Genomic DNA, 72,089 nt, shown 5'->3' on the forward strand with positions numbered 1-72,089 from the left:
TTCTTTTTTATTTTTGAGGTTGTGCCAGAAAAATCTCTTTTTAGTTTTGTTTGAGGTGATTCAGAAAATCTCAGAGTGTGGATTTTTGGAATTGTATAAGCCCAATTAAAAGACACAATTGTGAAGGTTTTAAGGTGAACCTTGGAAAACCTTTTTTCATAGTGAACGCTAATATCTCGAGGGAGTGGATATTAGGAGTGGAGTAGTTGTGTGGCTGTTTTCTAACAGTTGGTGTACACACAAACGAACCACTATAATTTCTGAAGTTATGGTGGATGATTGAATGTGCCTATGTGTGTGAATGTTGTAATTTATTTTAAGCATTTGTGGTGAATGGTGTAATTTATTTTATGCACTTGTGGGAATGTTGTAATAACTTAGTTTATTTTATTTGCTATTTACCTTTGCCTCTTTATTGGTTTGGGTTTTTGATACTTACAAACGTTCTAGTAAGGTTGTCCTGTCATAAGCCTTTGGTTTTTGGTGTTAGGTTGTCCTCATAATTGAGTTTGTATCAAACTCTCAAGATTAGTACATTTGAGGTTATTATTTACTTGTGCTTCTTTATTACTTGATTGTGCTATCATTCTTTAAATTTCACATTTATTTTTTAATGTGGCATACTCATATTCACCCCCCCCCCCCCCTCTAGGACGTATAGCTCGGCCTTTTCAATCTCTAGCATATATCACTCGACCACGTAGGCCTTGCATTGCATAGCCTTGGTATGGCTAACAACATTCATGGACTTGGCAGCTTAGCACTCCATCATCTTCTGTATACTTTGATATTTATATTCTTGTCACATGCATTGTGCGCACGCACACGCATTCTACTAAGTTTCGTAGGAGGGTTATGCGCATTTGTTTACGCTACAGGTGATGCTATGGCGTATCAGCAGCATTGAGCTTGATCTTTTGAGTTCTTGATTAAATTTTGTATTTCCCTTCCAGTATCATACTAAAATATTTTATTAGTGGATATACGATGATGATGTTTTATGACTTGGGTACACTTGTGATTATGCTCTTTTTATAAAAAAAATCACCTGAAATTCCTCCTTATATGATCTCAGGATCAGAATCTGATGTATGTGAGCTAAGAGCTGAAAATGGGATACTACGGAGGCTGTCGACATTGAGTTCGGCGGCCAGAAATTTAATGAGCTCGGTTCCTGAGTTTGGGGAGTGACAGCATAGCGTCGATGTGGTCGTTACGGTAGAGGTCTAGGGTCAAACGGACACAAAAACACGTGGCAGGATCGGCGTTCGACAATCTAGTCAGTCTCGAGTATGTGGATGCCGAAAACACAGACATATAGAAGGTTCCATGGAACATGGGTCTCACAAGGTGCTTTTTCCTTCTCATAAAGCGTGGGTATGTCTTTTTGTATCTTAAGTAGGGGTGTCAACGGGTCGGGTTAGGGCCGGGCCAAGCTCTATCCAAACTTAAGCTGCAAATTTCAACCTAAGCCCAAACCTGGCCTAGGCCCATGACAGGTCAAGAAAGTCCAACTCGAGCTCAAGATAAAAAATTTCCCATTTTTCAGCCTTCTCCAGCATTTACCATGAAGATTTCAATAGTAAAGAAGGGAAGAAGAAGAACACTTACAGAGAAGGAATATTTGCCTTTATTTCCTTCTCTCTTTTAAAAAAAAAAAAAAGAAGGAAAAAATGAAGAGAGAGAGAGAGAGCTTTCTTCTAGGAACTTTCTTTGAGGAAAAACAAAAAGAAATATGGAGAGAGAGAGAGAGAGAGAGAGAGAGAGAGAGAGAGAGAGAGAGAGAGAGAGAGAGATATGCTAGCTGAGTATGGACTCACCATTGCAGCCATAAAAGTTATGACTACCTTTCAAATACAAAACCAAAGAAAGAGGGTACTTGAGAGAGAGACGAAGGGGGGATGTGATGGAAAATTTATTTTTAATTTTTTTAAAAAAATAGTATTAGGCCAGGTTGATGGGCTTTTAGAAAGGGAAGTCCAAGCTCGGCTCGGTTAAGAATCGAACTCAAGTTTAAAAATCGAACCCAATGCATGGGCCTGAAACCCCCCAAAGCTTGGCCTGAAAGCTTGTCCGACTAGTGTCTATTGACAACCCTAATCTCGAGCCTTGATTCAAGTTATTTTCATTTATTTTGGAGCTCCTATTATACCCTGGGTGTGTATAGAGAAAAAAACTCATTTATTTCTAAGCATGTATTTAAAAAATGCAAGCGTGACGCACCTACTACGTGTACTGGCTGTTGGGTCCTTACTCATGGCTCAGTGGTAGATTCGCAAGAGTTTCAACACTAAGGCCATAGGTTCTTGTACCCATTGTGGTGTGTGTGGGTGAGAGTGGGTGCATGTAAAACAAGTATAGGCTGTCAGATATATTAGCCAAGGCATGTTCACGGTTTGACCCGCATAATAACTAATCCGAATCCCTTACACGTGTGAGACATTTGACACGTACGATATGCGCCTCACTTTACCTGTGGCCCCACCACTGAGCGGAGGTGTGAATTTTTAGAAAACGGATTGTGTGGTGTGAAAGACTTCCATGGTGTGCTGACGTCACCAAGTTTTGTGGGGCCATTATAATGTGTTATATCCACACCATTTATTCATTTTATGAGATCATTTTAGAACATGAGCCAAAAAATAGGTAGATATGAAGTTCATGTGGACCACACCACCTAAAGAAGTGGATTGAACAACAACCCTTTAAGAACTTATCGGGGGGTTATAGAAGTTTTGGATCAATATGAAATTTGTTATTTTACCTTTATTCATGTGTTTTTTACTTCATAAATAGGTTAGATGACAAATAAACATTACGATGGACACTAAAAAGGTTTTAGTGGTGGGAATCATTATCCCCCACTCCTTTGGTTTGGTCCAATTGAATTTTTGATGTCTCATTTTTAGGCTCATCACTTAAAATGTTTTCGCCTAATGGATGAATGTGTGGATATGACACATACATCATAGTGAGGCCCACATAACTTGGTGACGTCAAAACATCACCAGTGGTACATGGCACACCAGGCAATTGCCTTCCAAAATTTAGGAAAGGGCCATTTCTAACGGTGTCAATGGACTGGGCTCGGGCCTAAAAACTTAGAAATTTGAATATAACTAGCTATGACCCAGCCCATAACAATTCAAAATCCGGGCAAAGACTCGGTTGACAGCCCTACCATTTGGCAATGGGAAGTGGATTGCCTTTTGAGTAGAGCTGAGCATCGAGTCGAGTTAGACAGAATTAGGGCTGACTCGACTCGATCCGATTTTGAAATAGGCTAGACCCAAACTCGATACCAAGTCCAGCATGCCTGACTCGATCCGAGTTCGATCTGGCCTGGATTGATTCGGACCAAGTCTGATTCGGTTAGAAGAACCGAGTTGGGTTGAGTTGGCACTGAGTTGGATTGAGAGATGAGGGAGGGAGGGAGCGGAGAGGAGAGAGAGGAGGAGGAGGAGGGTGATGGTGGTGGGTGGTTGCCGGGCTTGGAAGAGGAGGATGAGGGAGGGAGTGGAGCAGAGAGAGAGGAGGAGGAGGAGGAAGAGGAGAAGGAGGGTGATGGTGGTGGGTAGTCGGGGTTGGAAGAGGAGGAGGAGGGAGGGAGAGAGAGAGTTTGGGATCGAGTCGGGGTAGGGTGCAGCTAGTAGGGTTAGAGAGTCGGGTCGAGTTGGGTTTCGGATCGAGTCGAGTCTAACCGGATCGAGTTTCGGTTTGAGTCGGGTCGAGTTACTGGGTAAGTCGAACTCAACTATGTTTGAGTTCAAATTAGGCGAAGCATACTTTGTTCGGACCGACTCACCCATTCGGTTCAGGTCAGATCTAAATGAGTCGGACGAGTCGAGTTAGCCAGGTCGAGTCGTCCGGTGCCCACCTCTACTTTTGAGTGACTTAGTAGGTGTATTGAGTAAACTCTGTCTGGCCCACCATAATGTATGTGTTTTATCCATGCCATCCTTCCATTTTTCCAAGATCATTTTAGGGCATGAGCCCAAAATTGAAGCATATCCAAAGCTCAAAGTGGACTACGCTAGAGGAAACAATGTGAATCTAACGGTTTCCATTGAAAACTTCCTGGGGTCCACATCATAAGTTGTGGATGAAGTTGATATTTGTTTTGTCTCGTTATCCGTATACTTGTGATCTCACGAACAGGTTGGATGACAAATAAACCTCGCCGTGGCCCCATGAAGGTTTCAACTTATTCTCACTATTTCCTGTAGGGTGGTCCATTTGAGCTTTGGATATGCTTAAATTTTGCCCTCATGCCCTTCAATGATCTGGAAAAATGGATGGACGGCGTTGATAAGACACGTTCATCCACGGTGGGCCCCACAGAGTTCACCAAGTAATTGCCAAGCCATGCACACGTGTGTCTCGCCATGTGAACTGCACGAAAGAGGGACACCGGACACCCTCGTTCGCACGAAAATGACATCAGGGTTTCCTTCTCTCGAAAGAAAGAAGATCGGTGGCAAACACGTTAGGAAACTTACCCCTTTCTCCTTAGCGGGAACCAACCCAACCCATCTTCCTTCGTTCGAATTCCATCTCCAATTCGAAAAATAGAAGAGGGTACGGTTTGAATTCAATCCTCTCTTTTTTTCCCCTTTTCTTTTCTAATTGCATTTTCTTGATTGCCTTGACAAAGAAAGCGCACAGGAAAGAAAACCCAAACGAAAAATAAAGCATTTTCAACGATTTGAATCATTGAAATTTCAGAGTTCTTGAAGAAAATCGATGGAAGATCATCGACCCAGAAGACAATCTTTGAAAAACCATCATCCTGATTGGAAAGATAAGGTACTGATCGATCGCCCCTCCTTGTTTTCAGTATTTTGCTTCAGTTTCCTTCCTCTCCTCTCCTCTCCTCTCATTTTATTTTTTTGGAATCGATATTTACACTAATAGATCAGGTAAGTAAATCAAAACAGCTAATCAAAGGAATAATCTCAACACACATTTCTTGATTTTTACAAGAGCAGAAAATTCAGGATTTGATACCTAACAATAAGTTTTAGAAACTGTTGATACCTAACAATCAGTCTTAGAAACTGTTGAAATGTAACAATTAGAAACTGTAAATCATGAGGTGCTACTATTACACCCTCTTAAGCTAAACAGGAGTTCAATCACGGTTCGTTTATCTGTTGGATTCCAAAATCTGTGTGCTGTAAGTCCTTTGGCGAATATTTCGACAACTTAATCATTAGAAGAGACGAAGTGAACATCAATGTCTTTGGGGATCACATGTTCCTTGATGAAATGATAATTGATTTCCATGTGTTTGGTGCAAGCATGGTAGGATTGATGGCAGGAGTCATGGAGCTGATGTTATCACAACACTAGATAATCAGAGGGGCACAAATGCAAATGGAGAGATCCTGACAAGTGTATGAATCCACAAAAGATGAGTAGCAGTGTGAGCAAGAGATCAATATTTGGCTTTGGTGCTTGAGTGGGCCACGGTGGTCCTTTTTTTTTTTTTTGCACTCCAAGAGATGAGGTTGTTGCATAAGAAGACACAAAAACTACTGGTTGATTGCTGATCATTAGGACGTCCAATCCTATCAGAATCCAAGTATGCCTGTAAATCCAATGAGTAACTCGGTTTTATCATGAGGCCATGATGGATGGTGCCTTTAAGATAGTGATGTGTTTGACGGTTGTCCAATAGATCGAGGTCGAGGCATGCATGAATTGACACACCTGATTGACTGGAAATGTAAATCAGGACGAGTCAATGTCACCAACTAAGCTTCTGTAATAAGTGGCATTTGGAAGCAATGACCATCATATTTGGATATTTTGTGGCCAACTAGAGTCTAGAACAAGGGTAGACTGTGGTTTGATGCTAACTTCCATCGTTGGAGAAGATACGTGATCATTTGATTTGAGATATGAATATTCCATGTTGATCATGTTGAACTTGGGAGTCCCAGTAACTAATAAAGATGGTTGAGGTCTTTCATTGCAAAGGTCGTACTCAGGCATTCAATCAGACGAGTAAGACTAGCAGAGGAGTTACCCTGATAATAATATCATCCACATAGATAAATAGGAGAATAATTGATGATTTCTCATGACGTATGTACAAAGAAGCATCCGCATGTTTGCTTTGAAATACAAGTTTGAGTAAAAAGTTGGTGAACTGTTGAAACCATGCACCAAGGGCCTGTTTGAGCCCATAAAGTGCGATATGTAATTGGCACACATTTGTAGGTAACAATGGGTCAGTAAACTTAGGAGGCTGCTGCATGTAGACTTCCTCGGGTAGGTGTCCATGTAAAAAGGTGTTATGGACATGCAGTTGGTGAATGGGCGTCCCAAACTGTATGGCAAGAGTAAGGACTACTTGAATGGTGGTGAGTTTGACTACTGGGCTAAATGTTTCCATGTAGTCAACGCTTGTCGGTTGCTGGAATTCCCCAGCCACAAGATGGGCCTTAAAGCATTTAGTTGAGCCGTTGGCACGCTACTTTAATTTGTAGATCCAACGGTAACCAATGATGTTTTGATGAAGCTGAGATGGGACCAACGACCATGACTTCAGTAGAGTTGTTGGCCTGCCATTTGGCATGTTTGGAAGGTTGACTATAACATGCCGGTTCGGTGGGAACTGAAGACGTAAATAGGGCCATGGGGAGTGGGAACTGAGCTGCTAACGCAGAACCGATACATGAACCAAATAAGATGTGAGATCAAGTAGCAGAATTAAGATAATTAACAAAAAACACAAGCATTGCCATAATAATCACGAATCCTATGAAAACCAAAAGAACATGCATGATCTTAGCCTACGTTACCAACATCATCACACGAGATCATTAAATAAAACGAAACTAGGATCTAATGGATGTAAGGACATCCAATTAGCATACGATATGGTCTATTTCAAAGTGGAAGGCCTAATACAACCTAGGGTAAAAATTATGGTTTGGGTAATTTGGGAAAGTAGGAAAATTAGGAATTTTAGGGTTAGGGTTAGGATTTTGGGATTGTGGATAAGTAAACGAAAGATGAGTTTATGAAAGGATGAAGACTTAGGATGAGAGAATCGAAAAATTTGAAGAAAATACCTTGATGGAGAAGAAGAGAGAAGATGGTGTCGGGATAGATGGAGACCTCGCACCTCCATTGATGAAAATTAGCCTCGCATCAATCTCCATTCTAAATCACATGGAAGTATATTCAAATTGCATGAAGATGGAAGAAGAAAGCAAGAGCTTCTCTCTCTCTCTCTCTCTCTCTCTCTCTCTCTCTCTCTTTAAAATCACAAAATCCAATAATGGGAGAGAGGTCACATGCCCCCTCTTTTTATAGATCCAAGAAGTTTCAAAAATTATAATAATCCTCGTCCTGTGAATCTTAACGAAAATAGCCCTAGTGTAAATAAAATTTAACCAAAACACTTATAATGTGTCTAAATATAAAATAATCAAAAACTAAATCCTAAAAGATGATAAAGTCTAAAACTGATGTGGACGATCAATGATCAATGGCCTGATCATGTGATCCATACGATCCAATGGCCTGATCGTCGCGTCCCTCCAATCTAACGTTCTGGATCACTCCATAAAGTAGCCCATGTGCATCTTCCCAGTGTGGGGTCTTCCAGATGCTCACGCATGCACATGAGGTCTTCAGCACGATCACGGATACTCGCCTAGCCATAGGGAAATCGGTGCGGCTCGCCTCCTCTGATGCGTACGCAAGGGTGTATGTGAAGTGATGTCCTCATCAGTTGCGGAGAAGATTTTGGATTTTCAAGTGCCATCCTTGGTTTGGGTAACCATGTGGTGAGAATTAGTGGGTGTAATGTGTGGGGTAGGATGGCATGTGTTGAGGTCAGTTGGTATAGAAGAAGTTGATGAATTGCTCAGACCATGTGAGGTAATGGAGAGTAAATGATTGTTAGGGCAGTGCCAACGATTGGTTAAATAAAGATGGACTTGGAAAGAAATTAGTGGCGTGTGATTGGTGAGATTGCATAGGATGGTGTGAATGGGACATGTTCACACTAGGAGGTTGCAATTCCGCGATGGTGACATTAGTGGACTCGTCAACAGTAGTAGCCATATGTGATGAAATTGGAATGTGAACAAGGGAAGTGACAGATTGATTGAGGACAACTGGGTCGGTGGTCCTTGAGAATGGGAAGACATTTTCATCAAATATAACATGCTGGGATAGATAAATACGTCCAGGTTTGGGTTCAAGGCATTTATACTCTTTGTAGTTGAGATTGTACTCAATAAAATACATTGACTTGTGCAAAATTTCAGTTTGTTTTTATTATATGGACGTAAAAATGGGTAGCAAGCACAACTAAAGGTTCATAGTGGAACATGGTTTGTTTTTTTTTTTTTTTTGGTGGGGGGGATTGATTTATTAAGGACGCAACGGTAGAGAAAGGCGATAAGGTACAAAAGCATGAGCTAGAAGAGAGTCCAATTTTGATCACGTGCTAGTGTTTTCATTCTGCAATGCCATTTTGTTCTAAAGTATGTGGGCACAATAGCCAATGACTCGTGAATTCACCTCCATTGTCCGATTGAATGGCCTTGATATTTGTAGTGATCATATTTTCAACTAATAGTTTAAACGAAGCAAATATATCATAAGTTTGCAGTTTGAATTCCATTGGGGAAAGCCATGCATACTTGCTAAGTCATCAACTATTATTAAATAGTAACAAGCACCACTTATTGATTTAACAGGAGAAGGGCCCCATATATCAGTGTGAAGTAATTGAAGAGGGGAGTGAGATTGAGAGGAGGAGAGAATAAATTGAAGGTGGTTATTTTTCCCTTGTTGTCATGAAGTGCAAATTGTAGAGATTTTTGTTGAGCCCTGCGGAGGGAGGCGTTGATGAGATAGAAGAAACCGCAACACCCGTTGTGAGAGATGTCCAGGACGATGATGCTACAATATGGAAGAGACATGTTTGCTGACAAGGACATGAAGGGGGAGTTGACTAGATGTGGGCATTTTGAACTAGAAGATGATAGAGCCTATCTTTAGCTGCTTCACAGAAAAGATCTTCCCTGTGAGTCGTTCCTTCACAGAGAAACCGGTAGAGTCAAATTAAAAAATGCAATAATTGTCTTAAGTAAATTTCTTAACGGAAAGAAAGAGTTAATTTGGGGAAACATGTAAAATATTGTCTACAAGGAAAGTATTTGAATATGTTTAGAGAGAAGAATGCCTTGTATGATGTATTGATAAGCCTGACCTGTTTTCAACCATGACTTGATCTAAACCATTGTATTCTGATCGGAGTGACTAGTTGGCCAAATTTGAGGTAACATGATTTGTGGTTCATGTATCAACATACAAGGGTTGGTTATTGCCACTCTTGAGAGATGGTTGCTTGCATTGTGGCAAGTTGGCATGGTTGGCCATGACCTTGATAATCATGGTCCAAATGATGATTGCAGTCTAGTGCGGAATGACCTACTCGATTGGATATTTGGCATGTGGGATGAGGTTTACGGTGTTCATTGTTGTTATTAATGTGGGTTTGGCCATGACTTCTCCCACAATCATGGGAGTGAAAACTGTTGTGACCCCTTCTTTGTTGAGAACTGGCCCTATGGGCGACAACGGCAGTGGTGAGAGTTGGGTTGGTTGCTTCTGACGGTGCGGCTTGTTCAGGGTTGCTCTCTTGACTAATGAGATGGCCATATGATTCATCTATACTAATGGGATTGGAGTGGGTGGTTACGAAAGTTGTGAATGGGGCATATTCTAGGCCGAGGCCATGGAGAATCATAAGAAGGAGATTAACTTCATTGACAGGGCAACTGACAACAACAAGGTTGTCAGAGATAGTCTTTATATGTTACAGATGGTCACAGATAGAGAGAGGCCCCTGCTCAGCCAATTGCAACTGTTGCTTGAGTTGCCTTATATGTGCCTGACAGTGGGATGTAAACTTCTCTCAAGTGTCATCCAAGCCACAAGGGAAGTGGCGGGGACAACCTGTTCAAGGACAGATTCACTCATAGTGGGAATGAGCCAACCGAGTAGGAACTAATCCTATTTTACACATTCCACTTACTTAGGATAAAGAGAGTGATGCGGACACAGGTGCATTTAAGGTGTACCAACGAAGAAAGCGCCAACCACAAGTGCCGTCCTTGTGGATAGGCGAATATTGAGGAGCTGAAGACCTTTCACATGTGATTGGACATATAGAAGACCCCACTTAGGGAAGACACATGTGAAGGAAGATTGGAGAAAGAGGACCGAGCGCCCAAACTTTCCCATACTTATGTTATTTGCACGTTTTTTGACTTAGTTAGGGGTCTTTTAGTAATCTTATATCTTTATTTGCTTATCCTAGGGGTATTTTAGTAATTTTATGTCTTTATTTGCTTATTTAAGTGGGGTAAAGCCCTAAACACGAATTTCAACTATTGATGAATGAAAAGCAAACCCTTTGGTTGCCTCCTTCCTCTCTTCTCTCTAATGGTGCTTCTTCTCTCCCCTTGATCTTCTTCTTCTAATTTCTTCTTGTGCCCCTCCAACTTCCTCAAGGTAATAACTTTCTTTCTTCTATTTTTTTGTTTTGGCTAATTCCTCTTCGATCAAAATCTTGAGAACCGATCTAAACCCTAAATCCCTAAATTCTCAAATCCCTAATCCGAGAAACTTCTTGGTTCTTCGGACTAGTGATCTTCATTGATCGATTGGGTGTGACCATGCAAGATCGGGAGGTCTCATCCCTCGCCGGATCCAACCTAAGTAGTAATTGAAGTCCATACTCCATGGTTGTAGTGATGGCCCGCTCCATTGTATGTTTCCTTTATGATTTTCTCAGTTATGATGATTACTGTTAGAATTTTAGATCATTTATTCCTTTTATTTCTGCTGTTTAATTATCTCCATGAGCATGTATCATAATTAGGGCTGTCCTGCGTCAAATTTGGTATCAAAGCCTAGGCTTGCATGGTTTTTGTCTAGATCGAGTTATCAAATTAGGGTTTTGATTTTTAGGTTTAACTTAGGAAAGTTTCAGGTTTAGAAAGTTTTCAATTTTAGAAACTTTCCAATTTTAGAAAGTTCCTAATCTGGAAAATTTTCAGATTTGAGTTGTTTCCTGTTTTAACTTAATTGTGTCAGTTCATAGTAGTTTTGCATTCATCGCATTCATCTTGAAAGTCATAACACCTAGTAGTCTAGTTAGGTAGAGTTTGGTTCAAGTCTTCATTGTATGCCCACGAGAAGAGGTAGAGGTTTCGGATTTCAACTTACCATGAATAACGAGCAGTTATCTGAGCAACTTGCTCAATTGATACAAAAGATAACCGCTCTAGAAGCGGGTCAAAGGCGTGAGTTTACCCGCCTTGAGAACCAAATTACCACTACCATGACTAAGGTGGAGCAACTAGAGGTGTCCCAAAAGGAAAACCCCGCCGTAAGGGAAGATGCGCACTCCCAAGTGGAAGGAATCATGGAAGAACGTGTTGCCACACATGGTGGTAGTGAGGATAGAGATCGTGGTAACGGTCATGGTGTGGTGCGAGAGGCACGAGCCACATGTGGTCATCAGGACCGTTATGATCTAGATGAGCGTGCGATGAAGAGTGTGAGAGTTGAGGCCCCGAGTTTTGATGGACGCTTGGATTCCAAGGCGTTCCTTGACTGGGTTGCTGACATGGACCACTACTTTGAGTGGTATGGCATGTCGGAAAACCGTCAAATGCGGTTTGCTAAAATGAAGCTTGTGGGTCAAGTCAAGCTCTTCTGGACCAACACCGAGCGTAGGATAGAGAGAGTTGGTAGAGCCCCTATCACACATTGGTATGAGATGAAAGAGAAGTTGAAGGAGAAGTACCTTCCTCTCTCATACCGTCAGAAGCTCCTTGACCAATGGCAATCCTTACGCCAAGGGTCAATGCCTGCCGCTGACTACATCGCTAAATTTGAAGAGTATGTGATGCGATGTGATATCTGAGAAGACCCTCTAGTAACGCTCTCGCGTTTCAAGACGGGCCTTTGTGCGGATCTTCAGCGCGAGCTTATTACTCGGCCCTTAACGGACTTAGATGAAGCATATCAAGTCGTGCAGGAGTTAGAGCAATATCTGAAGGCTCCTGTCGTTCGTCGTTTTGAGTCCCGAGACTCCAGTGCTAGATCTAGTTCCCAAGGAACTAGACCTAATATTGGTAATCAACCTAGGGCACAGGCGACCATTCCACCTAGGCCTAGGGAGGACAAGGGCAAAGGGGTTCTTGGTGCCGGTCCTAGTAACATGAGCCAAGTGAGGTGCTATGAGTGTGGCAACCTTGGCCACATGTCTAATCAGTGTCCTACGAAGAGCCGTGGGAGAGCCTTAGTTATAGGCGAGTCCCACGAGGGTGGAGATGACCAGGGTGATTATGAAGTTGAAGAGTATCACCCTGAAGGAGGACTTACTGATGAAGAAGTGGATGGGGAAGCAATGCTTGCAGTAGTCAGGCGTGTGTTAGCTCAGTCTAGAAGTAGTGCTGACTAGCGTCGAAGCACTATCTTCTACACTATTGCCAAGTGTGGTGAAAAGAATTGTAAGGTGATAGTGGACAGTTGAAGTTGTCAGAATGTGATTTCCACTAGCACCTTAGATCGCTTAAAACTGAAATCCACACCTCATCCAGACCCGTATAAAGTTTCTTGGGTTGACAAGACATCCCTACCTGTCACCCAGCAATGTCTAGTCCCCATCGAGTTTGGGTCATACAAAGAGTCCCTGTGGTGTGATGTTTTACCTATGGATGTGGGACATGTTATCCTAGGTAGACCGTGGCTATTCGATAATGATGTCACGATCTTTGGCCGTTCGAATGCGTGTACTTTTATGTATAATGGTAAAAAGATCAAACTTAATCCCATGCCACCTGAGAATACACTAGGGTAGAAGAAGGATGAGAAGGCAAGTGAGCCTAGAGAAATGGGAAAATCCAAACCTAAGTCTTTACATATAATCAGCGCAAGAGAGTTTGAAAAAGAGGCTAAGGAGGATTCTATGGTGTATGCCCTTGTGGCTAGAGAAATTACACCTGAGGTTCCATCAGAGTTGCCCTGTGAGGTGATCTCGGTCCTGAAGGAATACAGTGATGTATTTCCTGAAGACTTACCGAATGAGTTGCCACCTATGAGGGACATACAGCATGCCATTGATCTTGTCCCGGGGTCTACTCTACCGAACCTTCCTCACCACAGGATGAACCCTGCAGCGCATGCAGAGTTGAAGAAGCAAGGTGATGAGCTTCTGCAAAAGGGTTTCATCCAAGAGAGTATGAGCCCGTGTGCCGTGCCTGCATTGTTGACGCCAAAGAAAGATGGCACGTGGCGCATGTGTGTGGACAGCCGTGCCATAAACAAAATTACTGTCAAGTATAGGTTCCCTATACCTAGACTTGATGATATGCTTGACATGATGGCCAGGTCCACTATATTCTCTAAGATAGACCTCAAGAGTGGATATCACCAAATTCGTATATGCCCAGGAGATGAGTGGAAGACGGCGTTTAAGACGAAAGATGGGTTGTATGAGTGGTTGGTCATGTCCTTCGGCTTGACTAACGCACCCAGTACTTTCATGCGGGTGATGACACAAGCTTTGAGGCCGTTCATGGAAAAATTCCTAGTGGTGTACTTTGACGATATTCTTATTTATAGTACCACTAAGGAATCACACCTTGAACATTTAAAGAAGGTCTGTAGTGTCCTTAGGAAGGAAAAGTTGTACGCTAATCTTAAGAAATGTGCATTCATGTCTAGCCAAGTTGTGTTCTTAGGATTTATAGTGTCATCTGAAGGGATGAGCCTGAAAAAGTCGGGGCCATAGTTGAGTGGCCATAACCAAGGAACATTCATGAGGTGCGAAGTTTTCACGGCCTAGCAACTTTATCGGCGGTTCATTAGGGGTTTTAGCACGATCATGGCTCCCATTACCGAGTGCATGAAAAAGGGAGAGTTCGTGTGGTCTAAGCCGCCGTCAAGGCTTTTAAAGAAATTAAGGGCAAGATGGTGGAAGCTCTGTCATGCGTCTACCTGACTTTTCTACAATCTTTGTAGTAGCGTGCGATGCGTCCGGTGTCGGTATAGGTGGAGTGTTGAGTCAAGAAGGACACCCAGTGGCCTATTTCAGTGAAAATCTGAATGAGGCAAAACAAAAAAAATCCACTTACGACAAAGAAGGTTATGCGGTAGTGCAATCCCGAGACATTGGCGACACTACCTCCTACCGCAAGAATTCGTTTTGTTTTTCCGACCATGAGGCTTTGAGATATTTGCATTCTCCGAAGAAACTCAACCCAAGGCATGCCAAGTGGGTAGCGTTTCTTGAATATTCGTTTGTTTTGAAACACATGGCCGGGGTTGATAACAAACCAGCGGATGCCCTTAGTAGGAGAGTGGCGTTGCTCAACTCATTGAGTGTAGAGGTAGTCGGATTTGAGCAATTGAAAGATGAATACCCCATATGTCCTGATTTTGGGGGTACTTACGCGTCGCTCTCTAGTGACCAGCATATTATGGGTGAATATGTTCTTAAAGATGGCTTTCTTTTCAAGGGAGACAGACTTTGTATTCCCGTATGTCCCTTCGTGAATTCCTCATCTGGGAGCTTCATTCAGAAGGGATAGCTGCCATTTTGGTCGTGATAAGACCATTGCCCTCGTGGAAGATCGTTTCTGGCCAAGCCTCAAGCGAGACGTAGCCAAAGTTTTAGGGCGGTGTCGAACTTATCAACCGGCAAAGCAAAGAAAGCAAAATACCGGGCTGTACACGCCATTGCCAGTGCCACATGCTCCATGGCGAGACATTAGTATGGACTTTGTGCTCGGGCTTCCCAAGACTATAAAAAAGCACGATTTCGTTTTTGTCGTTGTGGACCGTTTTTCTAAAATGGCGCATTTCCTCCCATGTTCGAAGACGTCAGATGCGTCTCATGTTGCTCGTATCTTTTTTGATGGTGTGGTGCGTCTCCATGGGTTACCTAAAACCATAGTGTCTGATCGTGATGTTCGATTTACTAGCTATTTTTGGAAGACACCGTGGCACATTATGGGAACTCGTTTGCAATTTTCTACTGCTTACCACCCACAAACAGATGGTCAAATTAAGTGGTAAACCGTAGCCTTGGAAATCTTCTACGTTGTCTAGTGGGTGAACATGTTAAGACTTGGGACCTAATTTTACCAACCGAACTTGCTTATAATGGGTCAGTTAATAGATCTACAGGGTTAAGTCCTTTTGAAATTGTAAGTGGTTATAAACCTAGAATGCCCATAGATCTCTTACCTATGTCTGTTACCCAAAGGTCTTCCGAGTCACCGATGCATTCGCACGCCATATTCATGATTTGCATACACATATTAGACAGCGGTTAAATAAGAGCAATGATGATTATAAAGTTTCAGCTGATTCTCATCGTAGAGTGCAAGAATTTCAAGAAGGAGACTATGTAATGGTGCGAATAAGGCCAGAGCGATTCTCTCAAGGATCAGCAAAGAAATTACAAGCGCGTAGTGCTGGACCATTTAAGATATTACAAAAGGTTGGGTCCAACGCGTATCGGGTTGACCTTCCATCTGAAATGAGCATTAATCCAACTTTTAATGTGGAAGATCTAGTCCGTGCCCATACTCCCATTGTTGATACATCATCCCTTTCATGGCCTTTTTCTGAGTTTGCTACCCAACCCCTTCCACCCCCTCCTCCACCCATTACCCATAAAGAAGCAATTGAGGAAATCTTGGATGACGAGATAGTATCCACGAGAGATGGAGGTTTCCAAAGGTATCTTGTCAAGTGGAAGAACAAACCATTGTCTGAATCTACGTGGCTGTCGGGTTGCAGGGTATTGATCCAGATCTACTCGAGCGCTACAAAACTTTCAACTCGTCGGAGTCGAGTTTTTCTCACCCTAGGGGAATTGATGCGGACACAGGTGCATTCAAGGTGTACCAACGAAGAAAGCGCCAACCACAAGTGCCGTCCTTGTGGATAGGCGAATATTGAGGAGCTGAAGACCTTTCATATGTGATTGGACATATAGAAGACCCCACATAGGGAAGACACATGTGAAGGAAGATTGGAGAAAGAGGACCGAGCGCCCAAACTTTCCCATACTTATGTTATTTGCACGTTTTTTGGCATAGTTAGGGGTCTTTTAGTAATCTTATATCTTTATTTGCTTATCCTAGGGGTATTTTAGTAATTTTATGTCTTTATTTGCTTATTTAAGTGGGGTAAAGCCCTAAACACGAATTTCAACTATTGATGAATGAAAAGCAAACCCTTTGGTTGCCTCCTTCCTCTCTTCTCTCTAATGGTGCTTCTTCTCTCCCCTTGATCTTTTTCTTCTAATTTCTTCTTGTGCCCTTCCAACTTCCTCAAGGTAATAACTTTCTTTCTTCTATTTTTTTGTTTTGGCTAATTCCTCTTCGATCAAAATCTTGAGAACCGATCTAAACCCTAAATCCCCAAATTCTCAAATCCCTAATCCGAGAAACTTCTTGGTTCTTCGGACTAGTGATCTTCATTGATCGATTGGGTGTGACCATGCAAGATCGGGAGGTCTCATCCCTCGCCGGATCCAACCTAAGTAGTAATTGAATTCCATACTCCATGGTTGTAGTGATGGCCCGCTCCATTGCATGTTTCCTTTATGATTTTCTCAGTTATGATGATTATTGTTAGAATTTTAGATCATTTATTCCTTTTATTTCCGCTGTTTAATTATCTCCATGAGCATGCATCATAATTAGGGCTGTCCTGCGTCAGAGAGGTGGTGGGTTTCTGATTTTCATCAAGAACAAATTGGGCAGGACATGCAGCACTACCATCAACATAAGCCATTAAATCATTGTTGCGAAGAATGGGTAAAAATTGTGCTTTCCGACGTAAGTAGTTTGTCCGATCCAGTTTGACGGACACAATGTGTGAGATGCTGCCAAGGAGAAGTTGGGATGGTGATAGGGAGGATGAAATTGCTTGAAGGGCTCATTGATTGAATTAAAAAGAAGAAGGAATGAATGAGAGATTAAAAAAAGGATCAAGAAGAGTGTTAACTCTTTGGATGCTCTGACAGCATAAAAGATCAGAGAAGTAAATCAAAATAGGGCATAAAAGTAATAATCTCAACAAACATTTCTTGTGTGAGAGTATGAATGCCCATAGTTCTGGGCATTTCTCGGTGAGCTCCTTTTATAAGATGATTTGTCCTATTGGAGTGGGAGTAGGAGCCAGGAGGCCATGCCTATCATTTCTGGTATCATGGTGCTCCTCCCAAGCTTGTTGATTTCACCTGGCTGGTGGGTAGGGAGAAGGTTTTGACGATTGATAATTTGCAAAAGAGATCCATGATCACCCTGAACATTTGCTCCTTATGTTTGCGAGCGGCGGAATCAGTCGATCATCTCTTCGTTTTTTGCCCCTTCATGTACAAGGTGTGGTCTCACTTCCTCTCTTCCTTCAAGACGTCGTGGGTTATGCCAAGCAGCATTAGGGACCTCCTTTGGGTGTGGCATGGGGGAGGTACAACAAGAAAGGAAGGGGTATTATGGCATTTGGTCCTCCCGGCTGTATGGTGGGCCCCATGGGCTGAGAGAAATAGACATTGCTTTTGAAACAGTTCAGGCTCAGTTGAGGTGGTGGTGGCAAATGTCAACGTTTTTGTTCCGTGTGGGCTTCCTTCTTAAAGAATTCTGATTGATTGTAGTTTGGTTTTTCCAGCGTTTCCCAGGGGGCTCTCCCTCTTTTGCATTCTTTTCCCACTAGCTGCTGCTATTGGGCCTTTAATAAAGTTTTCATTATCCTTCAAAAAAATATACTTAGATGTCTGATTTTTATAAGAACACGAAATACACGATTTGATACCTAACAATCAGTTTTAGAAACTATTGATAGCTAACAATTAGAAACAGTAAATCAGTTTTAGAAACTATAAATCATGAGGTGCAATTATACACATCATCCTGATTGATTCTTACACCCATTTAAAATTTTTTGCATTGAACTAGGACACTTTGTACTATTTCAATACCTCAATAGAAAATGGGTGTGTGCAAATCAGTCAGGGTGGGTGAAAATGGTATCTTCCTTTTCTTGTTTTGAAGGGCAGGAGCTGAGTTTCTAAAATTTTCGTTTCAGTAAATATAAGCTTTTGATCAGATGGGACCTATAAGGAGATGGGCCATCCCTCATTATCTCACCATCAGATTATCCTTCCCAATCAATGAAAATGGACAATCCGAACCAATGCTCCACATTATTGGAGCCCTAATTGTAGATTAGGATCATCTGACGAGGGAGATTTTTCCCATCTTTCATCTGGCAGGCCCACTGTATGATCATTTAGATCACCAAAAGGTGGGCCCTTTGTGCACAGTTTGTTGTGCTGAGAAAATGCTTGATCAAATATTATATGTTTCTTAAGGTGTGGAAAATCCTTAACTTATAAACTTGCTTAGTATTGATGCACCAGCAGGTCCAAGCTCGGTAAAAGGAGGGTTGTATATCAGTTAGGTGGCTGGTCGTTGAACTTATGGGAAGCAATCATGAGAGGGTTGGTAAAGTCGACCCGAATTGCTTGGATAAGGCTATGGCGTTGATCATTCTCTTTCCATCCGTCATCTCTTTTCCAATAGTTATTTTATCTCAATAAACCATGTGACCGGTCTCACAAATATGGGATGTTTTGATAATGGACAACCGAGCAGCGCACCAAAAGCTCCAGAGTTGATGGAGAAGGACCGGTTTATCCCTATATGCAGGACCTTAGGCGAGACTTCTCTGTGGCAACCCTCGCTTCGCCCGGGTCCTCGATCGCATGGCCAGTGGGCCCCATCTCGTGGCCATTCTGCAACTCACAGATCCCACCTTGTGGGCCACCCTACTCCAGTGTCGAGATGCGATGCATCCTTGGAATCACACCAAGATGCTCCCGCATCATCCACCCACGCCACAAACACTGGGCTCCCGCTCTGATGCTATTTTGATAGCAGACAACCAATCAGTGCACCAATAGCTCCAGAGTTGGGAGGAGGACTGGCTCTACAAGGTAAACCCATGCGAGACCTGCCTGTAGGCAACCCCCGCTTCCAATGGGTCCTCGAATCGTACGGTCCCATAGTGAGCCCCACCTCGTGGCCATTTTACATCTCACAGATCCCACACCGTGGGCCATCCCACCCCAACGTGGAGATATGATGCATCCTTGGAATCACATTAAGATGCCCCTGCATCATGTCCACTTGCCATCCAAACAAGACCTCCAATGTTGAAATCCAAGAGAAGATATTGGTCATGGAAATAATGATTATTAATTTTCCTTTACTCCATTTCCGGTGAAATTCAAGCATGCTCGTAGAGAAATTTGATGTTTTTGTTGCGTGGAATGCAGCTTCGGCAGAACTGTTTGAAGAGGGTTCAAGAAGATCGAGCTCACTTGCTTTGGAAAGTCAGGTCAACTGAGAAACCGGCTCCGAGTCAAAAGGTATTCTCTCTCTCTCTCTGTGCACTTGAAGCTACTGCTACTTTATTCATCCATACTCTCTCTATTTTTCTGTACTTGAAGTAATTTTTACATCTTCTTCATGTTAATTCTAGCTTTACATGTGGAGCATGTCTCTGGGGTATCAATATTTTCTTCCATCCTGATATTTGCTACACACATTTTGTGAATGTTTTAAGCTATGTTACCTGAGTATGGGTATGGATATCAAGGATGGCAGAGATCGGGTTTGGAGGATCATCAAAATCTGAATACTTAGGATACAAGTATGGCCAATAAGGATTGGCCACTGCTCATAGGATAATCACATTAAAATACTTCCCCACCATTATAAGCTGAATGTTGGCCAGTTGGCATGATTTGCTACAAATTCTATAACATAACTGTAGAGTTTATTTGTTGGTTTTTTAAATTTTATTTAAATATTGAACAGATGATAGCTGTGGAGTTCAAAATCTTAGTAAATATGGATTTCAAGTCATGAGAAAGTAGGACCCCTTATATACGGATCTGAATATCCGGCGTGGATACAAAAGTCTTTTAAAAATCTGGTTACCATTGTTTATTAGAGTTTAAGTCTGTCTGATGATAGATTTTTGTCTAGAAGAATTCAAGCTGTACTGGAATGTCCCATCTTAATAATTCCTCAAACCAACTAACGTTGAAAAGCTAAATCTTTCATGTTCCCTACACTGCATTGTTCATTGTGGATTTTGCTTTTTATATGGTTAACATATTTCTATTGTGGGTTTTGATCTACATATGCATGTTTATTACATTCACCTATTTGTGAATGTGTAGGTCAGTGCGTGAGTGTGCGTGTAGACATGCATACACATGGTTTGCATGGCTGCACAGGCACATGCATGATAGATGTGTATTGTATGTGTGTGTGCATGCATGTCCATGTGTGTATTCTCCTATTTATGTCCAATTCCATGATTGTCTACCTGTTTTCAGCCACGATTCACGTAAAATTGTCCATGGTTTTCTCTTAAATAGGGAATTGTGGAATCTGCTTTGTGGAACATAGTTTCGGACGAACTGAAGAAGATTAAGCAATCGTCTTTGAATGACTGCTCAGGAATTTCGATATCTGACACTGATGATGCTATATGGGAATTTGATGGTTTGCACATGACCTCTGTATCAAGTGAAAGCGAATGCGTAGATTTATTGATAGAAATGGAAAAGGCTCTTCATGAAGATTTAAAAGAAGAATTGTGCAGAAGAGGTAATTTTTCTGTTGTTTCTACACATGTTTTGCTTCTATTTAAGGTACTTCTGAGAGTAGCCCAGATTGAAAATTGATTAGATGCTGTGGGGGGACTTTTTTTTAGAACTCACCCATCATTTGGGCCGTCTTAGTAAACAAAACCCAACTGGACTGGTTATAAGTTTTCCATTTTTCTGCTTCAAAATAACAATTTCAGTTAAAATGAACAAACTATCAATTTGGGGAAAACAACTCTGCGCATCCTCATGTCCCGAGGTACTACCAAATATACCCATAGCGATTTTATTCTTAGTTCATTGAAATGGAGCTTTACAAGGTAAATATTCATGGGTACTTCTAATTTACATCAGAAATCTCCTCTATGGTGTCAGGGGAACAACTTTCACTGCCTTTTTGGAAGTGTCATTGGGCCTGACCAGGATGACATTTATTTATCTGTTTCTGCAGAGGATTTTGCTTCTATTTTTCATCTATTTAACTTAGACATGAGCGCATGTCTTGTCGCTAGAAATGGTCATGAGGTGTTGAACATAGAACCTTGAAAAGCAAGCACATTTATACAATTGCATGATAATATCTGAATGCTATTCTGCAATAACAACATCAATCTATCTAAAAATAAAATAGAAAAAGTGAATATGGATAAATAAGTAACTATTGAACCTACATAAGTTATTATAAATAGTACAAAAGATGAGAAAAGGTTTTGTAAGGTCTCGTCTTCAACATTAGTTTAAAATGCTTGTTGGAGATGTGCATCCTACCGCACCCGTGACAATTATTCTAAAGATAGTGTTGTTGTTCAATTGAAGTTTAATTTCATTTGATACATTTGATATATGTATTCATTGGTGATTACTAATGCAACAATATTACTCTACTTGCAAGATATTTGTTACACTAGATTTCACTGATCTCAATTGAATTTTATCGGTCCTGTGTTTTACTTTATTATATTGAGATTTCACGTTGGAAACTCCACTGGGTATCAATAAAGGAGGGTTGGTGTTAGGTGGATAATTGGCTGTCAAACTTTTTCAAGCAACAAAGGCAATTCCTATATTGAATCTTGATGATTGGCAAAGATATGATTCATAAAGCCATTTCAAATAGCTGGGGCATGGCTATGATTATGATAGTGATGGCAATGATGATTGTTAGGGGGCGTTTGGCATCTCTTCAAATAAGAGCTTATTTGCTTATTTCTAAAAAAAAAAAAAAGCTTTTAGACTGTTTGGTAAAAGTGTAATTAGGGAGCTTATTTGTTTAGAAAGTAGTAAATAAGCTCCAATTTTATAAGTTGGGGAGTGGTTACTTTTTGAAAAGCGGGTAGACATTTTTTGACTAATTTTTAGACAAGTCTGTCCTTAAACTTTTCAAGTAATTCCCATCTTGCCCTCTTCTCTTCTCTTCTCTTCTCTTCACAATCTCTTCGACGTAGGCCCACATGATGAACGGCCCATATTGAAGGTAGGGCCCTATATGATGAATGGTCCACATCAAAGGTGGGCCCATATAATGCACAATCACATCAAAGGTGAGCCCCACATGATGGATGGCTTGCACCAAAGTGTGGCCCCACATGATGAACGATCCACATCAAGTAGGCCCTACCTGATGGACGGTCCACATCAAAGGTGGGACCCACATGATGGATGGTGGACATTGAATGTGGGATCACATGATGAAAGATTGACAATAAAGGTGGGTCCACATGATAAATGACCCATATTAAATGTTGGGCCCCACATGATGGATGGTCCGCAACAAAAGGTGGGACCTACATAATGGATGGTGGACATCAAAGGTTGGCCCCTCATGATGAATGGCCCATATTGAACGTGGGGCCCCACATGATGTATGGTCCACATCAAGTTAGGCCCACATAATGAATGGTTCACATCAAAGGTGGGCCCCACATGATGGATGGCCCGCATCACAGTGTGGCCCAACGTGATGAGACATCCACATCAAGTGGGCCCCATTTGATGGGTGGTCCACATCAAAGGTGGGACCCACATGATGGATGATGGTCATTGAAGGCGAGCCCACATGATGGTCAGTTGACATCAAAGGTGGGCCCACATGATGAACGACCCATATTGAAGGTGGGGGCCAACACAATGAATGGTCTACATCAAGATGGGCCCACATAATGGACGGAGTGGGCTTCACATGATGGATGACCCACATTAAAGTGTGGTACCTCGTAATGGATGGTCCACATCAAGTGGGTCCCACCTAATGGACGGTCCACATCCAAGGTCTCGCATGATGGATGACCTCATATCCAAAGTGGGCCACGTGATGGATGACCTCATATCCAAAGTGGGCCACATGATGGATGATCCACATAGAAGGTGCACCCCACACAATGAATGGTGGATATCAAAAGCGGGCCCCACGTGATGGACAATCCACTTCGAAGGTAGGGCCCACACTATGGACACATCAAATGTGGATTCCACATGATGGGTGATGGGTAGTGGACATTGAGGGGCCCCACATAAAGGACAATTAGCATTGATGGTGGGCCCCACGTGATGGATGACCTACATCAAGGTGGGCCCCTAATGATGAATGGTCCACGTCTAAGACGGGCCTTGCATGATGGATGACCCACTTTGAAGGTTTGGCTCACACGATGGACGGTCCACATCAAAGGTGGGCTCCATATGATGGATGATCCACATCTAATGTATGACATAATAGATGACCCAAATGTCTTAAAATATGAAGATTATAGCCATCCATTCTTTTGTCATTTGAGGCATGGTTCATCTATGGAGAGATCCACCAAAACAACCATCTAGATTGCTCTTATAATAGAGTTGTTGTAAATCTTTAAAAATAACGTCAACCATCCTTTAAAAAAGCTCTTATTTGAAGGTTTTACCAGACATGCTTATTTCAAGTAAGAGTTTTTTTTTGGACTTGAAAAAGTGACTTTACCAAACAAGCTTATTTAAAATAAGAGCTAGAACAAAAAGAGGTTATTGGAGTAGCTCTTATTGAATTAGAGTAGAGATGCCAAACGAGCCCTAAGCAATGCTGCTTGGACATGTGGCCCGGTTGCCAAGTGTCGAAGTGTCCAAACGACAAACTCTAAAAAATCTTGGTACATGGACACTTCCATACACAAATAAATAATGTTTTATTTAAATAAATATAATAGAAAAAATGAAAACGTTAAAAATAATGGAAATTAGAAAATGATATTCACATGGTTCCAATAAAATCCAATTACTTGCAATATAAACCAATAAATATGACTAAAAACATAAAAAATTATGCATTGTCATCTCTCTCTCTCTCTCTCTCTATATATATATATACACACACACACACACACACACACACACACAAAGCTTGTGTTCTTATGTTATACATATCCTGGCATCTAAAATCTAGAGAGCAAGAGGAAGTCCTTATGAGTAGTTTACTCAACAATTATCTTTGGACACCTTGCTTGAAGTGTCCAACACAAAACTTTCGGATGCCATAACTAGGACACGTTGTCCATACAGATTTTGTTGTGTTGTGTCATGTGTAGGAGTGTCCAAGTGTCCCCAAGCGTCAGCACAGCAAAATCCCAGAAAGTAGAAGTGTCCAGGTAACATTGGACTCTTCAGCATTGTAGTATATTTGAGTGCAAGAGCACACATATATTTAGTTGTCCTATCGTGCAGCATATCCTTGGAGATAATGGTGTATCATTCGGATTTCACAGTAGGGCAACTCTTAGTAAAGGGCTAAAGCCCAACTTTCATCAAGTTAATCCTGAAGATTGATGACACAACTAACACAAAAGACTATTGAGAAAAAATACAGGATAAAAAATGTGGAAAGATACTGAGTCGCTGAATAGGGATGCGGAGGCTAATAATCACTCTACCCTGGTTAATCTGAGCAGATTGTGATGGGAAGATTTGTGGTTTGTAAAGGCAACTACATCCGTTTCTGGAGAGATATATGGCGTGGAGATTCCTCACTGGAGATAGTTTTTCCATCCTTGTTCATGTTTACAGTGAATAAAGAGGCTATGGTAAACAATAATTATGCTGTAACGGGAGAAGTGGTGATTTGGAATGTATGCTTAAGGAGGAATTTGAGGGACGATGAAATGGTAGAATATGCTCCCCTCTTGGGGACCTTCTATGCAGTTGATATTGTTCCCAACAGCGAAGACTGGAAATGGTCTTAAGGAGGCATATTCTGATCCCAATATTTGATGTTGAAGTTATGTGACAATGGATCTATCAGTCACCCCTGTTCTTATGTTTGGAAAGTTCCCATCCCGCCTAGATTACAAGTTTTCATTTGGGTAGCTGCAGCAAACTAAATTCTCATGTTGGATAATCTTAAGAAGCGGAACATGGCAATATAAGGGCTGAGGAATCTGGGAATCACTTGTGCATTTTTGTTAGCCACTGTCTGTCTCAGTTCCTTTGTGGTTGTGCTGCCACCTCTCTCTCTCTCTCTCTCTCTCTCTCTCTCTCTCTCTCTCTCTCTCTCTCTCTTTTCTTGGTTTCCACCCTTGGTGGTGACGATAGGGTCACCTTTCCCGGGGGATGTTGGAGTTGTATGTTTTGTTTTGGTGCTAAAGAAAAAATTTCATCTTTAAAACAATATATTTTGAGCTTATCAGTTGTAACAAATGGTCTATAAGTAAATAAAAGCCCGTAGAAGGGGAGAGATGTGGAGAAAATATTCGCTTCTTGTCTATCTTTTCTTCCTCCCCACATCTTCCACAATTTAGTCTTATGAATTTATCATGGTATTAGATCCACAATCCTCTCCTTTCCTCTCTCTCTCTCTCTCTCTCTCTCTCTCTCTCTCTCATTCCTCATTTTTCCTTTCTTACAACCATGTCATAAAGTTTTAATGGGCTCTCCTTCACCGGAAGATCTAATGGCCTCTCTAGATCTGCTCAGAAATAGAAAGGGCCCCATCATTTGTCAGCAGCCACCAGAAGTGCTGCCAGAACATCCTCCAGCTACCAGAAGTGTTACCGGAACATCCTTAAATCATTGGAAGTGTTGTTATCCAGCCACTAGAAGTGCTTCCGGAACATCATCCAGCTACCAGAAGTGTTTTTGTATTGTCATCCAGCACTGAAAGTACGGTTGGAACATCATCCAACAGCTGAAAGTGCTGCCCGAATTTCTCCACCTACTGGAAGTGTTGTGCATAATGCAAAATCCAATGGAAGAGTAATCAGTTGTTTGGCAACCACCGGAAATGCTCATGACTCACATCTTAGCCACCATAAGTGCCTGCTATTCAAATCCCAGCCAACAGTCATTGGAAGTGCTGTCAGCCTCTCCTGCAGTCTCCAGAATTGTGGACAGCTTGGCATGTATGATATAGATGCTCCAGATTGAGGGGGAGTGTTAGAGTACAGTCTTTGATGCACATGCATTGCAGTATATTTGAGCGTGAGAGTAAACATATATTCAGTTGTCCTGAAGTGCACCATATCCTTGTATATAATGGTGTATCTTTTAGCTTTCATTTGCATTTATTTTGAGCTTATCAGTTATGACAAGTAGTCCATAACTAAAAACTAGTAGAGGGGGAGGGATATGAAGAAAAATATTCTCCTCCTCTCTTTTCTTCCTCATCCACATCTTTCATAATGTAGTCTCTTAAGTTCAACAACGATAATATTGAGATTGCATGCAGCTTGCACTTATATGATATAACATTTGTATGATAGTGTCCTTCAATTTATTGCATCATTGTATGAAACCATCTGGTTATGTGGGTGTTATCACATGTGGAAATAGCCCTTTTACATCAGCAAACTATTGTTCATAATGCCTATTATTCATATATAAAAGATAGCAATGTTTTTGGTCTAGCTATTGATTCCGATGCTTTGTTTGGGTGACATGTTCCATGCAGAGCTAGAGATTATTGAAAAAACTCTCGCAGAAGAAGATGAGTACTTAGCCCAGGCAGTTTATGAACAAATGAAACTTGGCAATGGCCAGGTATGAGTGAAGTACTGAGTCAACACTGGTCTTTGTATAGATAACAAAAAAACTTGTTTGCGCATGTACATACAACTTCACTCTCACATAGGTGGCTCTGATTGTATGTGCTAAACTTCTTCTCTCTATCTTATATATATATATATATGAGATTCTGATAAAAAATCCAGAAAGTCGGCATTCACCACCATGTCCAAACAGGTCCTAATGAATTACACCAATCTTGAATGCATAAGCTTGGATTCTTGCTTATCTGAATTGTGTTTTTTTTTTCCTGCACTCTTAAAAGTTCGGTTTCTGCTCTAGTTGGTAGCCTTGATTTTAGGCCTTTTCCCCCCTTAATTGTTTGATTCCCAAAAGTCTGAGATCGTATCTGGATTTAGCATATGTTCGAATTGTCAAATTTTAGAATTAGTGTCTGCAATGTATATGGTAAATTGGTAATCCTTCAGACTGCTTTCTTCCAGTCAATTCAAAATCATGCAATGGAGTTATCTCCCTTTTTTTTTTTTTTTTTTTTGGACGATTCTGATTTTTTTGTTGCTTAAGAAATACAAAGATTTACTGACCAAAATCTTCTTCTCAATGGCCAAGTCCAGCATAGTAAGACGGAGTAGCTCAATGCCACTATCACCAAGACTGTGTGTCGACAAGCTCCCTCTAGTTTGAACAAAATAAACTTCCCCAAGCTATCTAGAATGTGCAATAGCTTCTTCTTTTTCTTTTTTTATTTTTTATTTTTTATTTTTTATTTTTTTCAATTTTTTATTTGTTGGCAACAAACATTTATTAAGAAGCCCCAAAAGGGGTGAAAGGGACAAGTTCCATCAAGGCAATGGATAAGACTCACATACACACAAGGAAGATCTATGGAACCCTTCGCCTGGGAATTGATAGTGCTATTTGATTTTACGGTTAATTTGGTTAAATACAATCTCCAGAGGGAGGGAGATCCAGGATCTTGACCAACTTGTTAATCCTCCATTGGACAGTTCTTTCTATAGTCCCCAAAGCTGCATAAGCTGCATTAAAGGAACTGGGCCCAACTCGATCAAGTGCCCATGTGGTGTGGGTGGGTGTGCGAGTGTGGGGTGTGGGTGTGTGTATGAAGAAAACAAAAAACTGCATTAAAGGAACCGCCTCGATAGACCACCCAAAAGTGTTTTACTTTACCTGTCACAAGCATAAGATGCCATCATTAACACTTCCATGTTGTTCTCTTTGCTGGTGCACCTAATCGGCATATGCCCACCAAACAATGGGCCTCACATTTATGCCTGCACCATCAAACAATATGATTGCTTGCGCCTTTCTTGAATTTTAGTTTTTATTGTAGTTGCATGAATCTTCTAACTTGTGTACCAATAACTATGTTTCTTATAGATTACATGTATAGACTGTCTAAATTGGGTGCCAGGTTGGCAAGGACGACAGGGTTTGGTGTCCCATCTGTAAGCAAGGAGATTTGAGAGAGAATCATTATCTTATTTACTGTACTTGTTGCAAGCTTCAGATCGATGTCCAAAGCGATAAGGTGCTGTCCCAATTCACTGCTCAGATCTTACGCTTTCGAGTATTGAATTCTCATGTCTAAGCATGCTAATTTCACACAAGAGGGGATTTCTGAACATGTCTCCTATTTTAAAAGGTTCTGATATCGTCAGATTTTGTAAACATGAATCTCCCAAAAGTTCCCCATAGTTTCTAGAGGAGAGAGGTTTGCTAATGCCACATGTGCATAGTTGCACAGCGAGGCACATGCTTATGTGTGTCGTGTGTTTCTGCTCATCATGAACATGTGCGTTGTGCATCCCAGCAGCTAATCAATGGAGCTTTATAGATGAATCAGACTGGACAACCCATTAGGTGGTTCCCATGTGCATGTTAAATACTGAACGGCACTTTTCTTCTCCATTCAATTTTTCATACATGTGGATCCCACCTATGAGCAGAATGGCCAAGGTTTATCATCTAAAACCGGTATGTATCGGGTGAAGTATTTTAGCATCAGTATCGATGGATGTATCACGCCGTTGGGATATGGAAATATATCAGGTGTCTCATGGGAAATATCGGATGCACTGCGTAATTTATCACTGATTTTGGGAAACATTGGAAAACATTGAGAAATTGGTCGAATTTTTCAATGAAATTTCAGGGGATGTTAAAAAAGACATTATTACACGCTTAGAAAAAAAAAATCACAAAAAACAAGTGCACATAATAAGTTTCCTCAGTATAAGGTCCTAAACTATGCATTGTTTGACGTAAGTGATGCAACTATATTCAAAATCAGTTTGTATCATTTATAAATCAAGAAGACATGTATGAAACATGCATAACCACTGATCAATCTGGATTTTTTGAAAAAAATATGTTTTGTTATTATTTGATAATTCTTAATTAAAAATAATGTTTTCAAAAGATTAAAAAAAAACTGTCATCAATCTGTAGATCAGCCTCTAACATGTTCAATAGGATTTTTCCATACTCTAATTGCAATTCAAATGAATGAAATGGGAGAATTTCAGATTTTCCCCAATTTCCCCAAATTCACAAATCGGAGATTGAAATTCATGATTGAGCATGCAAAACATGCAAAATCATGGATTTTAATTTTTTTAAATTTTAATTTTATCTTAGTTCTAGCAATTCAAAGTGCTCTACAGCAAAAAAAAAAGAAAAAAAAAGGAGGATTAAAATCGAAAAAAAAATCCATTGTCTTAAAATCTGGCCCACCCGTTGTCCGATCTCAATTTCCGAATGAAAATTCCCTTGCTACTCCAAAAATATGAATGAGGGGTGGTTGAAATCCGGTTAGAAATAGATTAAGATTTGGGAAAAATCTGATTTTCTAGAGTTTTTGGAGATCTTTTTTTTTTTTTTTTTTGAAAAAATAAGTGGATCTCACAGCTGGAATGGTATTGATGATACCATCGCATGTATCGTCGATGCCAAGAAGTTTTTAATTGTGATATCGTCAAAATATCGCATTGTATCAATTTCTCGCTGATACCTGAACATTTTGGGCTGTTTCATGTTGGGCCCATGCAATAACACTCATATTGGTTGATAGTATGGATACTACAAACGCTAATCAGGTGATACATACCGGTATCATGCGATACAAGGCGATATGAGGCGATAAATATTGGTATTGGTGGTGAACAATACATTACATAACTCACCCATTTCAAACCTTGGGAAATGGCCTAAATTTTTAGGGCCAGGTCATCTAAAAGGTGTGGTCTGTTTGATTAATAAAGGATCAACCTGTCCCTTTCTTATCAATGAAAATGGAAAAATTTCATTGAGAACATTGAAGCATAATATGGGTAAAGCAGTCCCAGGGATGGGATCCTGAGTCATAAAAAATCTCAATAGAGACAGCCAGTTGAATCATCAACAATCTGTATCATTATCCATGAAAATGGTAGGCTGAAGTATGTATATAATCACGTTAGGCTCAAGGATGCATATAATCACGTAAGGTATATTAAATCTTTGAGGTTTCCTGTGGGTCCGATTGTAAGAGTTACATGTTAGATGGGCCGCCCTAGATCTTCTATCTTTTATGAAACCTTGTCAAATCCAGCCGTTGTATGTATGCAACACTGATGACTTGAATTAATCATTGTAGATAACCCTCATAACTTGTTATGTCAGGTGAATTTGGATTTTTTGCGGGTTCGGTTGGCTGAATCCCACATGGAACATCTTGATAGAGGATGCAGAGCAACACCCAACTTTTGCATGGAGACCTTGTTCAATCTAACTGCATTGTACATCAAGTGTCAAACCTGCAGTACATTTGAAATTGTAGTCTAACTTATTTCCTCTCATGTTTTTTTTTTTTTTGTAACTCATGGATCCAGGCCGTCTGTTAGGATGGCCCAAAACTGAATGTTTGAACCATGCAAAAAGTAGCCCAATATGTCCATTAGTTGGATAGTGAATACAATTCTGGTCAAATTCCTTTGACTTCTTAAGCTGAAATTGTATCAGCGGTCTAATTAATGGATATTGTAGGCAACTTTTTGTGTGGTTTAGAGCATCCAATTAATCAGGTTTGGGCAATGGGCTTCCAAGAAGTGGCCGTTGCAATGGACGGCCCGGATCAATGAGCACTTTCACTGGTGTCTGTTAATGAAGGTCAATTTTCTTCACCAACGACAGTGAGGGTTAAGAAAGAGTAAGTTCCAACTTTGCAAGACGTTCTTTACTAAATTGTACTGCAGTTTTCTCTTTCTTTTCATAAATTGTATTATTAAAATTTTATTTTTGTGCAACTCAAAGAGGTGAATGGTTTTGTACCAATTTTCTTGACATATCTGTAGATTGATTTGGGCATAAGATATGTATTCTCTTTGGATTCAAGTCAATGATGTTTTCTCTGTTGACTGATTATCCCAACAATCCGGGCCGTTGTTTCATGGATGTCCCATTGTCAAGTGGGTCCCATGAACAAGCTGTTTTGGTGCCTATCCGCTCAGGTTAGCATAAGAAAGACGCCAATACTGGTTGTTTGAGAAATTTAATGTGTACAGCTCTGTGTGGGCCCACCACAGTGGTATTTAGCATGTATGACTCAACAAACTGGATTGCGAGGACTGTCTGACCATTCTAGTTTTACCTCATTCACCTTTGGTAGTGAGGCCCATCAGACAAGCAGTTCAGATCAACCGCTGCTCGAAACATTGGGATCGGTTGTGGGTACATGATTGTAATGCTGATAGACAATGCTGTTGATGGTGTGGCCCTATCATAGATGGCTCATGATACAAAAGTACACCAAACTCACAATCCTAGATATCCAATTTGTGAGTGCAAGTCGTCAAGGGCCAATGGTCCACATTCAAAGGAGATGTTTCTACCAACTTCCCACTGATGTACTGATGTACTACTTTTGATTCCGAGAAGAAAAAAGAAGGATTTCTACTAATTTTGCTGATAGTATGGTATGTGTGCTTTATCTAAAGCGGGCTGTTCTTTGCAAGAGTCCATCGGATGGAGAGTCTAGATCAATTGATTTTGCAGCTGCACCTGTGTTGCAACACGGATGAGTTAAAAACTGGTTTGTTGCAGAACTTTAAACATATTAAATTGGGTTTTTTTCCCAACCGGGGAAAAATAAACCCATTTGCCATATATATATATATATATATATTAAAGACCCATTTGTCTAGTCGTCTTTTTCAAAAAAGAAAAAAAAAGAAAAGAAAAAAAAGAAACAGAGAGGTTGGGTTGGGGTTACGTTGGTCTTTTTCACCCAAACCACTACGCCAATTTGGAAAATATACATATAGCCAAGGACATCTCCCGAGAAGACATCACCCAAGAAAATCATGAATTAGAAGATTTTTCCAACAAAACCTTTGTTATGTCTTCGTTTGGTTGTACAAAATAATGAAATTCCATGATAATTAATGCCAGCAAGACAATTTTACCCATGCAATTAGTTTTAGGATGGTAGTAAACTTTGAGATTTAATAGTACATTGAAAGGGATTTTTAAAACAGGTGAGGGATATTTAGGAAAGTTTTACCTTGTGAATATCCTACATAGCCGACCCTCACCTCTCTTGCATGTAGTGCGCAGCGTCTCTCTATTGAAGTTGCTTGCATGGAAATATGATACTTTGGGACTTTATCCTTTGGATCTGATTGGATCGTCTCTCAATAATCCAAACCATTTTTGTGATGATTCCTTGCTTGTATTGTAGATAACCAACAAATAAAATATCTTAAGTTTGATTATTTCGGCCATTTGGGATTTGGATCTTTTACTTTGAACACGGTGACAACCCCTGCGTAGTTAGAGGATTGAAACATGTAGTCTGCTAAAATTTCCGAGCGTCTCCAATCCATAGATAGACCTATCACCTAAACGGTTAGTTTATATATATATATATATATATATATATATATATATATATATATATATATATATATATATATATATAAATTTAATTTTTAAAAAAACCCAATTTCCAATAGATAAAAGCCCAACATATCATCACATTGTAAAACGTCGGGATGCATTCCAGCGAACTTCCTCTTCATTTCTGTTTGCTTATGCAGCTGCACTCTCTTTTCCTGTGTGTAGCAAGCATGTGTGCTATTTACACCCATATAAAATGTGCATGAGAAAAACTGATTACTGTAGTTGGTTGCATCGTACAGCTCCGTCTTTTATGCCTTTTTGTTTTTTTCCACCTCACCTCATCCCCCAAAAGTATTCAATATTTTTAGGACAAAATGCTATTGAAAAATGATTGTAGATAAAGTTAGCTTACAAATGGCTGTAGGTATCAGCTTTTAAGAATAAATGACGAAGAAAACGGTAAATGCTCGTAAAAAAATGAAGAAGGGAAGATGGAGCTGTAACTTTTCTTAAAATAAAGGGAGATGAACCCAAGCGTTTGTACTTTGTATCATAAGTGCCATGTAGCATATATGTGGGATACAAGAGACTCAACAGGTTCGACCCACCATGAACATGCTCCTCCTTAAAAAGCAAACCAATCAATCAGGCCACGCGTCTGCATTGAATATGGACCATTGTTTAAGTGGAGCTAGCAAACATCCGACTGACACTTTTTCTCGAAATCATGAGGCCCATTTTAGATGGAGCAAATCTTGGGGTTTTGTAATGAGTAAATGATCATAGCTGACGGATGTTGGCTTTCAAATGGATAGTTAAAAATAAATTGGTTTGTGATCCTAATTCAATGAACCAATTAGATTGTCTAATCAGTACTAGTTGGATAATCCAAATTATACGTTTGCTGCTGTGTGGTGGCTAAATTCAAAATAGGGCTTTGCATGCATATTGGCATATTTTCATGTGTTGTGTTGAACATCTAAGCCACGTAAAAAGGTGGACCATGCTATGAGGATTATACTGCCATAAAAAAAAAAAAGAAAAAGAAAAAAAAAACACACGGTCGAACTTAATAAACAGTTTATTGCCTGACTTAACATACAGGTGTGGCCCACCTAATGAGTGGATCGGCATAATTTTCACGGCAATCGTTTCATCTCTTCCTCTCATTACTCGACTAGAGTCTCCTAACTGGTCTGTGTAAATTTAGTAATGACTCAAAATATGGTGGGCCACCGTCCTTTCATGGATGCCCCTAAGTAAAATTCATGTAATAGTAACTTTTGCTACAATACATTAATAGCTAATGCTTTTTTAGTTAGTTATTAGATCTGGAGCCATTTTTCCATGATTTAAGTTTATACGATGGATTTTACTTGATATTTTTATAAATCATTTTAAATCTTTTTCTTAGAATATAGGCCGTCTTTGAACCAGTCTTCTTTTTTTCTTTAAAAAAAAAAAAACAAATAGTAGGATTCTTTCGATCTCGAAGATTATTTTTTAGGTACCCTCATTTTCGACGAGGAATATAATATACACGGTTTTGATATTTGAAGCAGGATCCAGATCCAACGGCTAGGAAAAGAAATACGTGGGGATGTAATGGCAGGCATCAAATTAACTAGAGGTCAGCAAAACCTACACGCATGTACAATTGAACAAATGCATATGCCATGACAAATGCCAATGTGGCAAGAAGGTATGATATCCAATCCATCCATCATAAGCATCATTCCGAATCACAAGAATCAGGCCTTTCCACTCATCAGGTGGCCCACAATTAATTTAAAAATATACGGCTGTGCAAAAATAGGTGAAGTTTCGACTTATTTCTAATATCATAGGACACCTACTGAGTCGACTACCTTTGACTCTAAACGGTGAGGTCCACATGATGGATGGTTTGAATATTTCACCTGTGTTCCGCTGGCACATGGTGGCGTGCGCATTAATTAATTTGTACACGCGTGCTGGGTTAGCAAATCTCTTGTAAACGGACGGGGACTGTCCTACCCCCGCCCGTCTCCAGCTGGGAACGGGCAGCAGCTTTGAGTGGCCATCGTGATGTATGGGTCTTACCTACACTGTCCATTCAGTTTTTAGTATCATTTTACAGTATAAATCCAAAAAATGAGGTAGATCCAAGGCTCAAGGGGACTATATAATTGGGATTAAACTCTTAATGTTGAAAACTTCTTGGGGGCCACAGAAGTTTTGGATGGAGCTGATATTTGTGTTTTATCTTCATCCAGGTCTATGTAACTTTACGAATAGGTTAGATGGAAAATAAACATCACGTAGGCCCTATAAAAGTTTCAACGGTGAGAATCATTATCACCGCTGCTTCCCGTGGTGTGGTCTACTTGAGCCTTTAATCTACCTTATTTTTGGGATTATATCCTAAAATGATAAGAAAAAAATTGATGGACAGTGTGGATAAGACCCATACATCACGGTGGCCACTCAAAGCTGCTGCCCGTTCCCAGCTGGAGTTGGGCGGGGGTAGGACGCAATCCGGGTCTGCGAGTGAAAATCGTCTCTCTCTCTCTCTCTCTCTCTCTCTCTCTCTCTCTATCTCTCCATTCAAACACAAATTTCAGAAGGGTACCTGGAAAATTCCTTCCTTTTGATGGTGTTCGACCATCGGATTGCTTAATCCCACCAACCCTTTTGTGGGCCACCAGGTAATTTCGTGTTTTCAACCCCTTCCTTTTGATGGTTTGCGACCATCTCATTCCTTTCTTATGTGGTTGTTTTGTACGATATCTAGAATTAAATCAACTAACTATAGGATTTAATAATTAGAAATGCAATGGTTAATTAAAATTGAAATTTTATTTTGGCCTTTCAAATTATATTAAACTTTAGTGCAGTCTTTTTTTTTTTTTTTTGGAAAATGTTAACGGCTTTATTGAATAAATGGGCGAAAAGGCCAAAGAATTACACAGCAACCTAAGAGATACAAAAGAGATCACGGTCGCCAAGATCAGTTGAGATCGAACCCCATGCCATTACATCTGACTTAGCCCTACTAAAACCTCCCAATACATTCGAACTTGAGTTTATACGTAATACTAGTTCATTGCTAGATGCACTGTTACTCATTGAAATAATAACTTAATTTGATTGAAGTTTTTTATTTGATCAAATACATGGATACGGGGGGGGGGGGGGGGGGCGCGGCGTGGGGTGGGGTGCGGTGTACTTTTTGCTAACTATGATCTGGACAACATCAGTAGTTATGATGATTTAGGGCATGTTTGGTGGCTGTCCATGGGTAATGATTATTTACTCTTGTACTCGTGTGGTGACATCACTTACATTCGACTGCTATGATGATTTTGCTACATTGTTTATTTCATCTAGAAATCACTGTAAAAATGATAGTTTTATAATTTGAAAATGTAATGATTACAATTTACTTTTCCTACTACTTCCTCTATAAGTTTATTTGACTCTTGATTTGATTTACTGATATGGGCAAATTCAAAAGTTTATTGCGTAAATTCTTTTTTTTTTTTTTTTTGCTTTTCTTATATTCTGTCTATTTAAGTAATGCTGTATTATTGTATCATCTGACAGTTTGTTCACTAGTTGTTGATCACAAATTAAACACACCATGGAAGGCTCCTGCACTTGGGATGGAACTCTCTCACTGGATAACTTCCATGCATCTGCCAAAATGCTTTCTGAAAGATGGAAAGAGGTCAACTCTGGTCTCTCTCCATGGACATGGATACCATGTCAGAGGTTACCTTGGGGTGATTCAAAAAAAGTGAGTGTTATGGTTCCCTTCACGTTGTGTTCCTTTTTGAAATCATGTCCTCTATTGAAACTATGACTAATTTCATGCTAATTAGTACTTTTTTCTTTTTGGCAGGCAGAGGGGTATTTGTCTCTTGAAAATACACTCCTTCTGAAGTCTAATGAGGTTGGCCATAGCAATTACATAGAAATACATAGATATGTAGTAATTTGCTGATGTACAAAATTCGTTCGATGAAATTACTGAGAGAGTATCGAGAGATGACTTTGTGATCTGTTATAATTGTCTTTTACAGGAACATCAAGCTGAAGGAAGTTACTTTGGGGAAGAAGAGCCTTTAGATGACGCAACATTGGTATGCATTATGTTTGGTTTATCCACGGTCTGCTTTTATTAACAGAATACTTGGAATATGTATCCGGTGTCAAACTGCATTTCTACAGGACATGAGACCGGGATGTGTCTGTATGGCTTTATGGTAGTATTCAAAGTGATTATTATCTAAATATTAGTTTGTAGCAGCTTAATATGTAGAAAAATGTATCGTCATGGATAAAAATACACTGAAACTATATAAATGGTATTCAAATAATTTGAACACAATAAGAAATTTATAAATTAAGGTTTTCATTAAAGACATTTTGGTTTGTGCCTGAAGAATCTCTCTCTGAGGCATATATCCCATCTCAGGAAACAGAAGACTAGTTTTTATTCTATCAAAATATAACATAATATTGTCCATAAATGTCAGGTACTTTTTTAAACTCTCAAGGTTGGATCTGTGGGTTCCAACTTGGTCATCAAGCAGGCCGCTGCATCTTTGGATTCCACAGTCTGACTGGACCATTGATTTGGTCCATAATACACATCAGGACCTCTGATCTGATCCAGATGGTTGATCAAGTCAATCTGGACCCTTGGTGTGGTCCAGGTCTTCAGTTTGGAAGGTTAGATTGTCCACATCTTCAATCTGGTTGGTCGGATAGTCCCATACTTCCATTCTTTAATGAGGATGCTAGGATGAATAAATCAACCATCAATGGGACCACTTTTGGTTTCCCATTGAATGATCAGGTGGTCCCGCATCAAGATATACTTTTATTTCTTTAATTCTGATTAGAATCCACAGAACTGTTGGGTTGTTGTGTTGCATTGATGATGATGATCATATTGGTAAAAGTATAGTTATCTGGCTCGCAATCAGTTGTTTTATATGATTTTATCTTCATTCCCAGAGAAAGTATGAGAGTTAGACCAAACTAGATGGTTTGTTAGATATATATTATTTTTAATTTTTAAATTTACCATTTAGGGTGATTTGGATTGAAATTTGCAGTTTTTTCTATAAGGGGTTTCCTAGGAACATCCCATATTTGTTTATGATCTCCAGTTGATGACGTGACCATGGCTTGCTCTTTTTTAAGGTTCAAAGCTACAATCAAGAATCCCATATCTATGATTTCCATATATTGTACAGCAATTCTTATCGGGTCCCTGTACTATACTTTCGTGGATATCGAAGTGGTATGTATACCTCTTTGTCATATTGATCCATCCATGAACTATTTTGCTATATTTCTGAAGTGTGCATCCCAGGCTAATTGCTATGTAGATGGACAACCTTTGGCATTGGATGACATTGAGAAAGACCTTCCTTCATACTCCTCAAGTATACTAAAGGAATCAAAATGGACGTTCATGACTCAGGAGGTAGAATTCATTCCCCCAACCCTTTTTTTTTGCTAAAGCAACTTTTATTAAGAATGCCAAGGAGGTAGATATCCTTTTTATCCATCTATCAACAGCATCTGTATCGCTTGTTTATTTACTTACCAGGATTGCTGAATCTCATTCCTGGGAGTAGTTTATTTTTCTTGGTTTTTATTGGCTGCTATATATCTTGAGGAATGCTAATGTTACTTGTGACTCCTTACAGGACGTGGACAGGGAAAACACATGTGAGCTCCAAGCCTCTCATTAAGAGTGGACCCCTGTAATTTGATTTGTCCAAAGTCAGGCTGCTTAGATAAAATCCTAACTAATGGATTTGGGGAAGAACAAAACTACCAAGTACATTCTCATGATTTCCAAAATGACAGTGACTTGCCTATTTTACACATGGCATGCACGTATAGGGCTGTCAATGGGCCGGGCCTGGGGTGGCTCTGGCCCATATTTTGAACTGTTCGGGTCGGGCCTCTGCTAAAAAAATTGATATTGCTTGGTCCCATGCCGACCCATTGACAAACCCACACGTAAGCAAATCCAGACTGTTAAAATAGTGGGGCTCATTGCTGATGGAGATGTTCAAAATCACACTTATTGGACAATCCTAACCATCTAGTTGATGGCTATCAAATGGATGGTTGAAAAGAAAATGGTTAGTGGTACAAATTCAATTATCGGTGTCACATGGTTGAGACTCGAGTGCCTGATCAGTGTGATTTCAGGCGATGCTCCTACAATGAGACTAACAATTTGGATGGTCTAGATTGACTTCCATATATGCCATGTGGGTTGAAGATGAATTAGCAGTGTTTCATGGTGGACCCTTTTGAGGAAGAGGATGGATGGTTAAAAGCTGTGACCAACTGCCCATGTCCACTGCTCGAGTTTGTGGTTGGGGTCATCTGTCTGGCTTGATTTTTGGATACAGTCGCATCCTCCGTGGAGGGGCCCACTTGATGAGTGGCTTGGTTCTTGGACATTTGTGCCCTGTTTGCACCATGGTTCAAAATCCTGAAAGCCGGCTCGACTTGACTGGAGGTGATATCCAGCTGGGTTGGGTTGTAACTCAAAGACTTGACTCAATATTTAAGAAGCATCACCATCATCTAAGCCTGATCCCAACTAATTTGGGTTGGCTATGCGAATCCTATTATGCCATTCCACTCAATCGACGGCCATATCCACAGTTAAAGCATAGGTCATCAAATCTTTTCTTAGCACCTCTACCCATGTCCCTTTGAGCATGCCATTCCACTCTATCGAGGGCCATATCTGCAGTTTAATGCATAGGTCATCAAATCTTTTCTTAGCACCTCTACCCATGATGTCCCTTTCGGCATTCCCTTCTCTTTTTTAGAGCCTCTCTCTAAAGACAACTAACTGGTGCAATTGTTAATCTCCATTGCAGATGGCCAAACCATCCAAGTCTACGATCTCATTACCTATTGATGCTACTCCTAAGTTCCTTTGAATGCATTCATTTCTAATTCTTCCATGCCTCATCTTGCCACTTATTCATTGCAACATCTTCATTTATGCTACACCCATCCTATGAACTTCTCGTTCCCAAATTGTCCAACATCGTGCGTCATGAAGCATGAGTTGTCTTATAAATTCTTACCTTGAGTTTGACTGTTATATGACGATCTCTTATTCTATGAGCAACGTCTTTCTCAGTCTCTCCACTCTCATGAATTATTGACCCAATATATCGAAATGGTCTTTTTGGTTAGTTGGCCAACAATCTTAACTAATTCCTCGTTTTGACTCCTATTGTTTCTAAAACTGTATTCCATATACTCTGTTTTAGTCCAGCTGAATTTAAAACCTTTAGGTTCTTAAGCATCCCTCCAAGTTCTAGCTTTGAGTTTACCCCCTCCTTTCCACAATCAAAACTATGCCATTTGCGACAACATACACCATGGACCTCATCCTATAAATGCCTCGTCAACTCATCCATAACAAATGCAAAAAGATAGTCTGAAAGCTGACCACTGGCGTAAGCTGGAACCCACTTGTCTAGCTAAATTAAGAAGCACCATACCATGATTACAGATACTTAAGAAAAAGCTACAAGTATGCAGCTACGAGGGACAGCAACATAACACATAGTGCGTTGGTACTTGGTAGAGGACATAATTGCTCCTTGACGTCATGAATACGAGCAAGTGACTTGGTTTGTGTCGCATTGAGTTGACCGAGTCAGCAAGCTGACTTGTGAGTCTTGCCAAGTTGGAACCAAGTCTCATTCGTCTTCAAGTTTTCTAAGTGATTCAGCTTGAAATCTCATTGGGTTGGCCGAGTTTCAGGTCAAGTTACCAAGGTTTATAGCTACTGTTCGCATGCGTGCCTTGAGAAAGGTGTTAGTAAGAATCAAATTGTTTATTATTTTTATATCTTTGATCAATCTTATTTTCTCTATAAGTTATTCATTCCATATTAGTGTTATGAATTTATGAGCTTTGTTAAGCCCACATGTTTATAAGGCAGCTCATGTACAGGTCATTGTGTACTGGCATGCCACATAGGAATGAGATCTGATCCATCCATCAGAGGGGTACTATCTGGATGCTCTGGCCCAAGAACCAGGTTGGTCCACTTGTCAGTTAGGCCATGGTTGCTAAACTGTCCACCTGTTTCTAATACAGTGGCCCACCTGCTTAGTAGACGAGCAATGTTTTTGGATGACGATCTATACAATCAGATCCACCTAATGGATGGCTATGTATATTACAACTGTCTGCGATGCTGGCACATATGGTGGTGTTTAGATGGTATGCCTTGTACAGCATGTGGGCCTAGCGAAGCTCTAGTATTGCATGCTATAGCTATACAAATATGTCAGCGGATAGGGTTTCCCAAAATCCTAGTGTGGGACAATCCATATCTCTGTCAGACAACGTAAATGTGTGTTGTTGAATTTACATGTTACCCACTCAAGATCTGTGTGTTGATTTCAGGACCATCCCTACTTGAAGAGGCCATGGTTCACATTGCACCCATGTGGAACTAGTGATTGGATGAAACTTCTATTTCATGGTCACGTGTTGCCAGCTAAGGATGTTGTGGTCCACCAATACTTGCTATCGTGGCTATCGGTTGTTGGTCAGGCGGTTGGCTTAAGGATCCCCCTTGAAATGATAAATAAGCACCTACAGCCAAACTTTCTGACTTAAGAATCTACACAAATCATCAACATGTTTAAAAGGAAAAGAAAATGTGTGTGTATGTATATATATATATAAATGAAGACAAACCTTCATTTTTTTCGTGCTCTTCACAAGTTAGTGTAATTTGATTGTGGTTATCTCACCAGTTAACTTGTATTATTGGTGGAAAGACCAAACCTTCACTTGTTTTTCAATGCTCTTCATAAGTCACTGTAATTTTATTGTGGTTATCTCACCAGTTAACTTGTATTGTTGGTGGAAATTGCAATTACAATGTTTTAGAAAAATTAGGTTTCTTCATGTATATTGTAATGATGATGATCGGCTCAATAAGTGTTAGGATAGCGGGAGAGAAGGAGAATGATTGTATTTAGTGTTTGCAGTATATTGGCTGATATTATCGGGTATCACGCTACAATGGATACAAAACTCCACTGAAATACATCCATTTCAGAATATCGACCATACCATCGTGGTATATTGTATTGATGATACTGTCGATACAATGTGATATTTTCACAATATCATCGATATATATAATGTCGTATCGACAGTACATTATAAGGCTGTATCAGTGAAGCATTCAAATGTATCATTGATATTATAGATACCGATAGGTATATTGGCCATTCTTACGAAAAAAAAAAAAAAAAACTATATAAATTCATGTTTTTCTTGATTCTCCCACTTTTAATCCCTTGAGTGAATCCAACCAAGTCCCTACAATTATTTGGAGTCGGAAATCAAGATCGAGATTAAGTGGACCCAATTTTGAACAGTTGTTGTTGTTGTTGTTGTTATTTATTTATTTAGATTCTTTTTTGTGTAAATTACTTGGAATCAATAGAAATAAGGCGAAAATTCATGATTTTGCATGTTTTGCATGCTCAATCATGCAACCTATGATTTCAGGAAAATGGCAGAAATTACTTGTGTTTTCATACATATTCTTCATTGTTGTTGTGTGCAATTGCATACGTGAATATGCGATCACATATGCCAATTTTTCAGAATGATCACATAATGGCATATGTGATGTAAGATATGCAAGCCATTGTATATTGTTTTGTTAAATTTTATGTAAATATAATATAAATAATTAAATATATAACTTAATTTATAAATGGTCTAATAGTGTTAAACACTCAAAACTACAATGAAATAGGTAAAAGAATCCAATCCAATTACTTGTAGTAATTAGGCATAGGGTTTGTTTGTTTTTTTTTTTTTTTTTTTTTTTTTTTTATTTTAATTTTTTAGATTATTTTTTCAAAATTTCCCATTTACTTACATTGTTTTATTTATTTATTATTTTAAGTCAAAATAATATGCGATTGCATATGCTGACGGCATATGCTGGTCGCATACGATGGCATATGTAATTTGACAATATTGCTCTTATTAGATTTAAATCATATAAATTGATTTTGAATATAGTTGCATCACCTCTGTCAAACAATATGCATAGTTTATGACCTTATAGACAGGAAATATATTATGAGCACCTTTTTTTTTTTAAATTTTTTTTAATTATTTAATTTCAAAGTGTATATTGATGTCTTTTTTAACATCTCCTAAAGTTTTGAGAAAAAAATCAATGAAATTTTCAATGTTTCTAAAAAACAACTAAACATTATGTGATACATCTAATATTTCCCATGCAAAATCTGATATCCCATGTGATATTTAATATGTTTTTGTATACCAAAGGTTGTGATACATCTGTCAATACTAAGTGGAAAACATTGTGTATGATATTAGATTGAGGAGATGGTACCCCCAAATGTGGGCACATGTGATGTATTAAAGCCATCGTCTATTAGAGACAACAGCTCGCATCAACCCAAGATGTCAAAAAAATAAGATTAATCCAGCACTCAAGCGTGCGACAACAAGGGGAATAATGTGAGAGGGGACTCCCACCTTGATTTAATGTAATGACCTGGAAAATTTCGTGCCAAAACCCGAGTACTACCTCTATTTTCCTTAGAAGCTAATTGTGGGTTACTTAGCGTTAAACTCGATTACTTGTGAAATTAGCATCAATCACTTTAAATTTGATTTGCAGGACTTAAAACCTGTAGAATCATTAGCGCTATGTTATTCTGAAATTTGGGATTCAACGCTAAATCCAATTGCTCTCGAAAATTTTTAGAAGCTTTGGATCAGACCTGGACCGCACGTCGAAAGTCCGATAGCGATGATCTTAGACAGTTATGGTCACCATGTTGGACTTGGCCATCACCTCAAAAATCAAGTTCAGATGATTTTCTGGGTCGATTTGATTGAGTCCGGAGTGAAGAGTGTGAGAACGGTGAGAAATTAAATATGATTTTATGAAATCTGAGTCGTGTCGCTTGCGCGACGATTTTAAGCAATCTGACCGTTGGATTCTGACCCAATTTCACCCTCGGATCAGGGAAGATGGCCCAGGCATGTCATAGTGCTTGTGGACCTGATCGAGTTTCGGTGACCGTTGAATTGAGTGTGGTCTGCCATGGCTGATCTGTGTATCCGATCGGTACGAAAACTCAGCCTGACCTAGATCCATAGTCAGTGAGCTTAAGTCTGACCGCACATGGAAAAAGGATCACCGAAAGTGCTCCGTTGGATCGAGAGAGGCCTGATTTGGTTATAACCTAAGTATACCTTGGCCCTGGGGTTATTTTCATCAATGTTAGGCCTATATAAAGACCTTAAAACCCTCACTCTCTTTTTCATACGAATTTCCTAACCCTAGCTAAGAAAGAGAGAGGAAAAAAAGAGAGAAAGTGAAAGAGAAGTTGGTGAATCATTGGAGATTCTTTCCTATTACTCTACATTCTTAAACCATCACTTTTGAATCGTTATTCCGGTGATTCTAAGTTCATTCTTGGGTAAGTTAACCTAACCCTAATCTGTTTAGAGCTTAGAATAGTATATGTGTTGATGCAGCTCGTTTCTATTCTTGCCTTAGGTCATCTAGTCGCCGTTGACGAAGACATATCGTCTGAATCAGTTCGTCGTGCTTTTTCTGGTTTAAGGTGCGGACTATATTCGTATAGGTTATGATTTTCAAGGCTTTCAATGTCAGATAATGGTTTATTCTTATTGTGGGTGCAATTTCACATGCTAAATGTTATGTTTATATTGTATTCCTGATATCTATGCTTTGTGTAGAGATTTGTGTATTCTTTGTGTATGTAGAAAGTACCGTATGCGTATAAAATATGAACATGTGTTTGCCATGATTATTTGTCGTGTATTTGTGCTAGATGTATGTGTGTCAACTCCTTGGCAAAAGGAATTGTTCAAATGCGTGTATTCCAACATACGTCATGTATGTTGACCTATGTAGTCTAAGTGTTTGTAGAAATGTCTGAATGGTCTAAGATGTAATATATTATCCTATTTGCGGGCGTTGAGGAGCGATTCTCAACTCTCCTATTGGTGTGTATGATTTCCTATATGCAAGTCACATTCCTTATTGTTTAACTTCAAGTATTACTTATGTTCAAATCCATGTTAAGTTGATATTCTTCAAATGCTCACATGCTATATGATTTGAAGTGTTGTTCCATTACTGTTCTAAATTGTATATGCATAGTTGTTATAATGGAATGTGTTTGGGACTGTGGAATAGTCTAGGAAATCGGTAATCGGCCTTGAGTTCATGGCTGAGGTTGCTTTCGTCACGAAGGACGTGATTTGACGAACTCGAGTCGTATTAGAGTTGTCGTCAGTGGTTTGGCCACACGGAGTGTTTACGCACTTTATGTCGTTCAACCCAACGTGCGCTCGTGCTAGTCGAGCTCGTCAAGTAACCCGATTGTCCGATGTATGTTCACCATGTATGGATGCTATTACTTGAATTTAGGGTACCAAACGTACCGATGAAATTCCATTAACCGTGGTACCTTGATCCACTAAGACTCATGAGCCGGACATGGTGGTATGAGACACCGTGGTCGAGCTGTTGGCCTACGCTGGGGTGATGAGCCTCCCCGTAGTGACCAGTGAGCAACCAAACTCGTGAGCCGATTATAGTAGTATGAGACACTATATTCGTACTGTTGGCCTACATTGATTGGTGACGAGCCCTTTGTAGTGACCTCGAGCATACCTGGATACTGTATTAGGGCGACGAGCCTTAGAGTAGTAGCGAAGGTATGATAGGCGTGCATTGATTGGTGACGAGCCCTTTGCAGCAACCTAAAACTATATGATCGTCTGAGATTGTCTAGGACTGACGACCCTAGAATGGATCACTGTGTAGAAATTGATATGAGGAAGGTACCTTAGCTTTCCAATCCTACTGTATGAAAAGGACTAATAACAACTTTATAATCATGTTCATGCACCGTATTGCATGTGCCTGGAAGAGGTGGAGCACTTGAGGTGATGTCATGCGTAATGTAAGATGAAGACGCTCAGGGTATACAGGCGAGGGCATGTACAATTTGACATTCATCCTTGCATTAACAAGAGTAATTAGGATATGTTTGATTGTTCTGCTTTATCATTACTGCTTGATTGAATTGATAACATGTTAACCTTTGCTATATTGTTCCACTGAGTTGATCACTCACTCTCACGTTCTGGGACGGTGTTTAAACACCAATTAGACTCTGTCTTAGATGTAGATGTTGATGCGACACCTGAGGCAGAGCAGGAGTTCGAGGATGATGAGGCCGCATTTTCTTTTATGTAGTTTTCAGGCGGGTTCTTGTGAGCCATGTCCTGATGCGCGGAAATTCTGGGTTTTCTTTTGGAATAGATAATGTCATTTAATGCTTGTATTTTTTATAGCAACACTTGTAAGTATGACCTGGCATGTATACGTATTTTAGGGACTTACACATGTACACATAAGTTTCTTTAAGTCTTCCGCTTGCGTTTATCACTTATCCCTGAATTATGTTTGCAGTTTGGCTTAATCTATTCCATGTTTTATGTACTCTTACAGACAACATACATCCATCATTAAATATGTTGCATAAGTGATGTTTTGAAACTCGGGAGCTGAGTTATGCTCGACCCCCGAATTTCAGGGCGTTACAAGTTGGTATTAGAGCATGAATTGGTTTAAATCGGACTTGGGTTATGATCACACACCACACGCTGTCGCCACCTAAGTGTATTTGGGTGCGAGTTTATTGTAGAATTTGTGTATGTGTCCCGTTGCTTCTATCGGCGAAAGTTTACTGAAAACGATCGCCGAGATCGAGTCTGTGCGCACTCCTGATCACACACAGCGACCCAAAATCTCTTCTAGACCGTCCCTTGACGAGTTTAGATGGTTTATCTTCCCATCTCAGCCCTTAAGATGTCAGTAAACCTCTGTTTGCATCAGATTTTAACCTGAGTGGCCCGATAGGCGTCGAATCGGACTAAGGAGCCAATCGGGGCATTTTCAGGGGGACCCAGGGGGGCCCACATCATTTTGCACTTAGGGGGCCAGAAGGACCTCGCCCAAACAACAAGTCATCACCGGAGTGTTTAGAGACCGTCGATGACCTCGCCGCCCAGCGGGCTAGGCCGAGCGGGCCGGCTCGGGCCGACGCCTTTGGGGCCTAGTGTGGCCCACTCCTCCATGGTTGCTCGATTAAAACACTTCCTAAACCCTCTTTCCTTCATAAACTACCCTCCCAAGCTCTCCTTTTCTTCAAGTTTCTCTCAAAAATCCACCAAAATCCCTCCCCAATCTCCTTCTTCTTCCATTTTCGTGCACACCCCACCAACCCATCTCAAAAACTCACCCCCATTGCTGTTTTCACTCCCTTTTCTTCTCATTTGAGCTCTCAAATCCCTCTTTGGGATCTCAAGTGTGTGGAAGCCTCACCATTCTTCCCATTTCTCCCTTTTCTCTCATTTTTCATGGCCTTGTTTGAGTTTGTCACGACCATATTTTTCATCTCCACCTTTCTCTCCTTGATGGGGAAGAAGAGAGCGCCCGTGGATGAAGCCGGGCCTAGTCGCCCAACCCGTGCACGGAGGCCGAGAGGTACCGCCCCGAGCACGACCGCCACCCATGAGTTTCAGACCAAGCGGGACCTTGATATCCGAGCTCCCATTGGAAGAACTTTGTTGGCGGAGCTATCTCATGGATTCTATGAAGGCCGTAGGTTCCTTTTTGAGGCTCATGTAGATCTGTGGCTATATGGCAAGTTTTTGTTGTTGGAGCGCCTGGAAGGGGCCCGTTGGTGTCCCTTGTTTGAGGGCGGATATCGCACCAATGCAAGCACTGTTCGAGCTTTTTACGCCAACATTCGTGATCCTTCGCTGGAGCCTCTGCAGTTCAAGATTCCTTGTGGAAGCTGTCGGGAGACCATGGTCAACGTCGCTTTGATATCCCGACTCTTGAATATGCCTCTTGGTGAGGTGCATGCCAGTGAGAAGAATTTGAGCAGTGTGCGCGAGAGGAATCGCCGCACCCGGCTCCTGTGTGGTCGTCTGGTCGAATGGCAGCCTAATAGAAGCCTTTTAGCTACCAATATGACGGACGACTTCCGCTTGCTTCACCACATGTATACATTCAATGTATATCCAAGGTGGAGTAATCGCAGCGAGTGTACGCGCCTGATGGTAGATTTTCTGTATCAGGTGGGGCAAGAAGCGAAGCTATGTGTGCCAACGTACATCTTGCGTCAGATTATCCTTATCGCTCGTTCGACTAGGAGGACCGAGTCGCTCCCATTTGGCCGACTCATTTGTAAGCTTGTACATGAGTTTGGCTATAGGCTTGAGGCAGAAAAGCCAGTACCTGTTCGCCACATTAATCTCACGACCCTTAAGCAGATGGATATTGGTCCTCGTCGACAAGCCTCAGAAAGTGAGGATGAGACAGAGAGCGATGAGGAAGAGAGTTATGGCGAGGGTGGAGCTGAGATTGAAGAAGAAACAGAGCAGGACGAGGAAGAGGTAGAGGCCCAGGATACGAGTGAGAGTTCTCCTCCTGTGGCACCAGAGCAGAGCGTAGATCAGGCTGCCAGGGATGCCCGTATCCCACGGCTTGAGGAAGGTCAGGCTGTTCTACGCCAGGATATTGTGGATCTTCGAGGCCTTGTGAAGCATAAGTTTAAGAAGGTGACTCGAACTCTGAAGTCTATCCTGTGCTGTTTGCAGGATAAGGGTGCCCCGCCTCCATCTCCTGATTCCGACAAGTAGCTGCAGTTGTAGTCGTCCTTTGCTTTGTTTTATTGTAGCCGTTGTTGGCATAGTAGTTGGAAGTTGTTTGTTGTTGTTTGAAGTTTTAGATGTTTTAGTTCACATGCTTTCTCTGTCGCGATTCATGTAATGCTGCACTTCTTGTATTGCGACAATTTTGTTAAATGAAATGCATGTTGTTTATCGTTGAAGTTGTGCTGTGAATGCTGTGTGGGTGGATTATGTGGATGTTGAATCTTACAGGTTTCATCCTCTGTTGAATGTAGGGTATGCCTCCTAAGGGTTCGAAGACTTTGGCCCGTCTTTCTTTGGTCGAGTCGCTTACTGGGGTTTCTCCCCAAGGTGATAGCCAGACGGATACACAGTCGGGCCCGTCTCATACTGGTGTTGGGCTGACACCTGTGATTCCACCTATGGCTCCTCCAGTCATGCCTTCGGTTCCTGAGCCGAACCGTGCATCTGCGTCGATGCCACATGCATCTTCGTCTGCTTCGCCTTCTGATAGGTTTGAGTAGATGATGCTGTTGATGCAGCAACAGCAGATTCAGCGCAGCAGCAGCAGCAGCAGCAGCAGCAGTAGTTTGTCTTCCATGGCTGGCATCTTTGCTCAATTGGTAGGGGCAACTCCATCTGCTTCACCTATGCACCCATCTGGGAGTGCTAGTGCGAGCGGCACATTTGAGCGATTTCAGCACTTACGACCTCCCACATTTGCAGTTCTCATAGACCCGAGGAGGCCGAGTACTGGATTGATTGTATCTCTAAGATGCTAAGACCGCTGCACTGTTTTGAGGTTGAGCAGGTTGAGCTTGCCTCCTTCATGTTTGAGAAGGAGGCCAGTTTATGGTGGGACAGTGTTCTTCGCACTGTTGAGGAAGGATTTGAGTGGTCGTGGCAGGCGTTTGAGGCACGCTTCCACGAGAAGTACTTTCCGGCTACGTACCGACACGAGAAGGAGAGTGAGTTCCTTCGCCTCCGTCAGGGAGGGATGTCGGTGACGGAATATGAGAACCGGTTCACTGAGCTGGGCCGCTATGTTCCTTTGGTTCTGGGTGATCAGCTGATGAGGATGTGGCGTTTTTCTAAGGGATTGAGGCCTGAGATCCGATCGAAGATGTGCTGTGCTAGCATATTTTCCTATGCGGAGTTGGTGAGCATGTCCTTGCGAGCTGAGCAGGACGGGGACAGGTCGTCCCGTATGCGAGCACCTATGGTTCCCAGACCACGACCTGACTTTCAGAGTGCATCATTTCTCGGCAAGAGGCCACGGGCAGATTCTCCTCCGAGGCGTTCAGCGCCGCCCGCTCAGCAGGTGCGAGCTGATCTTCGCTGTTCGTACTGTGGGAAGATGGGGCATTTGGATCGTACTTGCTTTTCGCGTATGCGGGATAGTGGATTTACTCCACCACAGAGGATCAGCAGTTCGATGCCTCAGGTTATATCACCTCCACCTCTTCGTTCAGCGCCAGCTCATCCATCCTTCAGACCTTCTGTACCAAGCTTCAGGCCACCTCAGCGGCTCATGGTTCCTCCGCCGAATCGCCAGCAGCAGGCTCGAGTTCACGCGCTCTCAGCTGAAGCGCTTGTGGTTGACTTGGTGCCGAGATCCTTTGAGGTTACAACTCACATTGAAGGTATTCCCGTTTCTATGTTGGTGGATACAGGGTCCATTACCTCTCTTATATCGTATGCGGCAGTTAGGCGTCTGAGTTTGGGCACAGTTACTATGAAGGGAGTGACGCTCACTACCGCTACAGGGATCTCCTCTGCTATGAACAAGCGTTGTTTGGATTGTTTGATTGATCTAGGGAGTGGATCAATTCTTGTTGACCTTTTTGTCGCACCTCTTTACCATTACGATGTTATTATGGGTATGGATTGACTCACGAAGATGGGAGTAGAGATTGATTGTGAAGTGAGGTCGGTGACAATTCATGGACCTGAGGGTGAGACAGTTACTTTCCCAGTTCAGGTCAGTTACCATTTCGTCTCGGTTATTATACTTCTCTGTTGGAGAGTATTATTGGATCGGCGTTTGAAAGCACGCCTGTAGTTCGGGAGTTTGAAGATGTGTTTGAGACGATTCCTGGATTATCACCTCATTGCGAGATTGATTTTACTATCGATCTCATGCCTGGTGTGGCACCCATTTCTTTGCCCACCTATCATATGCCTCCGAGTGAGATGAAAGAATTGAGAAAGCAGATAGATGGTTTGTTGAATTTGGGCTTTATTCGGCCTAGTGTGTCTCCTTGGGGAGCACCTGTCCTGTTTGTTAAGAAGAAAGATGGTTCCTTGCGATTATGTATTGATTATCACAGGTTGAATCAAGTGACTGTGAAGAATAAGTACCCGTTGCCTAGGATCGATGATTTATTCGATCAGTTGAAGGGGGCACGGTACTTTTCGAAGGTTGATCTGCAGTCAGGGTATCACCAGTTGCGCGTCAAGAATGAGAACGTGCGGAAGACCGCCTTCAAGACTAGCTTTGGCCATTATGAGTTCCTTATGATGTCGTTCGGTCTTACGAACGCACCGGCCGTGTTCATGGATCTGATGAACAGGGTATTTCGGCCATTCTTGTTCCGATTCGTCATTGTCTTTATCGATGACATTTTGATATATTCTGCGAGTCGGGAAGAGCACGAGGAGCACTTAAGAGCGATCTTGGATACTCTCAGGAAGAATCAACTTTTTGCGCAGTTCAAGAAATGCGATTTCTGGAAGGAAGAAGTCAAGTTCCTAGGACATGTGGTGTCCAAGGTAGGGATAACTGTCGATCTTGCTAAGGTAGCTGCAGTTCAGGACTGGAAGCAGCCTGGTTCAGTTACTGAGGTGAGGAGCTTTCTGAGTCTAGCAGGCTATTATCGACGCTTCATTCGAGACTTCTCAAAGATAACAAGACCGTTGTCTCAGTTGACACGGAAATATTTAAAGTTTGCTTGGAATGAGAGGGCGGAGATAGCTTTTCAAGAGCTGAAGGACAAGTTGACGTCCGCCCCTGTGCTAATATTGCCAGAGCAAGGGGTTAAGTATACGATATATACTGATGCCTCTCACATTGGTCTGGGTTGTGTCCTTATGCAGAAGGATAGGGTGATTGCCCATGCTTCGAGACAGTTAAGGAAACACGAAGAAAATTACCCTACACACGACCTGGAGTTAGCAGCTGTCATTTTCGCACTAAAGCTCTAGAGACATTACCTCTACGGAGAGGAGTTCGAGCTCTTTTACGACCATAAGAGCCTTAAGTATATCTTCATGCAGCGTGACTTGAATATGAGGCAACGCCGATGGATGGAAACATTGAAAGACTTTAAGTTCGATGTTTCATACCACCCGAGCAAGGCGAACCTTGTGGCAGATGCGTTGAGTCGCAAGAAGACTATAGAGTTTGTGGCTCCGCTAATGATAGCAGAATGAGACATGTTGGAGTTTGTACGAGACTTTGAGTAGAAACTTACGGTGGAAGAGCCGTATGAAGTTATCGCACACATTCGTGTACAGTCCCTCATTGACGAGAGGATCGTTGCTGCTCAAGCAGATGATGAGTTTTTGGCAAAGATGAGAAAGCGGGTTGGTACAGATGAGAACTCCGAGTGGAGTGTTAGTTCAGATGAGGGCCTACGACTTCGTGGCTGGTTATGTGTCCCAGACATTCCTGACTTGAGACGGGAGGTTCTCGAGTCAGCTCATGACTCTAAGCTTGCGATGCATCCAGGTAGCACGAAAATGTATCAAGATATGAGAAGATCTTATTGGTGGGACAACATGAAGGTTCACATTGCTGAGTTTATATCTCGTTGTCTCACGTGCCAGCAAGTCAAGGCAGAGCATCGCCGACCTCCTGGGCTGCTTCAGCCCATGCCCATAGCAGAATGGAAGTGTGACTTCATCTCTATGGATTTTATTTCAGGGTTGCCGAGAACGAGGAAGGGACATGACTCTATTTGGGTGATCGTGGACCGATTGACGAAGTCAACTCATTTCTTACCGATCAGAGTCACAAACTCTGCAGACGAGTTGGATAGATTGTACATCAGGGAGATTGTACGTCTGCATGGAGTTCCCTTGGAGATTGTGTCTGACAGAGATACGCGTTTCACATCTATCTTCTGGACTCGTATCCAGGAAGCGATGGGTGTGAAATTGAAGTTTAGTACCGCGTTTCATCCGTAGACAGATGGGCAGACGGAACGTGTGAATTAGATTCTGAAAGACATGTTGCGAGCTTGCGTTTTGGATTTCAAGGACAGTTGAGATGATTGTCTCCTTTATGCAGAGTTCGCGTATAATAACAGTTTCCAGGCGAGTATCGGCATGACACCCTATGAGGCATTGTATGGTCGCCCGTGCAGAGCACCGCATTGCTGGGCAGAAGTTGGCGAGCGTAGTTTGATTGGCCCAGAGTTGGTGCAGGTGACTTCAGAGAAAGTTGACATTATTCGACGTCGACTTCTGACAGCCCAAAGTAGGCAGAAGAGTTACGCTGATACGAGGCGGCGACTGCTTGAGTTTGAGGTTGGAGACCATGTATTTCTTAAGGTTTCCCCTATGAAGGGAGTTCTGCGGTTCGGTAAAAAGGGAAAGCTCACGCCGAGATTTATTGGTCCATTTCAAGTTCTGGATCGAGTGGGAGCGGTAGCATACCGCCTTGCTTTGCCTACACCACTTGCGAGGTACATAATGTATTTTATGTTTCTATGCTGAAGAAGTACGTTCTTGATCCTTCGCGTATTATCAGTTGGGAGCAGGTGCAGTTGAGCGAGGATGCGAATATGTACTGCGACCAACGCGTATTCTAGACAGGAAGGAGCAGGTATTGCGTAGCAAGGTCATCCCTCTTGTGAAAGTATTATGGACGCATCATAGTAAAAAAGAGGCTACTTGGAAAACTGAAGCTGAGATAAGATCTTTGAGGAATATGAGAAGGTATGAATTTCGAGGATGAAATTTTTCTTTAAGGGATGTAGATTGTAATGACCCGAAAAATTTCGTGCCAAAACCCGAGTACTACCTCTATTTTCCTTAGAAGCTAATTGTGGGTTACTTAGCGTTAAACTCGATTGCTTGTGAAATTAGCATCAATCACTTTAAATTTGATCTGCAGGACTCAAAACCTGTAGAATCGTTAGCGCTATGTTACTTTGAAATCTGAGATTCAACGCTAAATCCAATTGCTCTCGGAAATTTTTAGAAGCTTTGGATCGGACCTAGACTGCGCGTCGAAAGTCCGATAGTGATTATCTTAGACAGTTATAGTCACCATGTTGGACTTGGCCATCACCTCAAAAATCAAGTCTCGATGATGTTCTGGGTCGATTTGATTGAGTCCGGAGTGAAGAGTGTGAGAACGGTAAGAAATTAAATATGGTTTTATGAAAATTGAGTCGTGTCGCTTGCGTGACGATTTTAAGCAATCTGACCGTTGGATTCTGACCCAATTTCACCCTCGGATCAGGGAAGATGGTCCAGGCATGTCATAGTGCTTGTGGACCTGATCGAGTTTCAGTGATCGTTGAATTGAGTGTGGTCTGCCATGGCTGATCTGTGTATCCGATTGGTACGAAAACTCAGCCTGACCTAGATCCATGGTCAGTGAGCTTAAGTCCGACCACACATGGAAAAAGGACCACCGGAAGTGCTCCATTGGATCGAGAGAGGCCTGATTTGGTTATAACCTAAGTATACCTTGGCCCTGGGCTTATTTTCATCAATGTTAGGCCTATATAAAGACCTTAAAACCCTCACTCTCTTTTCCATACGAATTTCCTAACCCTAGCTAAGAAAGAGAGAGAAAAAAAAAGAGAGAAAGTGAAAGAGAAGTTGGTGAATCATTGGAGATTCTTTCCTATTACTCTACGTCCTTAAACCATCACTTTTGAATCGTTATTCCGGTGATTCAAAGTTTATTCTTGGGTAAGTTAACCTAACCCTAATCTGTTTAGAGCTTAGAATAGTATATGTGTTGATGCAACTCGTTTCTATTCTTGCCTTAGGTCATCTAGTCGTCATTGACGAAGACATATCGTCTGAATCAGTTCAGTGTGCCTTTTCTGGTTTAAGGTGCGGAGTATATTCGTATAGGTTATGGTTTTCAAGGCTTTCAATGTCAGATAATGGTTTATTCTTGTTGTGGGTGCAATTTCACATGCTAAATGTTATGTTTATATTGTATTCCTGATATATATGCTTTGTGTAGAGATTTGTGTATTCTTTGTGTATGTAGAAAGTACCGTATGCGTATAAAATATGAACATGTGTTTGCCATGATTATTTGTTACGTATTTGTGCTAGATGTATGTGTGTCAACTCCTTGGCAAAAGGAATTGTCCAAATGCGTGTATTCCAACATACATCATGTATGTTGACCTATGTAGTCTAAGTGTTTGTAGAAATGTCTGAATGCTCTAAGATGTAATAATTATCCTATTTGCGGGCGTTAAGGAGCGATTCTCAACTCTCCTATTGATGTGTATAATTTCCTATATGCAAGTCACATTCCTTATTGTTTAACTTCAAGTATTACTTATGTTCAAATCCATGTTAAGTTGATATTCTTCAAATGCTCACATGCTATATGATTTGAAGTGTTGTTCCATTACTGTTCTAAATTGTATATGCATAGCTGTTATAATGGAATGTGTTTGGGACTGTGGAATAGTCTAGGAAATCGGTAATCGGCCTTGAGTTCGTGGTTGAGGTTGCTTTCGTCACAAAGGACATGATTTGACGAACCCGAGTCGTATTAGAGTTGTCGGCAGTGGTTTTGCCACACAGAGTGTTTGCGCACTCTATATCGTTCAACCCAACATGCGCTCGTGTTAGTCGAGCTCGTCAAGTAACCCGATTGTCCGATGTATGTTCACCATGTATAGACGTCATTGTTTGAATCTAGGGTACCAAACTTACCAATGAAATCCCATTAACCGTGGTACCTTGATCCGCTAAGACTCATGAGTCGGACATGGTGGTATGTGAAACCGTGGTCGAGCTGTCGGCCTACGCTGGGGTGACGAGCCTCCCCATAGTGACCAGTGAGCAACCAAACTTGTGAACTGATTATGGTGGTATGGGACACTATATTCGTGCTGTCGGCTTACATTGATTGGTGACGAGCCCTTTGTAGTGACCTCGAGCATTCTTGGATACTGCATTAGGGTGACGAGCCTTAGAGTAGTAACGAAGGTATGATAGGCGTGCATTGATTGGTGACGAGCCCTTTGCAGCGACCTAAAACCATATGATCGTCTGAGATTGTCTAGGACTGACGACCCTAGAATGGATCACTGTGTGAAAATTGATATGAGGAAGGTACCTTAGCTTCCCAATCCTGCTGTATGAAAAGGACTAATAACAACTTGGTAATCATGTTCATGCACCGCATTGCATGTGCCTGGAAGAGGTGGAGCACTTGAGGTGATGTCATGCGTAACGTAAGATGAAGACGCTGAGGGTGTACAGGCGAGGGCACGCATCATTCTACATTCATCCTTGCATTAACAAGAGTAATTAGGACATGTTTGATTGTTCTGCTTTATCATTACTGTTTGATTGAATTGATAACATGTTAACCTTTGCTATATTGTTCCACTGAGTTGATCACTCACTCCCACGTTCTGGGATGGTGTTTAAACACCAACCAGACTTTGTCTTAGATGCAGATGTTGATGCGACCCCTGAGGCAGAGCAGGAGTTCGAGGATGATGAGGCCGCATTTTCTTTTATGCAGTTTTCAGGCGGTTTCTTGTGAGCCATGTCCTGATGCGCGGGAATTCTAGGTTTTCTTTTGGAATAGATAATGTCATTTAATGCTTTTATTTTTGATAGCAACACTTGTAAGTATGACCTGGCATGTATATGTATTTCAAGGACTTACACATGTACACATAAGTTTCTTTAAGTCTTCCGCTTGCGTTTATCACTTATCCTTGAATTATGTTTGCAGTTTGGCTTAATCTATTCCATGTTTTATGTACTCTTACAGACAACATACATTCATTATTAAATATATTGCATAAGTGATGTTTTGAAACTCGGGAGCTGAGTTATGCTTGACCCCCGAATTTTAGGGCGTTACATTTAAACAGGGGCCCACCTGAATTTTGAAACGGTTTCATCCAGGCCAGGTAGTTTGAATGGCCTTGATTTCATATATACTACATGGTGGACCCTCTATGCAAATCAAGGGTGGAAGTTCCCTCCCAACTTGTTTCCTGTAGTGTGGTGGCCCACCTGATTGACCGATCAACTTGATTTCAGGACCATAAGGGTAACATGTGCTGATGCATATGATGGACGGTTTGGATTTTATGCATGCAGCACGTGACACCACATCTACCCCAGTACAACTGTAGATTGGTGGTAACAGTACCACTGGAGCGCTTCCCATATTACAACGGCTTCAGGCATATCTGCATGGACTTCCAGGATAGCTCTCTGCAAGAATGGAATGGTGCGGAAATTGGCAATTTGAGATTCTAGAGTTTGGGCTGAGGGTCTGTTTGGACGCACCTTCCAAAACAGTGTGAGACCAAAATGCCGTTTGATCCAAAGGCATTTATTTGATATTGTGCATTGGGTGCACTCTGCAAACCTCCCATCTCATCTCACGCTTGTCCAGACCGTTTGAGGGAGTGTTATTTAAGTCGCTGGGCTGGAAAATCCCAGCGCATCACCAGCCCTAGTAGTAAAGCTACCTAAAACTATCTTACAATATTATCCTAGGCACTTTGTTCATTAGAATTATATGATCCTCAGCGTTGGGTCTGTTTGATTGGGGTCCATGGTCTGAGTCATCCAGATTGTTGATTGATGGGTCCCTCCATTGGTAGACCACCCACCCAAAAACTCCCTAATCGAAAGACACTAAACCTTCAAGTAGCAGTCATGAGATTGATTATTGATGGTTGAAAGTACTCCGGTGATTGTATACAGTAGAGATGGAAATAAGGTTAATGACTGAATGGATATGATCTTCGCGTGCTGGAGAACTTGGGGCCTGCTTTCAATTTAAGGTTGCATCTAATGATAGTTTGGATACCCAACCAATGGGCCCCATTTTGTACTGACTCAATGTCCAAGGATGATCCCACAGATGAGTGACAATTCATTCCTGGAATTTTCATATCAGCAAAAAAGTTCACTTGCGTCCTGTTTGAATGCCACTAAAAAATGTGTTGCAACCCATTTTCCTCTCTGACTGTCAGAAGCATACCAAGGGCCGGAATTAATTAAATGTAAGTTTGTGGCCCACTCAAGTACCAATAAGCCTGAAACATCATTGTATGAGATTTTGTGACAAGAAATCTGATTAACGGTTCATATTTAAAAAAAATAAATAAAATCACATATTTTAATACGCAAAAATGCAATTAAGCAATGCCTTATCCCCATTCTTTGGAAAAAAACAACGAAAAATTGTCCTGGAATCTGCATGTCATTTGTGGATTTAGTGAAAAATGAAAAATGGGTGGCATCCAAACACACCCTTGCAATATTTCCAATTGGAAGAAACTCTCATTCAGAAAGGTTCATGTAAAAATTTCAAAACCTACATTTGCCCAAACACATCCAGAAAGAAAATAAAAATACATGGGGCAACAACCACTCAAACACCAACATAGCTTTATGATCATCTTCTCACTCTCGATTCTTCCTCAACAAGCAAGCCACATTCATTGATCAGAAGCAGAACCCATCACTGTTGCTTCCTATCGACTGATTCAAAACTCGGAGAATGTGGGGTATCCAAGTATTTGAAAGCCCCTCAACAAAAGCCACGAATCCATAACCAAAGTTGAATGGTGTATAGAGCATCACAAAACCATCTTCTTTGATAATTGGTCACACCCCAAACTTGATAGGTTCCTTAACAATGGTGTATGCATTTGGGATCTCTACCCAAAATAAGGCTCTGAAGCTAGGTGCATAAAATCGTCTTTTCATCAAGTGATGAAGATAACAAGTCATAAGACGAAAGGTGAGTCATGCTGTTTTCTCAGGAGTTTCTATGGAAGCAAACCAGAAATTCTGTGTTTCCCTCAGCGCCCTTTAGGGGAGACTCTATCCACCCTTTGTTGGAGAAACCGAAACCTTCTACGCCCTTGATGATCCTCTCAAGAACCTACACATAACAGAACCCAATCAACAAACTACATGGTGTGAGTGCAGGGAAAAAAATAAACAAATTTCATGGTGAGATTGTGATGTGCAATTGCCGCAACTTACTAAATTGTGGTGGCTCATCCACCATACACATGGCATACTAGCATGCCAATGTGGACCAGACAAATTGGGGCCACGCTGTGGATGAAGCATAATAGCCGGAAAATCATACTGATCAGATGATAACAGTCTAATCAGTGGCCATCAGAAAGGACGGGTAAAAAGATGGTCATTGGTCTAATTGTCTAATTTCTAGACTCTAAACTCAGACAGTGCAACTTTCATGCACTGTGATAAAAGGTAAGTGACCTGCATCAGCAAGAAATAAAAGAAAGGGTGGACACATAACGGTGGGCTGTCCACCTACGATGAAAGGTAAGTGACCTGCAGCAGGAAGAAAAGGTATAGGGTGGGGGCTATTTTATGTCAGAGGTCCACCAGAAAATACTCAAAGCAGGCACCATGATAAAAGAAAAATAAAATAAAATAAAATAAAAAGGATAAAATATGCCACCAGATCTGTTCATGGTAGAAGTACAAACTGTATCATAACATGGCTTATCTTAACCAATGTTTTGACACTAGCAAATAGACTTGCAACTTGGCTTAAGTTCCACTGTGACATGAGTACTGAGTCCAGTGTTTTAAACACCAAGGCTCTCACCTATTATAACTTTTTTCATAGGTAAGCTGGGTTTGAACCCAAGACAAGCTCATCAAGCAATAAAAGGGAAGAAGTACATACCTCCTGATGTACTGCAGGATCTCTCACAATTCCTCCACCTCCCACCTGGAAAGCAATAAAATTTCAGATTTAGTCATTACTAACCATTTTAATGAATTAGATTTGAAATGTAGCAAGCACTCTTGTGCAGATTTACAATTCCTCCACCTCCCACATGGACATAGCTGTTGTGCATGATTTCCATCATTTTGGAGTGTTGCATCAGGTAGGCAGCCATTGCCATATATCCTTTTCTCATGAATCCTCACAGGATGTTTCAAGTACCATGATACCTATTTACAAGAATAAAGGAGAGAGCTGCACTGTTTATCACGGGATTAAACTAACAAGTCATAGTATTCAACTTGGGGAGACTGAATGAGCAAAGATCAAGGCACAAGATGAATCGTCATCGTTGTCATCATCTAAGCCTTAACCCCAACTGATTAGGGTCGGTTACATGAATCCTATCCTGCCATTCCACTCTATCAAGGGACCTAACTTCAAGCATGAGATGAATGTATCAGAAAATCAGTTCAGCTTTATGCTAGGGAGGTCAGTCATTGAGGCTATTTTCTTACTTGGACGGTTGATGGACTAGTACAGGGAGGAGAGAAGGATCTCCAGTCTCCACATGGTCTTTATTGATTTGGAGTAAGCAACTAAGCACACAATACAGAGATAATGTGGAAGATCTCCACATGGTCTTTATTGACTTAGAGACGGCATACAGGAGGGTCCCCTACAGAGATTATCTGATAATTCACTTGAGGTAATTAGGGAAATCTGTCTTTACAAGTTACCTTCTCTTCCATTTCCAAGGAATCTGTGTGGCCCATTTTCTTGCCTGGGAAGGGATGGATAGGCCTTCCACAAAGTTTGGGAACACCTTTTTGATTTTGTAATAATATTTCAACTCTACTAACACATTCTCTTCACTGATAAAAAAGGGAAAATAGGAAAAGAAAAGAAAATCATCCATAGTTTGATTGGGGGCTAACAACTCTAGATGGACATCATAGCAAATTAAAAAGAAAAAACTCAATAAAAACAGTTGCAGCAGCTCATTGAAATTACAAACCTGTGATCTGCGAGCCTCAAATTGTGGTTTGACCAGTGTAATCAATGTGGACTCATTCTTCATGACATTGAGTACAGCAGGCATCACCTGCATTTATCCATGGAAAAAGGATCAAAAGCTGCCCAAATGGAGCACCCTACAACACACAAATCAAGTTGCTCTTTGGTAGTTCCAGACATTCATTGAACTTCCATATTCAAAAGTGCAATCTACTTCCTAGGCATCACTTTCTTCAGTGTCCATATAAGGGAATGGACAACCAACTTTAACATATTAAAATCAACAGAAAAAAAAGGGTCCTTGATTTGCCAGTTCAACTTGGTCAGGTCAACAAAGAATAGTGTCAGATTGCTACAAACAACGGAAAAGAATAGGAAATCATGAAAAATGACATAATTAGGGAAAATTAAGAACTGTATTACTTGAATTTTAAACTCGGTGGAAGTGATGGTACAATCATGGAAGTGTACTAGGGTTGGGAGAGCTTAGAAGAAGAAATGGAAGGTTTGTGGTCACTTGGAAATAGGACTCCAGGGAGCAGGGAGACAATTCTATCATAAGAACGTCAACGAGTTGAATAGATGAAAATAACTAAAAACTACCTGCACATCAACAAGTCGAATAGATGCCAAAACTGGCAACGAAGCCCTTAAAAAGGTCAAAAGGAACTTACATGGGGTGGCATCTCTAGTTTGCTTTCAGATGTTCCAAATGGTTGTTTATCATTTACAGGACACTTTAGCCCACATTTTTTGGGAAGTTTTTTTCTTGCTTTTCTGGGAATTTTGGAGACATCTCTCCTCCAAGTGTAAGTGAAAAAAGCAGATGTGAGACATCTCTCTTAATCATATTGAAAATAACTGTGTGAGGGACATCATCTCTACACCGTTGAAGATGAGCTTAATGGAGAAATAAGTACAAACAATGGCTTGTATGAGAAATGGTGCCAATCAATCCATATTTCATACACAATTCTAACACTTCAAGAAAAAATGCATTAGAGTTCATGCTTCTGTTTCAATCATCATGCAAGTTCATCGTTAGGGGCATAGATGAATCATCATAGGCATAGCCTTGTCCCAGCAATTAGAGATTGGCTAAACCTAGCTGGTAAAAATCTTTCATGGGGAAATCCATGTATTTTCTCTGAAATGAATAATGAGACCTGTCCTAATTGTGTCTTCAATGACCAACTAAGCTGGCGGTAACCAACCATTAAGGGCATAGATGAATATCTGCGAAATCTTGTAAAGATCTTGAAATACTGATCAGATTATCAAGAAATTAAAATATTGTGATATTTTCAAGTTAGTATTAAATTATTCTACATTCTTGCAATTTCAGGAAAATAACGATTTTTAATTTTACTAAATATTTCCATCGCTTATATATTTTTCCCCACAGTTTCATAAGCTTCAGTTATTTTATTTTCTGAGATTTACCCAAATGTATTCCAGGGCTAGAAACATTGAATACCTCTTCAGAGATTTCTGTGCTTGAAATTGCAATGAACAAGATTTTTCACTTTGAGCTTTCATCAGGATATGAGAAATTTATTTACTAACGTGATGGAAATTCTAATAGCATAATAATCCAACTTTACTATCACTGGAGAGCATACCAAAAGTATGGAAATAAATGAAAGGTCCAGAGTCACAAGGTCCACTTTTTGCGGAAGCCCAGGAAGGTATCTCAAGTTTGTCCTCTCTATGACAGAGACACGCTCGTCCTGGCGAATTTTATCAGCCACCTATGGAAGCATTCAAGGCATTAATTTCCAAAAGAAGTGAATAAGCAGAAATAATAACAGGAAATGCAATAACTTACCAACAAAATTAGTAGGCAAATCAAACTTTGGAAATAAAAATGCCATAAATTTATACCAAAGTGTGAACTTTTCAGATAAATTCTTACATTTATTGATGGGTATGTCATTGAGCTATTCCAAAATGATAAGCAATCTGGTTAAGTTATTGGTTAAATGCCTTGATTCTTTAGTAAAAACGATGGTGGCCTGAGGTAGGAGATGGTGGTAGCAGCAAGATTCCAAAGAAGCAGCAGTACAATGGTAGAATTTTTTTTGCTGCTAAATATTGGACACAAGTTGTGATTCTGAAAGATTACGAAGAGAAGTGATATTATAATTAAATAACTAAATCACCGGCCTGTTTGTTAAGCAGGAAAAGAAAGGAAAAGAAATTATTTCCTTAGACAAATTCTTCTATTTGCTTGGTAAAGAAAACCATGGATTCCATAAAGTAAATGTTAGCCTTTTCCTCCAATGCAATTATCTAGAAAAGACATGAGGTGGCTGTTGTCTGACGAATCGGAGAGTTCTGCTTGCAAAACAGATATGCGTACTGGCATTTTAATTATCTTTGGGTAACCGGGTGGCCTGAGTTTTTGGTGGCGTTTGGATTGTTTCTTATTTTCTTTAGTACATTGTTTTTTGAATGGTGCAGCATGATGAGGTCACCTCTGCATCCGGTCTCACGTTCTTTGTTCTGTATCTTTTTGAAAGAGCTTAGTGAAATGGTTATCTTCTCAAGAGAAAAGAAAAGAAAAGAAAAAAAGAAAAAGAAAAAGAAAAAGAAAAGGAAAGAAAAGGTAAGGAAAGAAATGGGTATGTAAATGATCTTGACCTTTCTTCAAAAGAAACTAGGATTGGTGATGGAAACAAAAGGAAGAGAAACATTGCCATATAAACAATTCACAATAGTTAATCGAGTGAAGTCGCCATTGTTTATATAAATATATCAAATTCACAATTTGATAGAAAATAGGTAATTAAGACCATTTAAAGTTCTGTCCACATGGCATTTCAGGAAACAATCTAAGAGCTCTTCAATTGATCTTTTTATGAGCATAAATTATAATACCTGTCCATAGCCTACATCAACTCCATAGACAAACGATACACCGTATTGAAGCAAACAATCAGTAAAGCCTCCAGTCGAAAGCCCTGAGTCAAGAGCAACTCTTCCCGCAACATCAACACCTAACTGCTCAATGGCAGCCTCTAACTTGTATCCTGCTCTGGATTAAAAACATAAAAATGGAATCGAGACATCTTTTATGATTTTCTGTGGTAGCTTAGAGCTTAAATTTTAATAATTCTACAATAAAAAAGTATGTCTGGAGGATCATCACCTACATACATATTTTGGAACCTCAGCCACTATCTCCACAACTGCTTTATCTGATACCGGTGTTCCAGCCTTATTTACCACTCTTCCATCCACAAATACTTTGCCTGAAAAAGAGGTTACTGGAGTAAATACTAGAAAGAGGCCTAACAAGAACAAAAAACACAAAAAGTTTCAAATGAAATATGGTTTTGTAGTGGTGAGGAAACAAAGAAGTATGCGTTGATTGCAAGCCTTTCATTGAAAAGTAGATAGAGACAATAGAAGAACCCTGTTAAAATGGGGTTGCATATATGTTAGTTTCCTATATGCGTAAATGCATACACACAAAACATGTCTAGAAGGACAGAAACAATAGACAGACATGGTGCCGCCGCATGCAAAAATCCATGAATGTATGACTGTTAACAGATTTTCCTTAAAAAATTTCTAGCTCTTACAAGATATTTCATTAGATTTTTCTAGTTAATAGACTTTTGGGTTTAGGGTACAAAATTCAAATTCTCTTTGGAGTTACAGGGTTTCTGGAATTAAACTCGATTTGATCTTGTTTAGGTTTTATGGTTTAAGTCCAATTCAATTGGGGTTTTCAGTTTTAGGGTTTCTATTTAGCCTCTATTACATACCGATATGCAAGCACATACATGTATTTGGGTATTATCTCAATATGTACGGGGAAAGGAGGAAAGATCAGGAAGTAAGGAGTATTAAAAGTAATGTTATGAAGAGTATGAATGTGAGAAAGAAGAAATTTGGTTGGCATGAAGTATGATTTGGGCAAAGACTGAATGACTTTTGACAAATAGTAAGGGGGCGTTTGGATTGTAAGTAACTTAAGATAAGCTACTTATGCCTTAAGTAGCTTATCTTGGTTTCTACTTATTAAGCTGAAGTGATTAAGTACCTTTTAAGTAAAAAAGTTACTTATAATTGATCTTAAACCAAACTTACTTATCTCAAATAAGTTACTTATCTACTATTGTAAGTAGAAAAAGTAACTTATTTGGTGGTATCCAAACAGGCCCTAAGAGGCAACTCTTCCTTTGCATAGGTCTGTCGAGAGTTGGAACCTAAAGTCTGAATGCTGGGTCTGGGACACCATGTGAAGTTTTGAAACCAAATTTGGGGCAACATAAAATTCCTTTCCTTGAACTGAAACATGATCCTACATTTCTACATTTAATACGACCTTCTTTAATGAATATTGCACAAATATAGCCTAGAAAACAAAAGAATGTCATGTAACCAAAATACCTACATAATGGACTAAATACAATACAGCACATTGAGGGTGTGCTTGGATGTACCCCAAATTGCATATTTTGGAAGAACAGTGTGTTATCGATTCATGCTATACTTTTGGGGCATTGCCAAAAACCAAAATAACATTAAACAGGATTGGTTTTTCTGCCCTTTTTCTTTTCTTTTTGAAGGGTACCGAAGAAATTAAATTAGAAAAAGTGTATAAAAAAAGAAAAGGATGATGAGGCATCTCCAAATGGTACAACAGAAAATAACTCCCAGTAACCCACGGGGTTCCCTTGAGAAGCCACAAAATAGATAGATGACCTTGCCCAATCCATCACTAGCCTTTTCACCTTAAGGAACACTACATCCACCATTCCTAACTTATACCGGAATGTCCAATTGTTGCATCCTTGCCAAATCACCCATAGGGACTCCAAAAGAGAGGACCTCCAAAGGACAGTCCATTTACACTCTTGCTTGCTTCCATGCCAAGTTCTACTCCTTGGCTGAGGATGCAATGACCCAGGACACTTCAAACAACCTCACGAAGTGCCACCATATCACCAACGAGAAGGAGCAATGCATAAAAAGGTGATCCACCGACTCTGCCTCTCTAAGACAAAGAATGCATCCATTTGTGACAATCACATTCATGCTCCTCAAGTGATCAATCGTTGGCACTTTATTTTTGCTCACCAGCCAACCAAAAGAAAGAATACGCGGCAGCCCCATAAACTACCAGATAGGATGGTGTCTGGAACTCTATAGATTGACAGGGAGTTGATGGCCAAGTAGAAGGATTTGACTGTAAAGCGGCTTGATCTATCAAATATCCACACCCTTGTTTGTATCATGATCTGAAAGCACCATGTTATGGCTATGGAGCACTTCCATAAGGCGAACATACTTGGATATCTCTTCAGTCATGAGGTTCCTATGAAATCAAGGACTCCAAACCACACAATCCCCCACCAAGGAAACATATAGGGATACAACTAGAAGGGACCCTTCCTCCAAAGTGATTATGAAAAGACTTGGGAAAGCGGCATTGAGTGGTGTATGAGTATCACCACACCACCTATTAAGCCAAAAAACAAGTCTAAGAGCTCTCCAAGAATGTAGGATATGCCCATATGCTAAAAAGAATATTCACTTTTAGCAAAGCTTTCCATATGCCAGATGCCCTATATTGAGTCAAATGTCACCTTCCTCTACCTAGTATTTGCTAGCAATAAACCTTCTCCACAACCCATCTCCCTCCTCCCCTGACCTCCAAAGCCACTAACCCGATAAAGACAAGTGTATCTTCTTGAGATTCCTTATCCCTAACTGCATGCTCCTTCGGTTTACATACCACACATCCCACCCCACCAAGTGGAATCTATTTTTATAACTCAGTCATAGAAAGCTCCTCAATGATATCCCTAATACGACAGAGCTGTCCGGTTTAGAGTTCAGCAATATATTGTAGAGTGGGACTCCATTGTTGTTAACTTAAATGGCTGTAACTTGTCCTCTTTGGGAGGGTGATCGCCCCGCTACCTCAGCGGTCTGATTTCCTCCCTGCTGTTTGCTGTTTGCTGTGTTCCTTTGGTGTTTTTTTTTTATTTAAATTTTTTATTATTATTATTTTTTTAATTTAAATTATTATTTATAAATAAAGTATCTGTTACCTCTCAAAAAAAAAGAAAGCCCCTCTTGATCCTCTCCATTATGTAAATGACACTTGTTGGGCAGTGGAAAAATGACATAAAGTACAATGACATGTTGGCTAGTGCCAGTTTGATTAGAAATAGAGTGATGCGTCCCCTTAATGGTAAATTTTAGCTTTTCCACCCCAAGATCTTTTGCTCCATCCTGCTTACCGCCAAATCGCAGACATGTTTTGTTTTGCCGGTTTAAAAATGCACAAAGGGAGGCCAGGATATGTTGTCAGGAGCTTTTCAGATTTGCAAGCAAAGGCCTGAGAAAAGGTGTTGACCTCCTTTTCACACATGCAAAATTGCGAATCCCCAACAATTCTTCTTCTTCTTCTTCTTTTATTCATTGAAGCAAATCCCCAACAATTCACTTCTCTGAATAGTTGTCCAAATCAATATCCTTTGTATTTCAGGTAGGATCCAAATATCACAGATACTTATTGGGGAACAGCATCCCCACCCCCTGCTTTTTTAGGGACATAAAAATGCATCCTAAAGAATGGATTCCATCATGGACGAGAAATTTATTAATGCATCGAAGATACTTTCCCTCAGTTTAAATGGCATTGTAATAAGTCCCTTTGCATCAAATATCAAAACAAACATACTTATAAAAAAAAAACAAAAAAAAAAAAAAAAAAAAACTGTACAGATAGAGAAATGAATCTTAGAATACAGATTGAAGACAGTTGTATAACAACGAAAGAATTACTGAGCATGTAAAAGGGCATTTCGGCTGGCAACACAAGCTGTTCATTCCAATGCTTAGTATGCTCGCTTCAACCAAGCATAGTAAATTAGCGGAAAAGATTACTTAAAACTTGGAATGCTGCTGACCTTGTAGGATCCATGACTGTATGAAGGTTCGGCTGTACTGCTGGTACTGTTCAAGACAGACCTCATCCAGCCTCTTTTTCCTGAATTTTTTTAGAAAGAAAGGAAATGAAAGAAGATAACATCGCCGATTAGAAGATTCAGAGTAATTTCCTAAAAGAAAATGATGTCATTGAAACAAATCAACTTGGGCTGGTGCTTAGATTCCAATCGCAATGGATGGCCATAGTCGAGCAGACCCCACAATTGTAATTTCCCCTTCTTATTGCAATTCAATAAGATTGAGCATCCAAATGCAACCCAAAAGATACAAAGCTTACTTCTTCTGGGGTAGAGCTCTTTCCGATCTTGCAGCTGCAAAGGTTCTCAACGGACATGAAAGGAAACGAGTAGCGACCCGCCTTACTGAAAATCAAATAAACAAGGTTAGCAACAGGATGGTATGAATATAGTGAAAGGAGTTCTGTCTCTGCATAAAAAAGCATGTTTTAGTTCACAAATAAGCAAAAGCTGAGGAAATAGGTACACGGGTATGTGAGGAAACTGCAAATTTGGCGGAAAAAAAAGCAAGAAAGATTGAAGAACCTGGAATGGGAAGATGGGTAGGTAAGAAAACTTCGAATTTAGAAGAAAGAAAGTGAGAATGATAGACAAAAAGGTATGTGAGAAAAATGCAACTTCCTTAGAAACAAAAATCAAGAATTGTAGACAACAAGACAGAAAATGATGGAACAATAACAATGAAAATGGGTCGATGGGTATGCGAGAAAACTGAAAATTTCAGTTAAAGAGAAGCCGGTAACATAGATGAAAAAGGTCCAAAAATGATAGATTGATGCAGAAATAATTTAAAAAACAGCAAAAAAAGGGAAGATGGGTATGGGAGAAAACTGCTAATCAAGAAGAAGAAGAAAGAAGTAAGAACAAGGGGAACAGATAGATAGGTGTTTGAAGAAAACATAAATTTCGAAAGAAGAGTCGGGCAGAGAAAACACGCACACACGCAAAGAATAGAAGAAAAAGAAAGGATTAGTTCGAAGAAGAAGCAGAAGAGAGAGAGAGAACCAGATAGTCGAGCTGTGTTTGAAATGGAGAAGAACACTGTCAGAGAGGAGGGACGAACGATTGGAAGCCTCAGCAACTCCATTCCCAACCTCCGATTGATTCCCCTCTCCCCTCTATTTTCCTGTTTTACGGTGCTCTCGGTTCACACGTGCTCGCGCGTGACAAGCGCCGAAAAGTGGGCCCAGTGTATACGTGCGACCTCGTTTGGGGCCCGGATTAGCTGCTGACAGGTTGAGCAGACTTGCTACTGAAGTGACGTCACCAAGTTCTGTGGGACCCACGATGATGCAGGTGTTGTATCCACACCGTCCATCCATTAGGAGAGAGAAATTTAGGGTATTATCCAAAGAATCAGGTAGATCCAGTGCTGGAGTGGATCAAACCACAGAAAACAGTGGGGAGAGTGACGTTCACCATTGAAACCTTCCTAAGGTCCACGTGATGTTTATTTGAGATCCAACCTGTTCATGTGTTAACTCAGATATGAAATAAGGGAAAACACAAATATCAGCTTGATCGAAAAATTTTGTGGCCCTTATAAGTTTTTAATGGTGGCGTTACTCTCCCCACTGTTTTCTGTGGTGGGGTCCACTCCAGATATAGATCTGAGTCATTCTTTGGCTAATTCCCTAATATGATCTCTAAAAATAGATGTACGGTGTGGATATAAAACATACATCATGGTGGAGCCACAGAACTTGGTGACGTCACTTCAGTAGCCAGTCTCGCTACTCAATATCTATTCGGCGTCCCCTCGTTTTTGTAATCGATTAGACCAATGGTGTGCTGGATAAATTTCAAAAGAAAGAGAGTCATACTCCCCGTGATCTATTCCTGATCGGCCGAACCCAAGGCCCGACCCCGGTCCACAATAATTCTACCCCACGTGAGCCCAAGTCCACCCTCGAGCCAGGCCACTCTTGTGCAACATTCAGACCACATGAGCCCCATCCCATGAAACCCGGTTGGGTTGGGCTGATTTGCTCACGATATAGCCCGAGCCCAGCCCCTTAAATCCAGATGGGCCAGACTAGCCCATCCACAGCCCCGCAACATGAATTACACATATCTATGTTTTGTTTCTTATTGGTGCGTATGAATTTGCTTTGAGCTTTCTTCGAATACGTGGGTTCCCTTCTATGCAACATATCTTGCTTAAAGGGTCACTTTGCGTTGCGTGGTTCTCTCGGCTTCTGCATGTTTGACATTATTGAAAATGCGGCTAAATTCAAACTGAATAATTATGACATGAGTATCAAAATACGTGGACACGTAGCATATAACCAGGATATGATGAGATTGGTCACCTATTCAACCACTTGTTGAATGTGTAAACAGGATTCAGAGGGTGGGTTTCGTCCTCTGATGATGGGCTGTACCTTTACCTTCCGTACGAAAGGACTTATCAATACAGATAAGGTAAAATGAGAAAGGGATTCTTATAGTCGGTGACGAATAACAACTACAAAACATATTTTTGATTGAAGAACTAAATCCAGCGCGCGAGCGTAAACTCAAATTATAACTACTTGATTAACACTACAGATTACATTACGGAATGTAAATAGTATGCTGAAAGTAAAGGATTACACTAAGATATGTAATTTACTTGACAAGGAAAGTAAATGATTATACTATGGAATGTAAATTGATTGATACTTGAAATGTAATGTTTGGTTTGATTGGGTTAGTATGAGATGAACTTTTCCTGCTAAATTCCTCTACTATTTATAGCTTTAATCCGGTCATTTAGACCCTGCTCACGTTCTGACAGTTGTTATAACCGTTTGTCACTACTTAAATTCCTCTATTTCTCCTTTTACCATCTGTCCTGTAACTATTTCTTCCCGATTGCTTCTTCATCAGCCACTTAGACATTGACGTGGCACTGTCTGATACATCTTAGTTGTTGTTTATTAAGAAATCTTTTCAAATCTCCAAATGCACCATGCGGATTTATATAAATCACAAGTAATCTAATCTGATTGGTTTTTAAGAGGAATGGTGATAATGGGGATGAACATTGCCCCCCACGTCACTTCACTTTTGGAAAAAGGTGAAGGTGGCGTGCGACTCCTCATTAATGTAGCATTTATTGCCTACACATGGCAGCGAGCTGATAATCGTATTCGGCCGATTCACCATAACAAATTAGCGACGGTTTCACTTTATCGAAGTAAGGGTCATCATTTCTTACACAATCGTAATGATGCCCTAATAAATGCTCTTTTCTCTTGACCGATATAAGCGTCATTTTAAATTCTTTTCGCTTTACGCTTTCATTTCTTATTCTCTTTTAAGCAACTCCAAATTCCAACTTTCTCTTAAGCAATGACTACCTACTCATCTTCCACCCTGTCGTTCCAACAAAATGATCTAGTTACAGTGATGGATGCTTTTACTGATAAGTGCATCAATAAGACAAATTTTCAATTGCCAATCGGCGATTACTATTGCTTGGGTCCATCATTCACTCCAACAACGGAAGTTGAAGAAGTGAGCATGATGGATGCTTTGTTTCCCATTTGTCCTGGCGAAACTCTGCTGATCCAATCTGATTCTATCCCTGATTCTGCCAATGCATTGAAGAACCCTCAATCATCGCAGAAGCCTCTTCCGGAATGGGATGTTTGGTTTGCCCGTGTCTCATATAACATGATACAACATGGAGATCATCATGTATTTATGAGTGTATCAATCTCTCCGTTTATGATTATCTAGCAAATCTATCTTTTCTCCTTGCAGCTTCAACATTTTGGAGTTCATCAACCAATAAATTTTCTTCAACTGCGGTCCCATGAATCCAACCATTTTTTTAATATCACGGCTTTAACCCAACTTCTCTGTCACGCCCCAAACTCGGAAACCGGGCTCACAAAATTCCCGATCGCCGAATCTGGCGCCGACAGCCTCCGTAAAACCCCATTCTCGGCTCCCAGCGCCCATTCGCCAGGTTCCGATCCTGGGATGCTACAAGGAGGATTTTCAACATAAGTTCAATTAGTAATAAGCATAACCAAAGGCATAACCCACAAACAATAACCAAAAACTCCATCACATTTTCACTATAATCAAAAACTTTACAAGTACAGTGAGCATAAGGGAAATACAATGAAGATAGACCAAAAGCTCAAAGCTCATCGTGCCAACCCTCGTACCGACACGTCAACGCACGTGGCATAGCTTAAGGCCCTTACAGGGTGGTGAAAGTGTATGCTCAAGGTGATAATGTAGTTATGCGGTATCAGAGTCGGAACATGCTGATGAATGCTAAGAATCCCATTAGCCGTACAAGGCCATGCGGTGAAGGAGATGATGTCGGCCATACTCAAGGCCATGCAATGATGCAAGTCAAGCATACAAATCCTCATCTAAGTCCACATGTCAATACACTCAAATCGGAATATCACGAGTCAGTACACTCAAGCTTGCCGCCCCATCGCAGCGCATAAGGTGAGTGGAAAAGACCTCCCGCCAATATCGGGCTCGGCCAGTCGATAGCGGACCCATTCCTCTAAGGCGCTCAGCCTAGCATTGCCCCTACTCTCGGGCGGGTAAGGCCGCACCCCCTTCAACCGACCACGACACGGTGGAAAGCGCAACCGTCGTAATCGGCATCCTCATTCACCCACTGGCAGAGTTGGAGCAACCTCCGGTACCATAAGGGTTTAGGGACTTTCACGGG

The 72,089-nt window shown here is 40.8% G+C and overlaps 3 protein-coding genes across 7 annotated transcripts; 2 read left to right on the top strand and 1 right to left on the bottom strand.

Moving 5' to 3' along the window:
- The first annotated feature begins 4,422 nt into the window (after positions 1-4,422).
- On the top strand, positions 4,423-31,125 carry LOC131246028 (uncharacterized). Of its 2 annotated transcripts, none has more exons than XR_009171104.1 (7): positions 4,423-4,583; positions 4,659-4,806; positions 19,400-19,492; positions 20,513-20,744; positions 26,655-26,743; positions 28,127-28,277; positions 30,410-30,585. XR_009171104.1 is itself a non-coding variant. In XM_058245885.1 (7 exons), exons 2-7 carry the CDS (start codon positions 4,744-4,746, stop codon positions 30,569-30,571), a joined length of 756 nt encoding a protein of 251 aa, XP_058101868.1. In that variant the 5' UTR covers positions 4,423-4,583; positions 4,659-4,743; the 3' UTR covers positions 30,572-31,125. The 2 variants fall into 2 exon arrangements, 1 of the variants encoding a protein (XP_058101868.1); XM_058245885.1 differs by having other exon boundaries at positions 28,161-28,277; positions 30,410-31,125.
- Positions 31,126-35,164: 4,039 nt separating this feature from the next.
- On the top strand, positions 35,165-41,593 carry LOC131246029 (ubiquitin-like-conjugating enzyme ATG10). 3 transcript variants are annotated; one of them, XM_058245886.1, is made up of 7 exons: positions 35,165-35,313; positions 36,212-36,404; positions 36,510-36,560; positions 36,691-36,750; positions 37,820-37,919; positions 38,008-38,105; positions 41,084-41,593. In XM_058245886.1, the coding sequence occupies exons 2-7, from the start codon at positions 36,249-36,251 to the stop codon at positions 41,297-41,299; spliced, it is 681 nt and encodes a 226-aa protein (XP_058101869.1). In that variant the 5' UTR covers positions 35,165-35,313; positions 36,212-36,248; the 3' UTR covers positions 41,300-41,593. The 3 variants fall into 3 exon arrangements, with proteins under 3 accessions (XP_058101869.1, XP_058101871.1, XP_058101870.1); XM_058245888.1 differs by having other exon boundaries at positions 35,193-35,313; positions 36,221-36,404; XM_058245887.1 differs by having other exon boundaries at positions 35,194-35,313; positions 36,224-36,404.
- Positions 41,594-57,859: 16,266 nt separating this feature from the next.
- On the bottom strand, positions 57,860-68,549 carry LOC131246030 (uncharacterized). 2 transcript variants are annotated; one of them, XM_058245889.1, is made up of 10 exons: positions 68,405-68,549; positions 67,660-67,744; positions 67,343-67,422; positions 63,562-63,664; positions 63,291-63,447; positions 62,033-62,161; positions 60,412-60,498; positions 59,352-59,396; positions 58,670-58,777; positions 57,860-58,565 (listed from the first exon to the last, which is right to left on the bottom strand). In XM_058245889.1, exons 1-10 carry the CDS (start codon positions 68,484-68,486, stop codon positions 58,440-58,442), a joined length of 1,002 nt encoding a protein of 333 aa, XP_058101872.1. In that variant the 5' UTR covers positions 68,487-68,549; the 3' UTR covers positions 57,860-58,439. The 2 variants fall into 2 exon arrangements, with proteins under 2 accessions (XP_058101872.1, XP_058101873.1); XM_058245890.1 differs by lacking the exon at positions 58,670-58,777.
- Positions 68,550-72,089: the final 3,540 nt, after the last annotated feature.

The sequence above is a fragment of the Magnolia sinica genome, chromosome 5 (assembly GCF_029962835.1).
Source record: "Magnolia sinica isolate HGM2019 chromosome 5, MsV1, whole genome shotgun sequence".
NCBI lineage: Eukaryota > Viridiplantae > Streptophyta > Magnoliopsida > Magnoliales > Magnoliaceae > Magnolia > Magnolia sinica.

Excerpts from the sequence above, each read along its gene's own strand:
- LOC131246028 (XM_058245885.1), top strand. The coding sequence starts at position 4,744 with ATGGAAGATCATCGACCCAGAAGACAATCTTTGAAAAACCATCATCCT. Across the intron at positions 4,807-19,399 it reads ATCCTGATTGGAAAGATAAG|CTTCGGCAGAACTGTTTGAA; the intron begins GTACTGATCGAT and ends CGTGGAATGCAG. Across the intron at positions 19,493-20,512 it reads AACCGGCTCCGAGTCAAAAG|GGAATTGTGGAATCTGCTTT; the intron begins GTATTCTCTCTC and ends TCTCTTAAATAG.
- LOC131246029 (XM_058245886.1), top strand. The coding sequence starts at position 36,249 with ATGGAAGGCTCCTGCACTTGGGATGGAACTCTCTCACTGGATAACTTC. Across the intron at positions 37,920-38,007 it reads CTTTCGTGGATATCGAAGTG|ATGGACAACCTTTGGCATTG; the intron begins GTATGTATACCT and ends ATTGCTATGTAG. Across the intron at positions 38,106-41,083 it reads GGACGTTCATGACTCAGGAG|GACCATCCCTACTTGAAGAG; the intron begins GTAGAATTCATT and ends TGTTGATTTCAG.
- LOC131246030 (XM_058245889.1), bottom strand. The coding sequence starts at position 68,486 with ATGGAGTTGCTGAGGCTTCCAATCGTTCGTCCCTCCTCTCTGACAGTG. Across the intron at positions 63,665-67,342 it reads ACAGTCATGGATCCTACAAG|GCAAAGTATTTGTGGATGGA; the intron begins GTCAGCAGCATT and ends CCTCTTTTTCAG. Across the intron at positions 58,566-58,669 it reads GGATGAGCCACCACAATTTA|GTTCTTGAGAGGATCATCAA; the intron begins GTAAGTTGCGGC and ends TGTTATGTGTAG.